The 58,023-nt window shown below is 33.9% G+C and overlaps 3 protein-coding genes across 3 annotated transcripts in view; 2 read left to right on the top strand and 1 right to left on the bottom strand.

Annotated features, from left to right (window-relative positions):
* Positions 1–243: 243 nt before the first annotated feature.
* LOC143052831 (beta-hexosaminidase-like) lies at positions 244–31,268 on the top strand. The gene is made up of 8 exons (XM_076225937.1): positions 244–513; positions 8,286–8,990; positions 9,418–9,827; positions 15,297–16,037; positions 17,365–17,605; positions 28,621–28,873; positions 30,091–30,219; positions 31,052–31,268. Exons 1-8 carry the CDS (start codon positions 465–467, stop codon positions 31,185–31,187), a joined length of 2,664 nt encoding a protein of 887 aa, XP_076082052.1. The 5' UTR covers positions 244–464; the 3' UTR covers positions 31,188–31,268.
* Positions 31,269–35,255: 3,987 nt separating this feature from the next.
* Positions 35,256–37,977, bottom strand: LOC143052830 (uncharacterized). Its single transcript, XM_076225936.1, has one exon. The coding sequence runs from the start codon at positions 37,872–37,874 to the stop codon at positions 35,391–35,393; it is 2,484 nt and encodes an 827-aa protein (XP_076082051.1). The 5' UTR covers positions 37,875–37,977; the 3' UTR covers positions 35,256–35,390.
* Positions 37,978–56,242: 18,265 nt separating this feature from the next.
* The window catches only part of LOC143052829 (haloacid dehalogenase-like hydrolase domain-containing protein 2), an 11,137-nt gene continuing 9,356 nt past the window's right edge, over positions 56,243–58,023 (top strand). Inside the window, exon 1 of the mRNA XM_076225935.1 lies at positions 56,243–56,437. Within this exon, the coding sequence (XP_076082050.1) occupies positions 56,277–56,437 (161 nt within the window). The 5' untranslated portion in view covers positions 56,243–56,276. The remainder of the gene's footprint in view (positions 56,438–58,023) is intronic.

Here is a 58,023-nt window from a genome sequence, read left to right as displayed (position 1 = left end):
ATCTTTTTCATCCGGAAAATGCATGCAGTATTTGCCACTTGACATTTAGCACTCAAAAATCAATTAATTTTTATTTAGGACGGATCATTGAGTAAATACATAACATTATCTGCTTGACCCTGGAACTATTAGAACTATTACCGTTAGAATTTTTTTTTTTACATATGAAACGTAAATATCCTTTCTTACAGATGATCGGTCAACACTTACCTGTTATTTTATCAAACGGTTGACATGCGTAAAAGTTCATTAAATTTTGTTGACAAGTAATTCGAAACTCTTATATTGTTATCATGTTTACACGTTGTTTGCGTAAAATAGCCACAACCACTTAAGATTTATTACTTATTTTTGTAATGTGGGAATGAATGCACATGACGTATTAACTCATCTGTGGCTTTTAACATTACGGTGAAACTTTAATTTTAAAAGCATACCAATTCATTGGGTGTACGGACTTAAAAATGGAAGTTAAAAAAATGATGGTACATGTGTGTGTATTTATGATGGCAGGTATGTTATATGTGTATATAAATGTAGGTTTTATATAAAGTGTTATAATTGTTGTTCTATATTTAAAAAAAAATGTAAACCGGACACATCTATGTCGTACGAAGCCCTCGGGACACAGTTCATTTGCATAAAATCAAAATTATATTGTTACATGTTACTATTGTTATTGTAGTTATTGACATGATTTGACATATTTTTATAGCCTTTTTCTTATGTTGAACTATAACATAATAGTCCCAATTCAGAGGGAGGGTTAGCGCTCTCAAGTGTGTCAAACGCGCCACATTCTGTATGTGCCTGTCCCATGTCAGCTAGGAGTCTGTAGTCCAGTGGTTGTCGTTGGTTCATGTCTGTCATATTTGTATTCGTAAATTGTTTTGTTATGAATTAGGCCGTTACTTTCTTATTTGAATTGTTTCATATTTTTATAATGCCTTTTATAGCTGACTGTACGATATGGGTTTTTCACATTGTTGAAGGCCCTACGGTTGACTATGATTGCTTACGTCCACTTCATATGCACTTTAGTGAATTATTGTCTTTATAACAATATTTATAAAAGGATTGTTTGTGCTATATTATCGTGTATATTTATCTTTGGGTTTCTATCTGGTTTAACCTGTATATGTAAAATTGATCTTAATAAAATTGAGAATGGAAATGGGGAATGTGTCAAAGAGACAACAACCCGACCATAGAAAAAACAACAGCAGAAGGTCACTAACAGGTCTTCAATGTAGCGAGACATTCCCGCACCCGGAGGCGTCCTTCAGCTGGCCCCTAAACAAATATATACTAGTTCAGTGATAATGAACGCCATACTAATTTCCGAATTGTACACAAGAAACTAAAATTTAAAATCATACAAGACTAACAAAGGCCAGAGGCTCCTGACTTGGGACAGGCGCAAAAATGCGGCGGGGTTAAACATGTTTATGAGATCTCAACCCTCCACCTATACCTCTAGCCAATGTAGAAAAGTAAGTGCATAACAATACGCACATTTAAAATTCAATTCAAGAGAAGCCCGAGTCTGATGTCAGAAGATGAAACCAAAGAAAATAAACAAAATGACAATAATACATAAAAAACAACAGACTACTAGCAGTTAACTGACCCATGTTATCGCTTGTGATTGATCATGTATATATACAAGCTACATAATTATGATCACGTTCAACTGATTCATTATTTTTTTTTCAAATCATATTTTATATAGAAATGAGAAGATGTGGTTAATTGCTTATGAGATAACACTCCACAATGGATGAAATGTGGAGTGTCTATTAAACTCCTTTTGAAACTATTTTTGATACAACTACCTGCATGCATTTACTTGTAATATTGGCGCAAATGAAAGGTTTTCTTTTTGGCGCAAATGAAATATGGTTTGTTGCGCAAATGAAAGTTTTTTTTGGAGAAAATGAAATGCCAATTGGCGCAAAAGCAAGGCACCGGGCGAAATGACACAGAAATTAACAACTATTATGGTTTATTTTTCTTGTTCGTCTACCAGAACCAATGAAACACTTTTTTGAAGATGAATAAATTCCAAGTACTGTTTGGGATATCAACTCGCCTTGGATTTATATTTTTGTATTACACTGTACATATATACCTGAGACATACAAAGCACCATATACATGTATCTGTAAGTGTAACTTCTAATATAACATTCACGTATTTAAACTGCATCCATCAGATCTGAGACAGGTCTTATCAGTGTATCAGTATATGCTAATACGACCGTAACATTTTACTTTAGAACACGCGATAACATTTTTAATATTGCAACCAGCTAGCTATACATATTGTACACATATATTTGTAACAGGTAAACGTGCATACACTTTTACAAATAAAGTCTCATGTTACATGTTTCCTCCTTCCATGTCGCGCAAGCGATAATGTGGATATATTTTTTTTTTGTAACGGTTTATTTTGGAGTCCTCTTCACGGTCCGCGTTTAAACTGTCGATTGCAATGAAAAATTAAATCTTATTTGGAGTGCTTCATTTATGTTGCGAAAGTATATATTTTTTTAAACTTATTTCTATCTCTAAATGCCTATTCATTAACTCTTCTGCATGCGTAACCCAACATAATTTTTATGTACACTTGTTGTTTACTCTATCGTCATTCATTTTATTCAATCCACTGTTTGATTTGGGTGGAATCCATCACATATCACCATACAAAGACACATTAGGCAGTTATTGGGCAAATTGCATTGCTAATGCATTACATTACATTTACTTAGGCAAAACCAGCATGTTATATTACAATAATTTATGTATTTTGGACTATTACTTTACCAAAGTAATGCGTTATATTACAAATTATATTACATTTTATACATTTCACTATCCAAAAAAATATGTATACGATAGTTTATACTTAAATCTTAGTACCATTAAAAAAGTATTCAAAAATCCTTTTTCTGACTCAGAATTTGAAATGTTGGGTTAATAGATGGAAGAAGATTGGGTATGAGTGCCAATGAGACAACTATAATAATTCACCCAAGTCACAATTTGTGAAAGAAAAGTTTACCGGGATTATATAGGGACACTAGTGTACAGTTGAACTTATATACAGGGTCAGCAATCATAAGTTATATACAGGGTCAGCAATCATAAGTTATATACAGGGTCAGCAATCATAAGTTATATACAGGGTCAGCAATCATAATTATATACAGGGTCAGCAATCATAAGTTATATACAGGGTTAGCAATCATAAGTTATATACAGGGTCAGCAATCATAAGTTATATACAGAGTCAGCAATCATAAGTTATATATAGGGTCAGCAATCATAAGTTATATACAGGGTCAGCAATCATAAGTTATATACAGGGTCAGCAATCATAAGTTATATACAGGGTCAGCAATCATAAGTTATATACAGGGTCAGCAATCATAAGTTATATATAGGGTCAGCAATCATAAGTTATATACAGGGTCAGCAATCATAAGTTATATACAGGGTCAGCAATCATAAGTTATATACAGGGTCAGCAATCATAAGTTATATACAGGGTCAGCAATCACAAGTTATATACAGAGTCAGCAATCATAAGTTATATATAGGGTCAGCAATCATAAGTTATATACAGGGTCAGCAATCATAAGAAGACTGACAACATGGGATAGCAGGAACCAACATAATTTTTAACCTAATTCTTATTAATGGGATTTTTCCTTTTTTTCTCTTTCTTTTTCTTATACAATTTTCTAACTATCTGTTGTCGCTTTTAGCAGACGTGAACTTTATAAATTTGAATTACATTAAATAGTTGTGTCTCCTTATCAAACGAAGACACCAGACTGACCAGTATCTACGTCAAACTTTTACACATTAATGTACATGCTTTAGATATTAAGGTATTACGCATCATTTTCCAATCAAACAATCCTAGTCCTCCCATACTTCCGTCACAAATAGTCCTGTTGATTTAACCGAAATATTTCCTATCTTTTATTTTTATCTGTTTCCTTTTATATACGAAAGACGTTTATCCCTAGATTTTGTGTACTTAAGTCAACTTTATGAAAAGTATGACTGAACCTAATCTTAAACTAAGAGACGTTTTACCAATACATAAGCAATTCATGAAATATTACAACTATTAATAATATGTCAAAGTTACAAATCTTGAATCTTGTTTTAAATTAACAACTATGTCTATAGTGAATAAAAAGTGTCACTGTTATTTATATGAAGAAATTTTTTTTGTGAATAATGTTTAAGCGAATGTTTTTGTTTTTTTAAGGTTATGTATATAATTATTATATACATGCGTACTCATAACCGTCAAAAGTTGTATTTCGCATTCATACATGTAAAAAAATCAAACTATTTAAACTGAACATGTTTGTATTCCTATCATTTCTACCCATAATTTATTTCTGGTATTATAGATCAGTGTCCGTATATAACTTGAATCGGAAATGTGTATGATGTTTTGAAAAAAAAACCTAACAAATCTGTTATAAATAAAAGAGGGTATATCCAAAATTTTATGGAAATATTCTTTATAAAGCACAAAAATGTCAGTATTCTCCTCAGAAACTAACAAAACCTTTAAATAGACTTATTAAAAGGGGATATAGTTACGATACTGTTGTCAGGTCATTAAAGATTGCATATTTTGGCTTTAACATTGATTCACTGATAGGGTCTTTGCATCGGAACTAAACACATTTATTTCTAAAAAAACAGTTGTTGGCATGACACGGGTTATGTTCTTCTCATATATTTTATGATAGTATGATACTAAACCCCTAACGGGAGGGATTGTACCTGATATTCATATGATGAAGACATAATCTTTCAATCAGTTTAATTGAGGTCTGGAGCTGGCATGTCAGTTAACTGCTAGTAGTCTGTTGTTATTTATGTATTATTGTCATTTTATTTATTTTCTTTTGTTACATCTTTTGACATCAGACTCGGACTTCTCTTGAACTGAATTTTAATGTGCGTATTGTTATTGTTTTACTTTTCTACATTGGCTAGAGGTATAGGGGGAGGGTTGAGATCTCATAAACATGTTTAACCCCGCCGCAATTTTGCGCCTGTCCCAAGTCAGGAGCCTCTGGCCTTTGTTAGTCTTGTATGATTTTAAATTTTAGTTTCTTGTGTATAATTCGGAGTTTAGTATGACGTCCATTATCACTGTACTATTATGCATATTTTAGGGGCCAGCTGAAGGACACCTACGGGTGCGGGAATTCTCGCTACATTGAAGACCCATTGGTTGCCTTCGGCTGTTGTTTGCTCTATGGTCGGGTGGTTGTCGCTTTGACATATTCACCATTTCCTTTCTCAATTTTATATTGTGGTTCTGGTCATATTGTCATACTTTAAGATGGCACCTGATTTACAGTAAAGTAGCCGCACATATCAATTGTTAAAACTTTAGTTTTACCGAGCCTGCCGGTTAACGAAGCCATGATCACACGCCCTCCGAGCAAGCACGTACATTTGGGGGAAAGTTGGAAGAATTACTCTAATTAGCCGTTTATCGATAGGAGATTAATAAAGGAATCAAAAGAGCGAAAAAAAAATGTATAGGTCACCGTGCTTGTTTTCGAGATATAAGCCATTGAATTTTTGGCGGGAAAATGTTCTCTCTTGACTTTTCATAGCTTTATCATTGACAAATTTTGGCGAGAAAATGTTCTCTCTTGACTTTTCATAGCTTTATCATTGACAAATGTTGGCGGGAAAATGTTCTCTCTTGACTTTTCATAGCTTTATCATTGACAAGTTTAAGTCCTCAAAAACTATTGAAAAATAATTAAAATTTTATAAGATTTTAACAGACAGCTTATCATTTTACATGTAAAAGAATTATAAATAGAAAAAATGGGGGTCACCCTGCAAAATTTGTTAAGGCATTCAAATGAATAAAACCAAAGGATTCCGAAAATCTTTCCAAAATTCAAAAGCATGACAAGCGAGCTTCCTTAATTGGCTATTGAAAAAGTTTCTTTTCGAGATGACAAGTAACAAGCTATCTTTTCAAATGCGTCATTTCAGGCAAGATGTAGTAAATATTCAAGGTTTCGTCGTATAGCAAGTTAGGAGATCTCGAAATTCTGATATGTTAACAAAACGACCAAACAAAAATACATACGTTTATAAAACACGTAGAAAATTTAAGACCGAGGAACACGAAGCCCCACTAAAACCCAGAGATGATCTCAAGTGCACTGTAAGGGTAAACATATCATCTAAGTTTCTCCCAAGGTATATCAATTGCTGTTACCGTGTAAAGCACTATTTTTGTTTAATAATGTTCATAAGATATCGGTGTGTCAGTAATAATTACTCCAAATCTCTGTTTGTTCATAAGATCTCTTTGTCAGTTATAATAACTCGAAATCTCCGTTAGATCAAAAGTTGACAATTATTCCAAATCTCAATTTATTCCTCAGATTGTTGTGTTATTGATGAATACTCACAATCTGTATTTGTTCATATGATCGATATGTCATTGACGATTACTTCAATCTATGTTTCTTCATAAAATCGTTGTGTCATAAGCGTTTACTCAAAAATCTACGCTTTGTTCATACATGTAAGCTCGCTGTGTCACTTATGATTACTGTTTATATCTGTGTGAACATAAGATAGCTGTCAGTAGTAATAATCTTAATCCCGTTAGTTCATAAGATAAATGTGGCATTGACGATTACTCGAAATCTCTATTTTTTTCATATAATTTCTAGGTCAATGACGAGTAATCCAAAATCTCCATTTGTTTCATAAGATTGTTGTGTCATTGATAAATACTCCAAATTTTTGTTTGTTCATAAGATAGCCGTGTCATTGACAAGTTCTCCAATATTTTTGTTTGTTCATAAGATAGCCGTGTCATTGACAAGTTCTCCAAATCTTATTTCATAAGATAGCCGTGTCATTGACAAGTTCTCCAAATCTTATTTCATAAGACAGCCGTGTCATTGACAAGTTCTCCAATTTATTTGTTTGTTCATAAGATAGCCGTGTCATTGACAAGTTCTCCAAATCTTATTTCATAAGATAGCCGTTTCATTGACAAGTTCTCCAAATCTTATTTCATAAGATATATAGCCGTGTCATTGACAAGTTCTCCAAATCTTAAAGAATTTTCATAAGATAGCCGCGTCATTGACGAGTTCTCCAAATCTTTTGTGTGTTCATAAGATAGCCGTGTCATTGACAAGTTCTCCAAATCTGTGTTTGTTTATAAGATAGCCGTGTCATTGACAAGTTCTCCAAATCTTAAAGAATGTTTTTGAGATAACCGTGTCATTGACGAGTTCTCCAAATCTTTTATTTCTTCATAAGATAGTCGCGTCATTGACGAGTTCTCCAAATCTTAAAGTATGTTCATGAGATAACCGTGTCACTGACGAGTTCTCCAAATCTGTTGTTTGTACATAAGATAGCCGTGTAATTGACAAGTTCTCCAAATCTGTGTGTGTTCATAAGATAGCCGCGTCAATGACAAGTCCTCCAAATCTGTGTTTGTTCATAAGATAGCCGTGTCACTGACGAGTTCTCCAAATCTGTGTTTTTTCATAAGATAGCCGTGTTACTGACGAGTTCTCCAAATGTGTGTTTTTTCATAAGATAGCCGCGTCATTGACGATTTCTCCAGATCTTCATTTGTTCATAAAATTGTTGTTTCATTGGTGAATACTCCAATTCTTCGATTTTAAAAGTTTGTTGTGTCATTTACATTTCCTCCAAATCTTTGTTTGTTAAAAAGTTGTGCTCCGTGTGTTCATTCGTCTTAAATTGACATTGACAGTATCTCAACATCTCCGTTTGTTCATTGATATAAGATCTCTGTTTCATTGTCAAAGATTTCAAACCGTCTGTTCATAATAAAATTATCATAATTGTATTGAGAAATACTATAAATCTCCGTTGGTTATAATGTCGCTGTGTATTTGACAATTACTGTAAATTTGTTATACCCTTTGTACAATATAACTATATATCTGATGATTTGTTAGAAAAGAAAACTGAACTCATGGATGGTTATGTTAAATTCACAGATAGTGCCACAACATGACTTAGTTTGAGTCTGTTTTTAAAACAAATTGCTCCCTAACATGAAATTAGAACGTTTTTTTCTATTGTAGGTTATGTAAATTCACAAATTTATAGTTACACAACCCGATTATTATCAAATCGCTTCTGAGTTTGAGTCTGATTTTTTTTTTTTATCAAATTGCTCCCCAACATAATATTGGAACGTTTTTTCTATTGCAGGTTATGTAAATTCACAGATAGCAACGCAATCCGATTTAGATCAGATCGCTTCCGGTTTGGACGTTAAAGTTGATATGGTGGAGAACCTTGATGATGGAAGTCGACATCTCTTTAAAGTGACGTTCAACAATAAGGCACCAAAGTCTCTGACAGGTGTCAACTGGAAAATATATTTTTTTAGTTTTTTCATAGTAGAATCTAAGCATATCCTTTCGGAAGATGGTCTATATACTAAGCCCGAAGGATATACGCTTCCGAATGTCAATCTCAAAGTAATGCACGAAAACGGCTGTCTCTACTCAATGACACCTACAACCGGATTCAAAGAGTTACCTCAAAATGGAACGAGAGAAATAACATTTTATGCCGCTAATTGGGCTGTGTCTAAAACAGACATTCCACCAAACTGGTACATCTCAGCAGACGGACTAAATGCACGTGTTATCGATAGTACTAAGGAAGGATTTGTTGGGGAGTTTACCAGCGCAAAACAATGGAAGCGAAAGAAGGAAGATAAATATGACCCTTATTCTCCAATGTCACGTTATCAACGTTATAAAACAACAAATACTAATGTCCAGATAAAAATGGTCATACCGACTCCAAAAGAAATAACTAACCTTGACACATCTAAACTGCTCAATATAACTGGAAAGGTGACAATAGTTCACAGTGGACTTGACAATGAAGCATCATTTCTTACAGGTAAGGGAGCAACCATTCAACTTCAGCGGGGGAGGGAAGGGGATGTCATAAAATCAATTATTTTTTAAAAGTTTTTAGTTTACTAAATTGAATTAAAATGTTTTCCATTAATATACACTGTAAGGTATGGGGTATTTTGCAATGAAATATTGTTTTATGAAAAGAAAAAAACAACATATTATGCTCTGATACAATATGTTTTCATGCTTCAACATGATAATCGTATGGAAATGTTAAGTATCTACATTCATATATAAGTCTTTGTGTTATGTTTTCCGAATGATAATTTGTCTTGAAAAGTGGTTTCTGTTAATCTTGAGCAATTAAAACGTAACAAAGACGTACGTATGTTAATATGATTTAGAATAACAATGATATACTTTTCTTTCATAATATCTAAATAATGATTTACAAAATCACTTTGCAGATAAATATAACTTTGATAGCAGTGCCACAGCTTCGGCTAATGGAGTCAATATATATTTGTCCATAAACAGCACCATACTTTCTGCGGAGGGATATAGCTTAACTGTGAATCCATCAGCAAAAACTGTTACCATATATGGAATGACAAATGCTGGTGTGTTATATGGTGTCCAATCTCTACTTAGTCTTTTGTCACATGGACTCAGTATACCACAGATGGAGATCCGAGACGAGCCTCGTTTTGAATTCAGAGGGATGTTTATTGATGTTGCAAGAAATTTTGTTTCAAAGAACGTTCTCGAAAAACTGATGGACTCAATGGCAATGTATAAACTGAACAAATTACATCTCCACTTAGCCGACGACGAAGGTTGGAGAATTGAAATCAATGGTCTACAAGAATTAACCCAGGTAAGTCAAAGTATAGAAACATTTCCAATTGTAAATGCATAACCAATAATTGAACTATTATATATGTTCACTAGCACTGTATTCATATTTGACCAGTCATGATGATTAAATTAAGTTAATTGAGCGATATGAATTCGAAATAAAAGCTGAGACTTATTAAACGAAACCCCCACACGTTGAGATTAGAATAATAATAACTTAGGTCTTTTCCCTATCGGTTGTAAAACTGTTGCTAAAGTTCGATGTGCATGATGTACTTATTCGCAGCCACGTCCAGTCAGAATGGGTATGTTTAATACGGTGCCTCAGATCTAGAGAGAAATACTTTCTAGAAGTGTTTGAGGGATCTATATGTGATCTCATTCAAGCATACTATCTTCTGTCCCTATTTAGCATATCCATATTTTCCAGTGGCAGTCCAAATCACCCCAACCTCTAATAGACGATCGAACTATTTATTTATTTTTAATTTTTTGTCCTGAATTTACATGAAATATTTTCCACTGTATGTTACGCAACGGACAATCGATCATTAAACACCTGTTAATATAAAAAAATATCAAAGTTTTTATTGCATGTAGGAACAATGAAAAAAGAAAGAAATATGAATTTAAACCTTATATAAAATCGAGTTATGTTAATTACATTGCTTGTTTTATTAATTGTTTGAGATCTACGTATACATTTTGGATATTTTGATAGACCTAGATAATTGGTTAATGTAAACTATTTTTTTGCAAGAAAATTAATATTTTGCAATAATAACACTAGTTGTAAAAGTTGGTTACACTCTAAAATATATAGATCTCTATGTGTCTGTTTAGTTTAATTCGCCACATACGTTTGGCCTCTTAAGCATATGGAGACCTCTAGGTGTCTGTTTAGTTTAATTCGCCACAAACGTTTGGCGTCTCAAGCGTATAGAGACCTTTAGGTGTCTGTTTAGTTTAATTCGCCACATTCGTTTTACGTCTTAAACGTATGGAGATCTCGAGGTGTATGTTTAGTTTAATTCATCACATACGTTTGGCGTCTCAATCGTATGGAGACCTCTGGGTGTCTGTTTAGTTTAATTCTCCACATACGTTTGGCGTCTCAAGCGAATAGAGACCTTAAGGTGTCTGTTTGTTTTATTTCGCCACATACGTTTGACGTCTCAAGCGTATGACGATCTCTATTTGTCTGTTTAGTTTAATTTGCAACATTAAGCAACGTTTCGTTTTCCCAATTGGAATTAACACAGTCACAGATTTAAGGTGGGCTAATGTTTAAATTATGTGCATTTGATAATGCTACCTCCATATCATACTTAACCGACTTATTTGTGAAAATTGAATTATTTATTATGTCTTATAAAACTACGCAGATTCAATGACACTCTTGTTATAAGTTGTACAAATAAAAATTATGCAACTAAAATGAAATAAATCAGTTAATTATTTGACAATGTAAACAGAAATTGAAAACAAATATATGTTAGGCTGTACGTACGGAGAAATGAATATACAACTGTGTTACGAAACACGAAGATAAATAATGAAACTTAGAAACAAATGATTGTATAATGTTTATTCAGAATTTGTGAGTCATTTTCACTTCATCAAGTTGTATCCTCAATAGCTTATATCATAACATCTCAACGACTGTCCACGCTTAACTCAATGTTAAAGGTATCCATTCTCAACGACTGTCCACGCTTAACTCAATATTAAAGGTATCCATTCTCAACGACTGGACATGTCCACGCTTAACTCAATGTTAAAGGTATCCATTCTCAACAACTGTCCACGCTTAACTCAATGTTACAGGTATCCATTCTCAACAACTGTTCACGCTTAACTCAATGTTAAAGGTATCCATTCTCAACGACTGTCCACGCTTAACTCAATGTTAAAGGTATCCATTCTCAACAACTGTCCACGCTTAACTCAATGTTAAAGGTATCCATTCTCAACAACTGTCCACGCTTAACTCAATGTTAAAGGTATCCATTCTCAACGACTGGACATGTCCACACTTAACTCCATGTTAAAGGTATCCATTCTCAACAACTGTCCACACTTAACTCAATGTTAAAGGTATCCATTCTCAACGACTGTCCACCCTTAACTCCGTGTTACAGGTATCCATTCTCAACAACTGTCCACGCTTAACTCCATGTTAAAGGTATCCATTCTCAACAACTGTCCACACTTAACTCAATGTTAAAGGTATCCATTCTCAACGACTGTCCACCCTTAACTCCGTGTTACAGGTATCCATTCTCAACAACTGTCCACGCTTAACTCCATGTTACAGGTATCCATTCTCAACAACTGTCCACACTTAACTCAATGTTAAAGGTATCCATTCTCAACAACTGTCCACCCTTAACTCCATGTTACAGGTATCCATTCTCAACGACTGTCCACGCTTAACTCAATGTTAAAGGTATCCATTCACATCGACTGTCCACGCTTAACTCAATGTTACAGGTATCCATTCTCAACAACTGTCCACGCTTAACTCAATGTTAAAGGTATCCATTCTCAACGACTGTCCACGCTTAACTCCATGTTACAGGTATCCATTCTCAACAACTGTCCACGCTTAACTCAATGTTAAAGGTATCCATTCTCAACAACTGTCCACACTTAACTCAATGTTAAAGGTATCCATTCTCAACGACTGTCCACGCTTAACTCCGTGTTACAGGTATCCATTCTCAACGACTGTCCACGCTTAACTCCATGTTACAGGTATCCATTCTCAACGACTGTCCACGCTTAACTCAATGTTAAAGGTATCCATTCTCAACGACTGTCCACGCTTAACTCAATGTTAAAGGTATCCATTCTCAACGACTGTCCACACTTAACTCAATGTTAAAGGTATCCATTCTCAACGACTGTCCACGCTTAACTCCATGTTACAGGTATCCATTCTCAACGACTGTCCACACTTAACTCCGTGTTACAGGTATCCATTCTCAACGACTGTCCACGCTTAACTCCATGTTACAGGTATCCATTCTCAACGACTGTCCACACTTAACTCAATGTTAAAGGTATCCATTCTCAACAACTGTCCACGCTTAACTCCATGTTACAGGTATCCATTCTCAACGACTGTCCACGCTTAACTCAATGTTAAAGGTATCCATTCTCAACGACTGTCCAAACTTAACTCCATATTAAAGGTATCCATTCTCAACGACTGTCCACGCTTAACTCAATGTTAAAGGTATCCATTCTCAACGACTGTCCACACTTAACTCATTGTTTAAGGTATCCATTCTCAACAACTGTCCACACTTAACTCAATGTTAAAGGTATCCATTCTCAACAACTGTCCACGCTTAACTCCATGTTAAAGGTATCCATTCTCAACATCTGTCCACACTTAACTCAATGTTAAAGGTATCCATTCTCAACGACTGTCCACCCTTAACTCCGTGTTACAGGTATCCATTCTCAACAACTGTCCACGCTTAACTCCATGTTAAAGGTATCCATTCTCAACAACTGTCCACGCTTAACTCAATGTTACAGGTATCCATTCTCATCGACTGTCCACGCTTAACTCCATGTTAAAGGTATCCATTCTCATCGACTGTCCACGCTTAACTCCATGTTACAGGTATCCATTCTCAACAACTGTCCACGCTTAACTCCATGTTAAAGGTATCCATTCTCAACAACTGTCCACACTTAACCCAATGTTAAAGGTATCCATTCTGAACGACTGTCCACGCTTAACTCAATGTTAAAGGTATCCATTCTCAACGACTGTCCACCCTTAACTCCGTGTTACAGGTATCCATTCTCAACAACTGTCCACGCTTAACTCCATGTTAAAGGTATCCATTCTCAACAACTGTCCACGCTTAACTCAATGTTACAGGTATCCATTCTCAACAACTGTCCACACTTAACTCCATGTTAAAGGTATCCATTCTCAACGACTGTCCACACTTAACTCCATGTTAAAGGTATCCATTCTCAACGACTGTCCACACTTAACTCAAAGTTAAAGGTATCCATTCTCAACGACTGTCCACACTTAACTCCATGTTAAAGGTATCCATTCTCATCGACTGTCCACGTTTAACTCCATGTTAAAGGTATCCATTCTCAACGACTGTCCACCCTTAACTCCGTGTTACAGGTATCCATTCTCAACGACTGTCCACGCTTAACTCAATGTTAAAGGTATCCATTCTCAACGACTGTCCACGCTTAACTCAATGTTACAGGTATCCATTCTCAACGACTGTCCACGCTTAACTCAAAGTTAAAGGTATCCATTCTCAACGACTGTCCACGCTTAACTCAATGTTAAAGGTATCCATTCTCAACGACTGTCCACGCTTAACTCAATGTTACAGGTATCCATTCTCAACAACTGTCCACACTTAACTCCATGTTAAAGGTATCCATTCTCAACGACTGTCCACACTTAACTCCATGTTAAAAGTATCCATTCTCAACGACTGTCCACACTTGACTCAAAGTTAAAGGTATCCATTCTCAACGACTGTCCACACTTAACTCCATGTTAAAGGTATCCATTCTCATCGACTGTCCACGTTTAACTCCATGTTAAAGGTATCCATTCTCAACGACTGTCCACCCTTAACTCCGTGTTACAGGTATCCATTCTCAACGACTGTCCACGCTTAACTCCATGTGAAAGGTATCCATTCTCAACGACTGTCCACCCTTAACTCCATGTTAAAGGTATCCATTCTCAACGACTGTCCACGCTTAACTCAAAGTTAAAGGTATCCATTCTCAACGACTGTCCACGCTTAACTCAATGTTAAAGGTATCCATTCTCAACGACTGTCCACGCTTAACTCAATGTTACAGGTATCCATTCTCAACGACTGTCCACGCTTAACTCAATGTTAAAGGTATCCATTCTCAACGACTGTCCATGCTTAACTCAATGTTACAGGTATCCATTCTCAACGACTGTCCACGCTTAACTCAATGTTACAGGTATCCATTCTCAACGACTGTCCACGCTTAACTCAAAGTTAAAGGTATCCATTCTCAACGACTGTCCACGCTTAACTCAATGTTAAAGGTATCCATTCTCAACGACTGTCCACGCTTAACTCAATGTTACAGGTATCCATTCTCAACAACTGTCCACGCTTAACTCAATGTTACAGGTATCCATTCTCAACGACTGTCCACGCTTAACTCAAAGTTAAAGGTATCCATTCTCAACGACTGTCCACGCTTAACTCAATGTTAAAGGTATCCATTCTCAACGACTGAACATGTCCACGCTTAACTCAATGTTAAAAGTATCCATTCTCAACGACTGAACATGTCCACGCTTAACTCAATGTTACAGGTATCCATTCTCAACGACTGAACATGTCCACGCTTAACTCAATGTTAAAGGTATCCGCCTCTGATACCAGGTCATATTCATTAAAACAATTTATATCATATGTTTTGTACTTTGTCTTTTCAGGTTGGCTCTAAACGATGTCATAGTGACACTGAAGATCTTTGTTTGATACCACAGTTAGGCTCTGGTCCTGATGATACTACATCCGGTTCAGGTTTTTATTCAATTCAAGAATACAAGGATATTTTAAGCTATGCCAAAAAACGCCATATTGAAGTAATTCCGGAAATAGACACACCAGGGCATGCACGAGCAGCTATCATTGCTATGGAGGCACGCTATAGAAAATACAGCACCTCAAATATGAACGATGCAGAGAAGTACAGATTGGTAGATCCAGATAATGAATCTAAATTCTTGTCTGTGCAATACTTTAAAGACAATGCAGTTAATCCTTGCATTGAATCAACTTACGTTTTTATTGAAAAAGTAGTTTCTGAGTTAAAAGCCATGCATACTGATGCTGGACATCCGTTGAACATATATCATTTCGGAGGAGACGAGGTTGCAAAAACTGCTTGGGTAAATTCAACAAAATGCGACCAACTTAATTTAAATTTTTCCGGAGACGCTGCATCAATCAGGAACGAATTAAAAAACTATTTCACACAAAGAGTAGCTAATATTACTTTCACTCATGGACTGAACATGGCTGGTTGGGAGGATGGGTTCAATGCGGGAGATGGCATGCCTTTTGATATAAGCATGTATCAGAACCAACACATCTATAGTAATGCCTGGGATAATGTTTGGGAATGGGGAGAAGCCAGACGTGCTTATAACTATGCCAATGCTGGTTACAAGGTAAAGTATATGTATAAGTACTATACATGTTTCCTTCGTGAGGTAAATTAAAGACTAATTCCTCTCTCGCTAAATAATGTAAAATTGTATGACTATGTTAAACTCATCTATCCCATCATAGCAGTGATACAGGATACAACAGATACAGTGAATTCTTCCTCATATATTAACCTGCATCAATAAATTTATAATGATGGTCGCTTAAAAATAAAACTTACGACAGAAGAAATGATTTCAGCTAGCCAATTGTAGACTTTCCATTTCTATGTAACTTACTTTATTTCAGCAGCGCCTGTATACGGAGTAACTATTTCCGAATTGATACTATATTTCCATGCTTCTATTGCCCATTATGATTTACTTCATAAAATATTGCTGCTTACAAGGAAACTATTAAATCAAGAGTTCTAACTGGTTCCTTTTATCGTAACAATACCATTCATTTTCCCCGATTGTGATTAGAATTAGATTTTTTGACGAATTTGTAATAAAATGAGCAACACGACGGGTGCCACATGTGGAACAGGATCTTTACCCTTCAAGAGCACCAGAGATCATCACAAGTTGCTGTAGGGTTCATGTTGCTTAGTCTTCTATGTTGTGTCTTGTGTACCATTGTTTTTCTGTTTGTCTTTTTTCTTTTTTAGCCATTACGTTGTCAGTTTATTTTTTCTATCTATGGGTTTAACATTCCTGAGGGATATTTCGCTCTTTTTTATTACCGCTATCCGATGTACGTAAAAAATCATAAAAATAGCTACTTGAAACATTGCATCACATGTAAATAAGAACTGTAAAACCTCTTTCCAACACACAAGTTTAAGTGATTCGGTACTGACACGATTTATAACATATAATTATTCTAAATTCCTCGTTCCAAGATGAGAAAAATGCATAAAATATGAGGTCCAAACTTCCTTCCTGAAAATTGTCCTAAGATGTATTTGTTAATAAGGTACTATTGTGCAGGTACTTACATGTATCGTCACTTCTATGTCATGTGTGTACAAACTAAAACCAATTATTTGCCTGAAGGGCAATCTCGATAATTTGAATCATGTTATTTACACTTGTCTTTCACTTTTACCCATTTTCTGTATTCTTTAGATTTGGGTCATAATTTGCTTATCTTGAAATAATACCACACCATTATTCTCTATTTTTTCTCTGCTCATGTCTTTAATATATTGTTTGCCCATTATTCTGCATATTTTGCCAATTACCCACCCGAACCATTTTATGAATATGAATATGCATGCAGACCACCTCAATTTTTTTCCACTTATAACATGGGTATAACAACAAAATCATTTTTTGTATTTTGTAGGTGATAATGTCACATGCAACTCACCTGTATTTTGATCATCCATACGAGCCTGATCCAGAAGAGAGGGGATTGTATTGGGCTCCTAGATTTACGGATTCTGATAAATCATTCAGATTCCTGCCGGATAACTTATATGAAAACATAGATGTAACTCGAATGGGAGTTCCTCTAAGTAAATCTGATGTCTGCGGTGCAAATGAGAAGAAATGTCCTGCTCTACAAAAACCAGAAAACATCGCAGGTGTGTACAGTATGTCTTTAACATTTATAAAATGTTATGACATCCTTGTCGTTCGTTAATCGATTTTAAAATAAAAAATGTACAAATGTTCAATGTAAAAATTAAATCTTAACAGAATTCTTTCCCGCAAAATTTTGAATTGCTCATATCAAATAAATACGAACTACTTGTAACTTCTTGATAGTAAAATAAAGTTACGTTATTTAATCGCTCAACGGTGAATCTTGCGTATCAGAAACTTGTGTCTTTAGCAACAGATGCATGGCTTTAAGTACGTATATATTTCATAAATGTTGTATTACTAGTATATTAATGTATTCAATTTTTAAAAAAATGTACGAACAAAGATATATAGGCGTTTTTTTAATAAAAACGTACTTTCTTGTCCCAGCCACTTTTAAAAAAAAAGTGTTTGATCTTTGCAAGTATTTTTTTTGTGCAGTCAGTACATTGAATTAAATTTAACATTTTTAAGTAAAGAAACAGTTTAATTTTTAGAGGGATTGATAAGATATTGACTGCTGAATGGTCCAAAACAACCAAAATGACATGTCCCTAGACCGCCTGTTCAACATTCATACTCTAAGATATCGTAAGAAAATGTAGAAATAATTTTTTTTTCCACCTAATATAAGTTCTTTAATAATTCAAAAGTACAAAAAAAATGTATGTTTAGAGCCAACATATTTTAATAAACAGCTTTTAACATAGGATTTTTAATTTCAGAAGGTGTGTCCCTGACAAAATGTCCACTACGAAACGAAGTCATTAAAATTTGCAAATAAACAGTTTTTATAAAATCAATGTAATTTTTGTTTGCAAGAGATATAAACATTAGGGTCTTATAAAAGAAGAGATGCTTTTATAACGTCAATTAAAGTTTTGGCAAGAAAAATTGAGCACATCAAATGGACCAGAGGGATACCGTATTTTTGTAAATGTCCACTACGAAACGGGTCAAATCTCCTTCAGTATCTGGTTTTAAAATTATGAAAAAAATATCAGTGTACATGTCAGCTTAATACATGCTTTGATGAATACAGTCAGTATTGTTACTATTGCAATATAGGGGTTGTGGGGAAAAATAAAACATGTGAATAAGATAAGATAAGAATTTTATTAATCTAATCAAGAACCCATAAAGGGCATCATTTTATAACACAATATGATTGGAAAAAGCAAAACAAAAAGCAAATACCATACTATAACGTTATAGACAGGATCAGAGCATAACACAACATGTGTTTTATATAACTATTATATTAAATGTTATAACAATAAAATATTATATTATTTCATGTATTTTGTTTACATCTGGATCTTATTTCTAAACCTTTAATAATGTAATTTCCTAGGCACATGAGAGTAGGTAAATGCTCATTTGTGAACAGCCAGAAATATTTCTTATCATTAGGTAGTTCTTTAAAATTAGGGCTATTGGTACTTTACGGAACGGAACGGAACGGAACGGAATTTCATTTAAGGTATCCAAAGGGGGCATTTATCAAAATTTCGAAAAATCTTTAAAACAAAACAAACTTTAAAATTTCTGTGTTTTACGGTTTTCCATATACAAATAACACAAATGTATACCTAATCTCATCTTCACAGGTGAAATGTGTAATAATGTATAACATCGGGAAATATTCTGTAGATGAATATGTCGGATTGTCGTGATAAATTATCATGAAATTAACGCATTTGCAAGTCATGCATTATGATATCTAGACTGACATCACGTCGTCCTTGATTAGAGACAGTGATCAAGTTGAATCTGATTGAAACTTTTTAATTTATTTTTCCGTTCCGTTCCGTTCCGCAAAGTACCAATTGCTCTGAGGAATTGGTATTTAACGGAAAAAACGGAAACAGACATCTTTAATGTAATTAAAGCAGTATGATAACAAAATTTGTCTGACACCTCTTTTTGCATGAGTGGTATGTGTTTTAGATAGCATTTTCGACTTGATCAATAATAAAAAATTTAACACAAAGGCAGGTTACACAAAAAGTCTTTCTCCTTCCATCGGTAATTATATTTTAAAAAAGAGGCCTTCAACAGCCCGTTCCGACGATGATTAGAGACAGTGATCAAGTTAAATCTGATTTAAACTTTTTAATTTATTTTTTCCGTTCCGTTCCGTTCCGCAAAGTACCAATTGCTCTGAGGAATTGGTATTTAACGGAAAAAACGGAAAGAGACATCTTTAATGTAATTAAAGCGGTATGATAACAAAAATTGTCTGACACCTCTTTTTGCATGAGTGGTATGTGTTTTAGATAGCATTTTCGACTTGATCAATAATAAAACATTTAACACAAAGGCAGGTTACACAAAAAGTTTTTCTCCTTCCATCGGTAATTATATTTTAAAAAAGAGGCCTTCAACAGCCCGTTCCGACGATGATTAGAGACAGTGATCAAGTTGAATCTGATTTAAACTTTTTAATTTATTTTTCCGTTCCGTTCCAATCCGCAAAGTACCAATTGCTCTGAGGAATTGGTATTTAACGGAAAAAACGGAAACAGACATCTTTAATGTAATTAAAGCAGTAAGATAACAAAAATTGTCTGACACCTCTTTTTGCATGAGTGGTATGTGTTTTAGATAGCATTTTCGACTTGATCAATAATAAAAAATTTAACACAAAGGCAGGTTACACAAAAAGTCTTTCTCCTTCCATCGGTAATTATTTTTTAAAAAAGAGGCCTTCAACAGCCCGTTCCGACGATGATTAGAGACAGTGATCAAGTTGAATCTGATTTAAACTTTTAAATTTATTTTTCCGTTCCGTTCCGTTCCGTTCCGCAAAGTACCAATTGCTCTGAGGAATTGGTATTTAACGGAAAAAACGGAAACAGACATCTTTAATGTAATTAAAGCAGTATGATAACAAAAATTGTCTGACACCTCTTTTTGCATGAGTGGTATGTGTTTTAGATAGCATTTTCGACTTGATCAATAATAAAAAATTTAACACAAAGGCAGGTTACACAAAAAGTCGTTCTCCTTCCATCGGTAATTATATTTTAAAAAAGAGGCCTTCAACAGCCCGTTCCGACGATGATTAGAGACAGTGATCAAGTTGAATCTGATTTAAACTTTTTAATTTATTTTTCCGTTCCGTTCCGTTCCGCAAAGTACCAATTGCTCTGAGGAATTGGTATTTAACGGAAAAAACGGAAACAGACATCTTTAATGTAATTAAAGCAGTATGATAACAAAAATTGTCTGACACCTCTTTTTGCATAAGTGGTATGTGTTTTAGATAGCATTTTCGACTTGATCAATAATAAAAAAATTAACACAAAGGCAGGTTACACAAAAAGTCTTTCTCCTTCCATCGGTAATTATATTTTAAAAAAGAGGCCTTCAACAGCCCGTTCCGACGATGATTAGAGACAGTGATCAAGTTGAATCTGATTTAAACTTTTTAATTTATTTTTCCGTTCCGTTCCAATCCGCAAAGTACCAATTGCTCTGAGGAATTGGTATTTAACGGAAAAAACGGAAACAGACATCTTTAATGTAATTAAAGCAGTAAGATAACAAAAATTGTCTGACACCTCTTTTTGCATGAGTGGTATGTGTTTTAGATAGCATTTTCGACTTGATCAATAATAAAAAATTTAACACAAAAAGTCTTTCTCCTTCCATCGGTAATTATATTTTAAAAAAGAGGCCTTCAACAGCCCGTTCCGACGATGATTAGAGACAGTGATCAAGTTGAATCTGATTTAAACTTTTTAATTTATTTTTCCGTTCCGTTCCGTTCCGCAAAGTACCAATTGCTCTGAGGAATTGGTATTTAACGGAAAAAACGGAAACAGACATCTATAATGTAATAAAAGCAGTATGATAAAAACAAGTCAGACCCTTCTTTTTTGAATGATTGGTAAGTGTTTTAGATAGCATTTCGACTTGATCAATATTTAAATAAACAGCTGCGCCATGAGCGCATGATACGCCCGTCGTCTTGTGAAAAAACGCAAATCTTTTTTGAATAACACAGGGTTGTACAGGATGTCATGCTCAGTATATCCTGACTCATTCCTTATTCCCGCTCAATAGGAAGATTGTACAAGATGTATTTGGAAACCCGACGCAACATTAGCCTGTTAAGTTTTAAGCAATAGAGATACAGCGCAACATGTGAAAAAAAAAACTCTTTTTTTACAAAAAACTCAATAACTCGAAAATATAAAAATGAATCATCACCAAAAAGTATACAGATCTTTAGATTAATATAACAAAGAAGTGTGTAAAGTTTTAAGCAATAATCATAAATCGTTTTTGAGATATGGTGCGACATGTAACCCCCCCCCCCTTTTTTTTTTTACAAAATACTCAATAACTCAAAAATGAAATTTTGAATCATCACCAAAAAGTATACAGATATTAAGATTAATATAACTAAAAAGCATTTAAAGTTTTAACCCATAATCAAGAATCGTTTTTGAGATACGGTGCGACATGTGAAAAATACACACCCTGTTTTAGTTACAAAGTGCCATAACTCAAAAAGTTGTAATCTTATTTTCACAAAAAAGTATACAGATCATTTGACCATCATAAGAAACAACTATGTTAAGTATCATGAAATTTGGATAAGTCGTTCTCAAGTTACGGTGCGACATGTTTACACCGGACAGACGGACAGACGGACGGACGGACGGACGGACGGACACTGGACATTTGTATACCATAATACGTCCCGTCAAAATTGACGGACATATAAAAAATATCACAAAGACAGGTTAAACAAAAGGTCTTTCTACTTCCATTGGTAATTATAAATTAAAAAAGGGGCCTTCCGAAGATGATAAGAAACAGTGATCCCCATTTCCATTCTCAATTTTATATTAGAAACAAGGTCTCATAAATATTAAAACATATGTTTAAAATATATCTTCACAAAAATATGAGCACTAAACACTGGTTTACACTATAATAAAAAAATGTTTGCAAATTGTTAAAACATTTTCGGATTTATCAAAGCACTATAAAAAATGGTAACTCCTTAAAAGTCATAAAACCACAATAATAACTGCTGTTAATCAAAGTATTTATAAAAACTAAAAGTCTGTTCTGTTACAAAACCTATAGGCAAAGGTCTTACTATAATATCAGCGGGAAATTTCGGTTCTAGAGGTGCATTCCGTATTTAATCTGGTTTTTTTTCTCCTATCTCCTGACGACAGCTGGTGTGTCCGTAGATATTGTTTAAATTTTCTATATTTTCACTTTTTAATTAGTTTACCTGCACAATGGCGCAGAAGCAATATTTATTTTTTGGCGCAAATGAAAAACTACAACTTTTAAGAATTGGCGCAAAAGCAATGCGTACTTAAATATCAATCAAATTTGACCGTGCCCACAAAACGATTGTTCAAATTACGAATAGTTTCAGCTTAAAATCCATGGCACTCTAAAATGTAGATTTTTTAAATCACATAAATTCCATATCGATATACGTATATTTGGATCTATGCAATATGTTTATCTGGACATCAGCATGCTAGCTTAGTTCCGTCATTTCAATAACATGGATGGCAATATGTTTGATTGATCTAACCATACGTTAACCAGCGTCCTTTGAATACAGTGATCATGCATGATGTGAACATTTTTTTCTATAGACATAGGTAGATTTGATTAATCCAAATAATATAGGTATAAAGCATACCGGTGTCCATGCAATTCATAATGCAAAACAACAATATATAGAAATAAATTATGTTTTTTTTTTATGAAATGTATGTGCTTATGCAACATTATCAAACTGCTGTAATGCATTAGTTATAAACTTTGAAAGAACCGATGACTTTTCATTCGTTTTTAAACTCAAATGTACTTAAATAGCACATTTTAAACCGTAAGAAATTGGTTTATCTCTCGAAAAAACCTGAACTGTTCTCGAAAAAACCCGAACTGCTCTCGAAAAAACTTGGACAGATGGAAATGAATATACCCTTAAAATCGCTTTTTAATTACAATAACTAAAACTTTTGTTATAGCATATGTAAATGTAAGGATATAAAGACATCATGTGTGCATGCTCTTTGAAATTTGCATTGGTATGTGTATAGAAATTGCTTTTTTCTATATTTTGGCATAAAAGCATTATTGGGCCAAATCAAACTTTTTTAACTGCAAAGTATGTATGGTTGGCAACATCCTTTCATCACAAATACTTACTTAACTTGTTTGATCTTGTAAATTTAGTTTAAGCATTTATTTTACGTGTTAAAGGAAAACATGTCTGTTTGTTTACATTTTTAGTCATAATCTCTCGAAAAAAACTGGACGCTCTCGAAAAAACCCGATCAAATCACTCGAAAAAACACGATCTCAACCGGACACTATACCTACGGTGGTAATACTGATACGTATTATTACATATCAGTAAAAAACAGTATGTTAATAAAGAGTTATGAAGTAAAATGTACATGGGACAAAATCACAAAAAATACATAGAATAATGCAAATTATCAATGAACAGGTGTTATATGTCAGTTTGGTATGGTCAAGACGTTTGGTAAAGATAACATCCTTTTAAGAGAGTTATCTCGCCTTAACCAGTTATGGGGTTTTTCGTATTGCGGATTGCATTCCGTATTTGTATGATATGTTAGTTGATTTGTTCTCTTGATTTATTGTTACCATTCCATGTAGATGTGTTTTTGAAGAATAGAATTTATTAACTTGAATATTCGTTTATTATCTATGCCAGAAAGGAGCATTAAACAAGACTTTACTTGACAGTCGATGTAGAGTCTGCAACAAAAAACGAATCATAGTATATATTTAGCATTCTTTTAAACACATACAGTAGACGACTTTAGTTTTAATACCGATTTTGCCGCAAATACTAATATTCTCTTAGAAATCAAAGACGGTTACTTCGAAGTCGATAATAGGGCTATCTTAACTAGTTATCGTAAGTGTATACTAAGATAGCCGTTAAATTGTTAAGATAACCCACGAGGGGATTGCAGATACCCTCTTATCACCATCGTAATCTTCTTGTATTTAGCGTTTTCCCTTAAATGAAACTTAAGATAGGTTTTCATGATACAGGGGCCCGCGGTAACAAGAAACTTCTCTTAAAGTCTTCGTAAGTCATAGTTTACGATTACACAAAGAATGCATTAAGGGTCCTTTTAAGAGTGTATCAAAAAGCATTCTATTTTCGTTCTTTTCTTTCCCATAACTTCGTTTGATAAAACCCTTAAAACATTCTTAGTCTAAGCGCACTTATTAATTTTCGGACTTATCCGACAACGTTTTCTTTGAAATTCTTTGATTTACATGTTAGTTTGTCCCGAAAAAATCTAGTGAAATGTTTGTATCGTAGGGCTATCATGACTAGCAGTGACACGGACAGTGAATTAAATGTATGCAATTACTTTTGCAAATAATCTTACATGTTTTCAATTTGTTTCTTAATCCGTTATAAATCAAGAGAACTTGAGCGGCCAAGCAATACATGTACAGTTTCATTCCCTGACATTCCTCATGTGTAAAATAAAGGTCATTTTCATTCTAAGATAGGTTGATGTGTGGGTAGAACCGCACTTACATTAAAATGTTTTTTCACAAGACGACGGGCGTATCATGCGCTCATGGCGCAGCTGTTTATTTAAATATTGATCCAGTCGAAATGCTATCTAAAACACTTACCACTCATTCAAAAAAGAAGGGTCTGACTTGTTTTTATCATACTGCTTTAATTACATTAAAGATGTCTGTTTCCGTTTTTTCCGTTAAATACAAATTCCTCAGAGCAATTGGTACTTTGCGGAACGGAACGGAACGAAAAATAAATTTAAAAGTTTAAATCAGATTCAACTTGATCACTGTCTCTAATCATCGTCGGAACGGGCTGTTGAAGGCCTCTTTTTTAAAATATAATTACCGATGGAAGGAAAAAGTCTTTTTGTGTAACCTGCCTTTATGTTAAATTTTTTATTATTGATCAAGTCGAAAATGCTATCTAAAACACATACCACTCATGCAAAAAGAGGTGTCAGACAATTTTTGTTATCATACTGCTTTAATTACATTAAAGATGTCTGTTTCCGTTTTTTCCGTTAAATACCAATTCCTCAGAGCAATTGGTACTTTGCGGAACGGAACGGAACGGAAAAATAAATTTAAAAGTTTAAATCAGATTCAACTTGATCACTGTCTCTAATCATCGTCGGAACGGGCTGTTGAAGGCCTCTTTTTTAAAATATAATTACCGATGGAAGGAGAAAGACTTTTTGTGTAACCTGCCTTTGTGTTAAATTTTGTATTATTGATCAAGTCGAAAATGCTATCTAAAACACATACCACTCATGCAAAAAGAGGTGTCAGACAATTTTTGTTATCATACTGCTTTAATTACATTAAAGATGTCTGTTTCCGTTTTTTCCGTTAAATACCAATTCCTCAGAGCAATTGGTACTTTGCGGAACGGAACGGAACGGAAAAATAAATTAAAAAGTTTAAATCAGATTCAACTTGATCACTGTCTCTAATCAAGGACGACGTGAGGTCAGTCTAGATATCATAATGCATGACTTGCAAATGCGTTAATTTCATGATAATTTATCAGGACAATCCGACATATTCATCTACAGAATATTTCCCGATGTTATACATTATTACACATTTCACCTGTGAAGATGAGATTAAGTATACATTTGTGTTATTTGTATATGGAAAACCGTAAAACACAGAAATTTTAAAGTTTGTTTTGTTTTAAAGATTTTTCGAAATTTTGATAAATGCCCCCTTTGGATACCTTAAATGAAATTCCGTTCCGTTCCGTTCCGTTCCGTTCCGTAAAGTACCAATAGCCAAAATTAGTACACAAAGTGATAACTTTATCAAATAATAATTTCCTCTGTTCATTATATAATGGACAATTTACTGTAAAATGAGTCTCATCTTCAATAGAATTTGATCCATGTGATAAGCTTTCGGCAACTCGTACTCAACCAACTCGTACCCTATTTTTACCAACTCGTACTTCTACCAACTCGTACTTCTACTAAGACGTACCCAACATTTTTTGACATTATAATATAAGTTATCGATGTTCATATCCGTAGATATGGATATTTTAACACCCTGAAGTATCCAAGTACACCCTGAGGTAGATCCATAGAATATTTGAAAAAGGGTATTTTTTACTGAATATTGCGATGGACATGTCGTTGTTTTTCCGTGATAGTAGAAACTATTTTTCCATTATAATGCTTCATATGTTATTATTTTATAGCTGTTCTACTGATAGGATTTATATCTAAAAAAATTCCTCAAGTGTCAAAGTGTTTCGCTCGATCCGTAGAATATTTGAAGAGATTTTTTACTGAATACTGTGATAGACACATTGTTTGTTGATGTGTTAATATTTGTGTTATATAAATATGGCAGTCAGTTCGTTTTCTCGTTTGAATTGTTTTACATTGTCATTTCGGGGCCTTTTATAGCTGACTGTATGTGGTATGGTGGGCTTTGCTCATTGTTGAAAACCGTACGATTACCTATAGTTGTTAATTTCTGTGTCATTTTTGTCTCTTTTGGAGAGTTGTGTCATAAGCAATCATACGAAATTTTCTTTTTTATATGTCTTATTTCGTATATTTTATATATATAATGAATGCATTTCTAATCCTTTTAAAACCATAAAGCACATGCATGTTTAAAGCAAATTGCAGAAGATTTATATATTTTTTATTAGATACTATAATCAATAACAGGTAAGAATAACAATACATTATAATTTAAATAATTTGATTTATCTGAATCAAATTTCATTTCATATAACTGTTCATCTCAAAATGTTTACATGTTCAATAAATGTTCAATATATTTACTGTTAAATCACACAATTAACCACTGAGCGGTTTTCATTCAGATAACGAAATGTCTTTTAATCAACAGACGGTTCAACAACAAATAAAAATAGGGTACGAGTTGCCGAAAGTGCGAGTTGTCGTGTACCCGCAGTGATGACACAGACTTGAGTTCTCTCTATATATTTTTTTACTATATCTATCTTTTCAATTGTAAGATCATGAGCACTTATTCTCATTTTACATATAGCTCTTCTTATACTAAAATCTTTAATTAATAAATAAGCCTCCTTTACAAAGTCAGTCTTGAGGTTGAAATAATTTTCTAATTTACTATTACCTTGTGATAAGGTTTCAGACCTTTTTACCAACCAAACTGTTTTAAAACTATTACAAAGTTTACATTTTACAAATTTAATTAATTTATTGAGCTTTGTATCTAAATTTTGTATATCAAGTGATTGAAGTACATATTTCATAGATGAATACTAAAAATTAATGTTTTTTGCATCTAAAATGTTATGTCCCCTACGAAACGATCACCTACGAAACAAGTATGGGAGAAAAACGTTTTCGTAGTGGACACTACCACTACCATGCAGTCTTTTTTACTCTTTTTTTATTAATTATATTCGTGCAAAACAGATAACAAAGGTTAGTTTCATGTAATTTTTATTATGTTTTTATTAACATAGAATAGGGTTGATGTCAACTACGAAACTTTTTGTCCGCTACGAAACAGTTTTGTCAACTACGTGCAGATGAACTCGTAAAATGAGTTGTACCTTCATATGTGAAGTACTGTCTAATCGATAAAAAATGGTTCTCCAATTCAGAAAAAAATGCGATGTTTCTAGTATATAAAGTAAGCAAACTAGAATATCTATAGGACACATTTAAAATTGCAATAATATGCGTGTTTCGTAGAGGATAAAAGTCCCCTACGAAACAGTACACAGATAATGAAAATAATATCATTTTAAAGAGTATTTAAGATTGCACTTTTTGTTTACAAACAGGTCTATAATAGAGGTATTCAAAATATCTCTTGAAATTAAATTTTAGACAAGTTGATTTTCCATTTTTTTTAGGTCTGAAAGGAACGCTTTTATTAAAAAAACGCCCATATGTTAATAGCTTAAATGAAAATAATCTTTTATTATTAGGAATGCAAGGTCATCTTTGGTCGGAGACGATATTAAGTGAGGATAACTTTTATTATATGATATTTCCTCGATTACTGGCCTTGGCAGAACGTGCCTGGCACAAAGCATCATGGGAGAGTGTGACTGACAAAACAAAACGAACCATGGAGATGAACAATGATTGGGATAGTTTTGCATCAACATTAGGCACGAAGGAGTTGAACCGATTGGATAGCATGGGAATAAATTATAGAGTTCCACCTCCAGGGGGAAGGTATGTAGCTTATTCATACACACATGTATAGCCTTCAAAGGAAGAAGGTATATATCCTTCTCAATTGTTATAGAAGACCATGGGAATAAATTACAGAATCTCTCCTCCGAGGGAAACGTGTTTTGCTTAATCATACACACTGGTTTATTCCTCCAAGGAAGAAAGTATATCTCTCTCAAAATAAGTATAGAAAATAGTAAATAATACCCCGGTGAAAGATATGTAGCCCCATCACACAAAATAGAACAAAGTCAAATTCCTACGCATGAGGAAAGTATGTATAATAGAATAATGAAAAGTTTCCATTCTCAATGTTCTTTGGGAGCTTTCATATACAATAATTAAATAAAAAATCCATCCCCAAGAGAGAGGTATGTACACATGCAGCTTACTCAAATAATAGAATACACAGTATACGATGATCCCCATTAGTACCTTACTCACTAGATTAAAGTAACGAAAGCCTTTCCTAAAGAAACAGATAAATGCTTACTCAATAGGATAAAGTAAAGAATCCCAGCTTGCTCTAAAGAATAACGTAAAGAACTCCTTTCCAACAGGGAAGGCATTTATTTAGCTTACTAAATAGATGAAAACTTATCACCCCTTTCATCTGACGAAGGCATTTAGCTACTGAATAGAATAAAGTAAAAAAGTAAAGAATACCTTCCCCAGATGAAATATATGTAGCTTACAAAGTAGAATAAAGTAACGAATCATTTCCCATGAATCAGGCATGTAGCTTACTCAAAAGAATAAAGTAACAAATCCTTTCTCATGAATCAGGCATGTAGCTTACTCAAAAGAATAAAGTAACAAATCCTTTCCCATGAATCAGGCATGTAGCTTACTCAAATGAATAAAGTAACGAATCATTTCCCATGAATCAGGCATGTAGCTTACTCAAATGAATAAAGTAACGAATCATTTCCCATGAATCAGGCATGTAGCTTACTCAAAAGAATAAAGTAACAAATCATTTGTTATCCATTTATATGTTTTTGTTGAAGGAAAAAGTATGGATATACTTCATTATGTGTGCATAACATGGTTCTCTCTTAGAACAAAACATTCATAAAAAGGTCAACATGTAAAAGGTCAGTTTACAAAATGTTTGAATAAACAAAATTGACTGACAGACAAGAGTGCATAACCGTTAGTAGTGTAATACAGAAATAAAATATCATGTAATCTAAAAGTCACTCATTTGTTTGTAGTCTTGACGGTGACGAGATCAAACCTAATACAGCTTTCCCAGGACTGAGTGTAGAGTACAGCACCGACTCTCAGACGTGGAAGAGTGGAACGATACCATACACTGGATCACCTGTGTACCTAAGAACAAAGTATGTATTATTCAGTTATTGCTATTCTTTATTAGAGAAGAAAACACGAACGGGCACTACCATGACACAAAACGAAAAATTAGCAGACAGACACAAGTCTAAAAAATATATCTTAAGATTTAAAGACAAAGCAACTCCATAAAAACCTAGATGTGCTTCAGATGCTTCAGAAGTGAAAGTAGATCGTGTTCTGAATGTAAGTTTAAAACCAGGGATTAGTCTTTTTAAGTAAGTAACATTCATAGAAAAGAGGACGGGATTTTAGTATGGAAAATTGAAACATTTCCGACGTCATTTGTGCAACATATATTTCATAAAAGTCAACTTACTTCTGTTGGCTTTCATATTATTGTTTTAAAAGGGATTACTTTAAAACAAAACATCAAACGATGGGCACACGGCTTGTAAATGTTGAGAAATTGAAAGTTGACAAATAGAAAGGTGCAATCATCGCTTGTGTCATAGATTGTTTTTGAAAATAGTCCATATATAAAGGAAATGTGGTTTAATAAGTAACAGTCCATCATTATGAGAAAGAGTACTCCATCTTTAAATTTAGCATGTGTAATCGTAGCTGCGGAACCGTAGCTCTTAGGTCCTTATGTTATTTTTTTACTATTTGCATACCATAGATATATGGTCCGCATATAAGCAATATATAACATAAGAAACTAACAGTTCCGCAGCTAGGGTAATCAATGTGTAAAGCCTTGAAACATCCAACGTTTTGATATTACTGACTTGGGCGGGGGGGGGGTGTAAATGCCTTACTACCATATATTGTAGTGTATTAACCTATTAAGTAAATTAACCTCATTGTTTTTTTTAACAGATCTGCAGATGGCAAACGAACCAGTCGAGTTGTCCAGTTTTCTCCAATAACATCGTCCGCTCAGCTGATACAGATGTCTTTTACAACAGTTATATTGTGTTCAGTTTTTCTATATATATTTTTGCTCAAGCATTAATAAAATATGTTTCTCCTTTCCAATTTTACAATCGATTGTATGTTGTTTATTACTTTTATATTAAAGTTCTTAGTTTATGTACATTTTTTACTTTCGTTTTTGTTTGATAATACTGAAATCATCCAAAACCAGAACTATTACAAATAATTTTGAAAATATATTATTTGAATACCAATTGTTTCTTAAAACAATTTTATTATTTGTTATCCTTTTTCGTCTGATGTACATTTGGAAAGGTAAAATCACACACATAATATACTCCGAGGAAAATTTAAAACGAAAAGTCCCTACTGAAATGGCAAAATCAAAAGTTTAAACACATCAAACGAATGGACAACTGTCATATTCCTGACTTGGTAGAGGTATTTCCAACTGGATATCATTGTGCACACTCTATTAAAGACAACAACAGTTTACAAAACATAATACAAAAAACTAAACACAGAGCAAAACGAACCAGTTCAAAAACCGATGTTGACCACATGCGGTCTGGATATATAAGAAAAACCGCTCTTCATGTGGCACCCGCCGTGTTGTTTATATAAGACAAACCTTATATTCTAGAGAAAGAGAACGATATTGCATTTAATACCTAATCTTAGGTTTTTGCCAAATCTAAAAATGATAATAATAAGACAAAAACAATATATGCGTTATCTTCGTCAGACCACTTTTGTTTGTTTTATTCACAACCCGATGTCAAGTTACACATACTATTGGTATACCTTCAAGTGTTTAATTCACAACCCGATGTCAAGTTACACATACTATTGGTATACCTTCAAGTGTTTAATTCACAACCCGATGTCTAGTTACACATACTATTGGTATACCTTCAGGTGTTTAATTCACAACCCGATGTCAAGTTACACATACTATTGGTATACCTTCAGGTGTTTAATTCACAACCCGATGTCAAGTTACACATACTATTGGTATACCTTCAAGTGTTTAATTCACAACCCGATGTCTAGTTACACATACTATTGGTATACCTTCAAGTGTTTAATTCACAACCCGATGTCAAGTTACACATACTATTGGTATACCTTCAAGTGTTTTATTCACAACCCGATGTCAAGTTACACATACTATTGGTATACCTTCAAGTGTTTTATTCACAACCCGATGTCAAGTTACACATACTATTGGTATACCTTTAAGTGTTTAATTCACAACCCGATGTCTAGTTACACATACTATTGGTATACCTTCAAGTGTTTTATTCACAACCCGATGTCAAGTTACACATACTATTGGTATACCTTCAAGTGTTTTATTCACAACCCGATGTCTAGTTACACATACTATTGGTATACCTTCAAGTGTTTAATTCACAACCCGATGTCAAGTTACACATACTATTGGTATACCTTAAAGTGTTTAATTCACAACCCGATGTCAAGTTACACATACTATTGGTATACCTTCAAGTGTTTAATTCACAACCCGATGTCAAGTTACACATACTATTGGTATACCTTCAAGTGTTTAATTCACAACCCGATGTCAAGTTACACATACTATTGGTATACCTTCAAGTGTTTAATTCACAACCCGATGTCAAGTTACACATACTATTGGTATACCTTCAAGTGTTTAATTCACAACCCGATGTCAAGTTACACATACTATTGGTATACCTTCAAGTGTTTTATTCACAACCCGATGTCAAGTTACACATACTATTGGTATACCTTCAAGTGTTTAATTCACAACCCGATGTCAAGTTACACATACTATTGGTATACCTTCAAGTGTTTAATTCACAACCCGATGTCAAGTTACACATACTATTGGTATACCTTCAAGTGTTTAATTCACAACCCGATGTCTAGTTACACATACTATTGGTATACCTTCAAGTGTTTTATTCACAACCCGATGTCAAGTTACACATACTATTGGTATACCTTCAAGTGTTTAATTCACAACCCGATGTCTAGTTACACATACTATTGGTATACCTTCAAGTGTTTAATTCACAACCCGATGTCTAGTTACACATACTATTGGTATACCTTCAAGTGTTTTATACACAACCCGATGTCAAGTTACACATACTATTGGTATACCTTCAAGTGTTTTATTCACAACCCGATGTCTAGTTACACATACTATTGGTATACCTTCAAGTGTTTTATTCACAACCCGATGTCTAGTTACACATACTATTGGTATACCTTCAAGTGTTTAATTCACAACCCGATGTCAAGTTACACATACTATTGGTATACCTTCAAGTGTTTAATTCACAACCCGATGTCTAGTTACACATACTATTGGTATACCTTCAAGTGTTTAATTCACAACCCGATGTCAAGTTACACATACTATTGGTATACCTTCAAGTGTTTAATTCACAACCCGATGTCAAGTTACACATACTATTGGTATACCTTCAAGTGTTTAATTCACAACCCGATGTCAAGTTACACATACTATTGGTATACCTTCAAGTGTTTAATTCACAACCCGATGTCAAGTTACACATACTATTGGTATACCTTCAAGTGTTTAATTCACAACCCGATGTCAAGTTACACATACTATTGGTATACCTTCAAGTGTTTAATTCACAACCCGATGTCAAGTTACACATACTATTGGTATACCTTCAAGTGTTTAATTCACAACCCGATGTCTAGTTACACATACTATTGGTATACCTTCAAGTGTTTTATTCACAACCCGATGTCAAGTTACACATACTATTGGTATACCTTCAAGTGTTTAATTCACAACCCGATGTCAAGTTACACATACTATTGATATACCTTCAAGTGTTTAATTCACAACCCGATTTCAAGTTACACATACTATTGGTATACCTTCAAGTGTTTAATTCACAACCCGATGTCAAGTTACACATACTATTGGTATACCTTCAAGTGTTTAATTCACAACCCGATGTCAAGTTACACATACTATTGGTATACCTTCAAGTGTTTAATTCACAACCCGATGTCTAGTTACTGTAACACATACTATTGGTATACCTTCAAGTGTTTAATTCACAACCCGATGTCTAGTTACACATACTATTGGTATACCTTCAAGTGTTTAATTCACAACCCGATGTCAAGTTACACATACTATTGGTATACCTTCAAGTGTTTAATTCACAACCCGATGTCAAGTTACACATACTATTGGTATACCTTCAAGTGTTTAATTCACAACCCGATGTCAAGTTACACATACTATTGGTATACCTTCAAGTGTTTAATTCACAACCCGATGTCAAGTTACACATACTATTGGTATACCTTCAAGTGTTTAATTCACAACCCGATGTCTAGTTACACATACTATTGGTATACCTTCAAGTGTTTAATTCACAACCCGATGTCATGTTACACATACTATTGGTATACCTTCAAGTGTTTAATTCACAACCCGATGTCAAGTTACACATACTATTGGTATACCTTCAAGTGTTTAATTCACAACCCGATGTCATGTTACACATACTATTGGTATACCTTCAAGTGTTTAATTCACAACCTGATGTCAAGTTACACATACTATTGGTATACCTTCAAGTGTTTAATTCACAACCCGATGTCAAGTTACACATACTATTGGTATACCTTCAAGTGTTTAATTCACAACCCGATGTCAAGTTACACATACTATTGGTATACCTTCAAGTGTTTAATTCACAACCCGATGTCTAGTTACACATACTATTGGTATACCTTCAAGTGTTTAATTCACAACCCGATGTCAAGTTACACATACTATTGGTATACCTTCAAGTGTTTAATTCACAACCCGATGTCAAGTTACACATACTATTGGTATACCTTCAAGTAAAACATAAATTTTGAATGTCTATTTGTCTTTGTCTGATGTAAAGCGACCTATAACATATGATCAGTATATATCTACATGCATGCAGACGTTAGATCATTGGCTAGTGTAAAGTTACTGTTATTGACATTTTTAGTTGATTGATTTGTAAACAAGAATGTGTCCTCAGTACACGAATGCCCCACTCGCACTATCATTTTCCATGTTCAGTGGACCGTGAAATTGGGGTAAAAACTCTAATTTGGCATTAAAATTATATATATATCTTTATTACCAAAGTCTATATAAACTATAGGTATACAATTATATCAACATCAATAAAACATATAATACATACATAAACACAGACTATGTGACAGCAGAAGGTGTTGTAATGATAAACAAACATTATTTTAACATTTCGGATCTAAGCTTAAAAGATCTAAAAATAAATTTACCTAAATTACACAATTCTTTTACATTATTAGTACTCATCAGTTTGATAAATTTGTACATCGACGGTTTTTTCCAATAAAATGGCTTAATATAAATTGTTCTAAAACCTTGAAAACGTGGACATTTGAGGATGAAATGAAACTCATCTTCTATATCATTTTTACAAAAAGTACATATTCTATTATTTCTTGTTATACCATAAAATCTTCCATTTTCTATAGCTAAGTTGTGGCTACTTAATCTTATTTTTGTTATACATTTTTTGTAAACATTTGGAATTGGTTTGCATAAATAAAATTGCAGACAAAAATTATCTAACATATATTTATAATTAGAACATTTTGGAGACATATGTAACTGAGCATCAAGTTCTTGTTTTAGACAATCGTATAAACGTTGCTTTATGACAGCAAAATATACATCAGGCAAGTCACAAATAAGGTTTTGGCTATACCATACATCACCTAAACCAATAAGAAAAAGTTCGTTCTTTATAAAATACAACCAGTTACACTTATTATTTGGACATCTCTCTAATTCACAATACATGTAGTTATAACAATTTTTCAATATACAGTTTGAAGTATTTAGCAATTTAAACCAATATTTGAAAATCTTACATTTTCTTGCGAAAATAAGAGGCAATCTACCTAGTTCTTGATATATCATAACATTGTTAGTAGACAACTTAACACCAAGTATATTTTTACAATAGTTCATGTGGACTCTCTCTATTGCCGGGGCTTTATGTGCACCCCATATTTCGCTTGCATAACTCAATAAAGAATTTATATAAGTATCAAACAGTGATAACAAAGTGACATAGTTTAAACACATACTTTTCACATTTCTTCTTAAAGCAAACATTGCTTTTCTACCTTGTTCTGACAATTTCTGTTGTAACATATTATATTTGCCATTAAAATTTAAAAGTACACCAAGGTAAGTAAAATTATCAACAACTTCAATTTCCTTATTATCATAATACCATTTCTCATCAACATGAACTCTTCCACCTTTCCTAAATACAACAATTTTAGTTTTATCAATATTAACACTCAATGACCATTTTGATGTATACTCATATAATGTATCAAGCATATTTTGTAACCCCAAAACAGATTCTGAGAAAATAACCATATCATCAGCATACATAAGTAAAAATAAATTCAATTCTTTCATCTCATATGGTATGGCATTACTATTAATGAAAGCCATTTCACAATCGTTAACATATAATGAAAAAAGTATGGGAGATAACACCTCTCCCTGCATCAAGCCCAATTCATTGGAAAAGTATTCAGAATTAAAACCATCAACACATACACAAGTAGACACATTAGTATACATAGATTTAATAACAGTTAAAAGTTTACCTTGAATACCAATTTTTGATAATTTATACCATAGCATTAGCCTTTGAACAGTATCGAATGCTTTTGTGTAATCAACAAAACAACAATAAAGACGTTTGTTTGCTGATAGGGACTTAAAAATTACAGAAATTAGGGCAAAAATTGCATCTACAGTTCCAAAACCTGGGCGAAAGCCGAACTGGGCGTCAGTAATGACATCAAAAGAATCAGACCAGTCCATCAAACGTTGATTTAATACGGAAGTAAATAATTTTGCGAAATTACTTACAAGACTTATACCTCTATAGTTATTTGGATCGTCTTCGTTTCCTTTCTTGAAAATAGGCACAAGTATAGCAATGGCCCAGCTAGTAGGGAATATACCGGATTGTAAAATACCATTGAAAACCTTGATTAATATTGGCATAAAAACATCTTTATACTCTATAAAATATTCATTCAAAATACCGTCTACTCCATGACTTTTATTGCGCTTTAAATTGCGGATGGCTTTTAAAATCTCCTCCTCTGTAATCACTTCATCAAGTTCAGGATATACACAATCGCCATCAGTGTTATTAAATAAATCTTCGTCACATGTATTGTCTATATTCACAGAAGACAATTTTTTAAAGTGTTCATAGAAAGATTGTAACGGTACATTATTTTTCTTTTCGGTCCTTTTCCTAAATTTCGAATAAAACAGTTTTGGGTTACTATATTTCAAAAAGTCCATTGCATTACCCTCTATACGTTGGTATTCTCGCTTAAGACGACGTTCCATAACTTTATATTCCCTCTTTGCACAAGTTAAGTTTGTATGGTTTACAATTGATTTTGAACGATTGAAAACATGTAGATAATCTATATAACATCGATAAAGTTCCTTGCATCGTGTGTTGAACCAAGGTTTGTCAAAATAATTAACTGGTTTATACGGCTTGTTGTTTACATAAGGCATCGTTTTAAAGAAAGGCGACATAATGTCCTCTATCATACATGTAAAATTGCTCAACGATTTATCAAAAGAATTTTGATTTTCAAAGTTTATACGATTCTGTAAACGAATGATATTGTCCATATTGATACGAATACACTCAGTACACTGTTCTTTAAATTCATCTTTCCATTTGTATTTAACACGACGTTCTGTATCTTCCGTGGCATCTGAGCATTTGCCTGTGTTTCGCATGGTGTCTATTAATAAATTCAGTTCTGTATGTAAAAATGCATGGTCCGAATAAGTTGTAAAGTTTGACACAATTAACTGGTTTATATTCGGGAAATAAAACGAAGGTACAATGAAGTAATCCAGAACGCTCATACCAATAGGGCCACAATATGTAAAGTCATTTGAAAATCCGTTTTTGTGTCTACCATTCACTATCCTTAAGCCTGAGGATTTACACATACTAATTATTTTAGATCCATAACTGTTTGTATTTAAATCGGGATTGACTCTTTTCGGGAGAACACTATCGGCTAAATATTCGAAAGCGCCATAAATTCGGTTCTTTAAAGTAAAATGAATATCATCATTTTCCAGGAAATCGACTAACGTCCCAGTTCGACCATTCAAATCCCCAAGAATAAAAACGTGACCAAGTTCAGAGTATAACTCAATGCTATTTTCTAACTCATTGTATAAATCACAATCATATAACTTATAGTATTTAGATTTGACTGGGGGAATATAAATACAAGCAATATATACAGATTTGTCTTTGGTTAATATACCCTGCTTAATATTCAACCATACAATAGAGTCTAAAATACAAGTTTCAATATCAATAACAGTAGAAAAACATTTTTTAATCAAGATAACACTACCTCCTCCCTGAATAGATTTAGCTTTCAATCGAGGGAATAAATGACAATTATAATCAGGTAAATGAAATGAAAAATCTTTTTCAAACCAACATTCCGTAAGAAAAACAAGATCATATGTACATAAAAAATTTACAAATGCTTTATCATCAAGTTTTGTTTGTAAACCACCATTAATATTCCACGAGATAAATTTCAAACTCTCAGTACAAATGTTAGATGAAACACTAGTTGGAAGTCCTTCAACGCTATCCTAGTCTTCCTTCTCAGCCATACTGCTATTGGGATCCGGGTCATCATCGTTACTACCAACTGTGCTCTTCGCCTTCGAATTCCCAGAACTAGCACCACTAGGAAATGCCACTGTTGACTCCTTTATAAATTGCTTGTGTTTTAAAGGGTCGAAAACATCATTATCAATGTAAAGCTTGTCCTTGAGCAACACTGCCTTGACATTTTGACTTCGGGCTTCTTTTAAAATTGGGATTAACCTTTTCCGTTTAGCAAGAATATCTGATGGGTACTGCTCACTCAGGCTGAAAGGAGTTCCCTTTAATCTATAAGCTGAACGGCGCACTTTTTCCCGGTCTTTCAAACTTTCAAACGAGGCAAGTATGGGACGTGGATTGAATTTGCTGTTGATGCGTCTAACATTAACAAATTTAATTTCGCTTTTTATGTTGATTTCAGAACGGATAAATCCTTTTAATAGACTGTCGGTGTTTTCACCCGGTTGGTCAACGACTCCGTAGAACACCAAGTTTTGTTTCAGAGATTCGCATTGCAGATCTGTCACGGTTGATTTCAGTTCTTCGTTTTGTTTTTGTATTTGTTCTAGTTCCTTTTTAATTTTAGACCCTTTGCCTGGACTACCTGCCCCACCAGCGGCAATAGCTACCCACATGGTATCCTTCTCTACACATAACTCGTCAAGTTTTATTTTATGAGAAACGCATATATCTTGTACTTCAGTCATCTGTGAAGTTAGGGTTTCAATACCGGTTTCAGTTTTTTTAACTCGAATATACAAGTTCTCCATATTTTCACAAAAACTTTCCAATTTATCGATTTTTTTGTCCATATTTTCTAAATTACTAAGCCGGCTATCGATTGTTGTGATGTATTGCATAATATGACCAAGAACGTTGTTATCAGCCACTGGAGGTGGCGGCCAACTAAATGACGGATATGATCCAGAATGAGCTGGAGGGGGGCCAGGAAAAGGGAGCGGGTACGGGTACTGAAGCGGTGTACTGGTTTGCGTATTATAGGCATGCTTCTGATTATCAGGTGTCTTATCGGACGACAAGCCCTCGTGAATAGAATGAACACTGGTGTTGTTTTTCGAAAGTTTTTTCGATCCCTTTTTATAAGGTTGTTGTGTTGGAGAATCAAATTCTGGGTCTGTATTATTTGACAAATCTTTCAGTTTACGCTTTGCATTTGTATTTAACTTGTTTCTAGTCATGTTGATAAATAAAGTTCGGAAACAATAAGTTCAATAGAAATACTGATATTAGTAACAAATTGGCATCAATGTTGACACTGGTATAATAATAATGTAAACAAACGATTGTTGACTTCCGGGTTTGGGTGTACTCGAATATTTCGAACGGCGTGATCTATTACAAACTAACCTTTGCTCGGTAAACGTGATGTAACGATTGTTTTTATACAAATTTTCAATTTATAGTATCGTCCTTATAGAATAAACATCTTCCATGAGTCTCGTCGTGTAAATATAATTATAAACAACAATAAAACTGTTTTTTGTCTCACCATAATACTACCCACGACCTTCACTAACCCTGTCACGTGTCTTCATATCATAGGGGACATGTGTACTAAGTTTGAAGTCGATTGGACTTAAACTTCATCAAAAACTACCTTGACCAAAAACTTTAACCTGAAGCGGGACAGACGGACGGACGTACGAACGGACAGACGGACGGACGAACGAACGGACAGACGGACGGACGGACGGACGCACAGACCAGAAAACATAATGCCCCTCTACTATCGTAGGTGGGGTATAAAAACATTTATCAGAAATCAACAATTCAGTTTATCGTGTCTGTACATTTACTGTAAACATTTAAAATAAAATGGTACATATAAAAATGTTTTGATTTTCAATTAGACAAATACCCACCAGACAACAAATAGCCTAGAATTCACCTACCATAGGTCATCATATGGCCTTAAACAATGATCAAAAATCGTACCATTGCAAGCTTTAAAAGGCATAAAAATGAACAAAATATTTAAAATAAAATGTATACTATTACATTTATCATACGTTCACAAAAACACAGATGTGCTAGTATTCAACGACCAATCAATCTTAATGTCACCTTGAAAGATGTAACAATTGTACAAAATCATGTCATTTATTACAAAAATAAATACATTTATTATAAGTTATACATTCAGCTGACATAATTTTGTAGTACAGGTGTGTTTTGTCATTTGATTTTGCTATTTGATTTGGGACTTTCCGTTTTGAATTTTCCTCGGAGTTTTCAGTATTTTTGTGATTTTACTTTTTCCTATTTTAGGAAATTGTTTGTTTATGAGCAACTCGAACTACTGTACAAAACACAATCTCTCTTAACATAATCAAACAACGCAATAAACTGATAAGATATTTAATATATGATCTATATGTATATTGCATAATTTGTGTTATAAATTAAATAAACGTTTAAAAGATGGTAAAAATAGTGAGTTAAGATTGTTTATTGATTGATATTACGATGATCATTTTTTGACTACACTACGTTATAGGCCAAAACAAACAAAAACACGTTTATTTAAAGTATCTTCACATGTCCTTATACAGTACGCTATAATTATCAACACTTTATAATATGGTAGCTACTCAGGTAACATATATTTTGGTAATCATCATACACTCAAGGTTACAAAATTTAAATAGAATTACAACAATCCCCCATTATATTTTCATAAAAGAATGGCTTAGCACATTTTGTTTTACCCAGGCAAATAATGATACAGTTCGAAATGTTTGACGGGGCCATCCTCAGGGGGTGTCACTGATGTGAAGTTCACAAAAGTTGGTAGAACAATAGAATTAATAACAAACATTTATACACAATATTTGCGTGCAAAATTACATAGATAAAATATAACGTTATACATGTACTCATACATGTACCTATAAAACATTCGACAAACGAATCAACTGACATGTTTAAAATTACATAAAAATATTAATCTGAATCAACTTTACCTGATCTAAATCAAAATATAATACCAATTATAAATATCCATTTACGTAAACAACAATTAATACTAAAGATGCCTTACATTTTTTTCTAAACTGGGACAAAATGTGAATATGGCGTAATTCTAATTACAGAACAGTTAAGATTCAATAAAAATACACATTCATGTATTTTAATATATATGTGTTAGCTTGTATGAATTGAGTGTACAACTTAAATGGTACATTTAAAACTGCGCAGAAGTGTTTTGATTGCCAATTAGACAGATACACACGGTCACCAGTCACCACATAACGAAGAAGTTATCAACCATAGGTCATCGTACGGCCTTTAATAATGATCAAAATGGAACCACATGTCAAGCTTTAAAAGGCATAAAGGTCACAGCAGTAAATTCTATCAAGACAAATAATGGCCTATTTTATTAACAAACCAATAAATAAATATCAAAACAAATATACAGCAAGTGTGTCGTCTTTAAGATTAGGTTCAACTTCATTAAGGTTAAGTTACCTATTACATAGTCAAATTCTTGTTGCCGTTTACTGTTGGATGCCGGTATAAAGTTATAATAATTTAAAATATACATATAAAGGCAAGCATATTGCTCAGGCTAACTGAATAGCAGGGACGCCAAAAATGATAGATAATGGGTCACCTTAAGAGCAGGGACGCCACAAATAATTGACAGAATGGGTTACCTCAGGAGCAGGAACGCCATTAAAAATATACGCATGGGTCACCACAGGAGCAGGGACACCACAAACAATTGACAATGGGTTACCTCAGGAGCAGGAACGCAATCAAAATGATAAAACAGTAACTTAGAGACTGAAATAAGCAAAATCAAATTCTGTTGAAGATTTATTCAAGTTTTTCATATTTCATTTACTTTTGTAACATTTTGTTTAAACACTTTGCATATATTTCTTTTAATTTTCATCAACTGTAAAAATTAACGTTCATTTGTAAGCATGTGGGTAACAAACTTTAAAGAACAACGATTTATAATTAAGATTTAATGATATTTTATCATCATAACATCAATTAAATAAAAACAACAATTTAAAGAATAAAACACCAATTAATTAGTATGATTTAAGGAAGTCTAAACAATGAAAAAAAAAGAGAAAAATATTATAAGTTCAAGTTGTTTTTATCGCTTAAAATTAATTTGAAAAACTAAAGTTATACGTTTATATATCCATTGGTTTTTCATCACTTAATTGCTTGTTTTCTATATTGTTTTGAGGTTTAAATATGGATATTGATTATTTACTTACATTAATAATTAAAAGTTATAAATCCATTTTCAAATTAATATAGTAAACATAAAATTGTTCACAATTTCTATCAAGAACAACGATTTAAAATTAATACCAAAGTATTGAAACATCATAAAAATATAAAACAACACGTTTAATAATTTATTGCGTCCGAAGCGCTTTTCTGGATTTACCTTCATCAGGAACGCTCAAAGCCAAACATTTGAATTCCCAAAATGTATAAGTACCGAAAATCGTTGAAGAGCTATATGTTAAAAATATCTAAAATAAATAGCCAAATTCATCTAAAGCCAACTTTGCCTGAGGGAGTTGAAGCCTTAGTTTCATAATAATTTCAAAATTTATAAACGGACAATTTTAGTAAAGTTTGTTTAATCATGTCAGTACCGAAGCACTGACTACTGACTACTGAGCTGATGATACCCTCGGGGACTGATAGTCCACCAGCAGAGGTATCGACCCAGTGATGTAAAATTATAAAACAACACGTTTAAGGTCAAGGATCAGTAAATAAACTAGTCCATAGATTTTTTTAAAACTTAGAACTCAATTAGATATTGAAAATATACATCAGAAAATGTAAAAAAAAGTATATGTCACCGACTTCGTTTTCAAGAAAAATCCATTTTTAAAATGGTCCGAGAGGGTACTAAATTACATTGAATATATAGGGTAAATCTATATTTTTCTTCTACAATTTTCGGTTTCTGGTATAAATCACGAGAACCGCTCCATAGAAATTTTTTTTAAATTAATATTTTTTTCCTCTTTGTCTTACGAATTAGATGATATTTAAAAAAAATATGGTCACCGACTTCGTTTTCCCTGTAGAAGCGACGCAAACCCAACATTTTGACAAAAAAAGACATCAAAATTCGTGACGTCGTAATTTTTATTATATATAACGTCAAGTTATCATGCTAATAATTTCCAACGTTCTTCGTGTTGATTATGCACGATGATTATGTGTTCCGTATTGATAGATTCTTTTTATCATAAGAGTCTGGATAATTATCATAAATTTTTATTTAGTATTACCAATATTCTTTATTCTTTATATTTTAGCACCTCATTATACACTTTTTTTTTTTTTTTTTTTTGCATTTTATTCAGCAATTTTTGCCCATTATTCTGTATTCCGCAAACCCCAATCAGACCCTTTTTTATGGAACATTTTAAAAAGAAATTATACGTTGTAAAAAATATGATACATGTATGTTCATTATCAATATACATATCTAAAACAATTACTAATTCAGACAAAAATACGTTGTAAGTACATGAACGCAAAAATGGTAAAATCTTAAAAATAGAAATCATCAGGGTTACTGTCTACAAGTTGACGCAATAAAAGATGTAATTGAAGCTGTTTTTTTTATGCCCCCTCAACTACCCCTGTACGTCTGTCCGTCCGTCATTCCGTTTGGCCGCCCGTCCTTCCGTCCATCCGTCCCCCTTTATAGTTTCTAGTTATTCCGCAAAACATCTACAGTTTGAATCATAGAAGGTACTTTGCTGTCTGTTTGCATGTGGTCAGGGTTTTGATCTTTATTAATATTTGCTCTAATGAGAGATAGTTGAACTTTGTCATTTTTGGGTAACCAATTCATAAATCTCTTAGACTATCTTGTAAGTCATCTTTTTACACTTTTTCTCCGTTCCGATATATGATTTGGCCACTTTTGAAAGAAAAAAAAGCGGAACATGTAAAAGCTTGTGTTTTGGTACTAATTCACGACAGAACACGCTGTCCATATACTGCTGCTTAACATCGCATATATAAACAAACATTATATCAATGATTCTACAAATTCTTGAAAGAGTGTCGTGTGGTTATTTATACATCTTCAAGTTAACAAGTAAAACACGCAGACAAACTGACATCTTTGTTAATATCTTTTGTGTTCTTTATAAAATTTATTGTATACAAGTCTACAAAAACGTTTTTAAAAGTTTACGAAATGGTTATTGTTCCATAAGTGTACATATGTATGCTCAAAGTATATATAGAATCAGTACATGATACACAACATGCGACAAAGTAAGGGGGGGTTAGTAATGACAGGAAACTAAATTAAACTAAGGCTTTGATGAATGTAAACTTTAATAAAACTGGAAGTTATATAAGGGGAACAGGAAAATAAGAATATATTGCATCACTTACGACAACCTTTAAATTGACCAGTGATTTTTTATTCATTACTGACCAGCAACACCGAGATAATCCAACGATTTTTAAGGGTCCATATGAAGTGTGGACCTAAATGTTCTTTATCTTTAGATATAACGCTTATTCTGTAAAATCTTCAATTAACGATTTTGTAAAATTCTGTACATGGTCTACACTATTATATTACATAATTATTTTATTTTCCGTTGTTATTCTTTATAAGTTTGCAAACTTTTTGTTCAATTTTGACATTCGCCAGTATCCGTCATTCTGCAACTCCCTTTGAGATCTAATTATATGTGACAATAAATTATTGTGCTTCTCTCTCTGAATTTCGCTTTCTCTCAAGACATTTGTAGTCTTTGTAGTACAGTGTATTTTCCAGAAAATACATCGTGTAAAAACATCTCCGAGGAAACCAAATTAACGTAGGTTGAGACATATGACATAAAAACAGATGTACATATTTATGTTTGATATGTCTACACCCCCCCTCCCCCCCTTTTTCCCCCTAACCGAAAAAAAACAAGAAAAAAACAATCGCACACAGGCTGAGACATGACTGGTAATATTGTGTTTTGTTATTTAGCCCATCTACACAAATGGGGGGGGGGGGGGGGGAGGACCTTAAACGGGACTCTGGGATCGGGTGTTTTTTCAGCACGGGATTTCGGGATTGATCTTTATGGATCCGGCTATTCTTTTTTCGAATTTCGGTATGGCGGGATTGAAATTTCTATTAATTCGGGACCTCGGGATTTCATGTTTTTAAGTCCGGGATCATGACCCCTGCACCCCCTCCCCACCCCCGTCAAATGCATATCATAAGATGTCTTTTCCTTTTTAATTTTTTTTTGGCCTTGTGTTGTTGTCTGGTTGCTGTCTTTTTGAAGTACTGACTACTTACGGGATTTACATTTAACTTTAGGTACTGAAAGTCTGTGACACTGTGCATATTTTTCAGTCGGTATATATAGTAGTACTGTGATATAGAGGTGATCGATATAATGTCGTTCTTAACCTTCAAGTTTTATGAGTGAAATAGAATTGAGAACATCTCTATTGTATATTTGAGATGCTACTTTCAGCTAGGGTACATTTTTTTTATTCGGTTAATTTTTACCCATTTATATATATATAACAATTTCCTTTGAGGAGACAACCATACGAATCAATACTATTAGGATACTAAGCCCTCATGTATAAATCTTTAAACCATAGACTATTTATACATGTATCTATTTAAAGATTTGTCTTCTATTTTTAACATCGAAATTGCGGACGTGAAAGAAAGCACCATTACAAAAACAAAAAAAAACAACGTTAGATTACAAAATGTAGCGATGGATTAATGATCGTGAAACATCATTTTTGCTTATTTTTAATTTGTTATAGGCTAAAAACTGTTGTATGAATATTAAACTATTGTTCCAACCGTGAACAAGGTTAATTAATTTAAGTGTATTATTGTTTAGGGCCATGTTTTGAACGTATCGATATAAGTAAACACAAAAGCGTCTTCAAAGTTTCGTATGCTTTACTAGTCTATAATATACAAGAGAGACGTTGGCAAGTGACGACGTTGCGGGCCTATTGTTACGTAAATGGCGGTAAAACGTTAAACAAATAAAAGAGTATAAAGTAACTATAACTAATTTACAACATTCTGGGGGCCGCAAAATGCAATTACTGTTCATGTATTGGTCATAAAAAGGGTATTGAAAAAACACTATTAACAATTTAAGTTCATATTTCCAGTGGCACCAGTTTCACAATTGGTCTCGTGGTAATCAGTCCATTTGGTGTACGTAGTTTGACTGCTCTTACGACTCCATCCTTCCCGGTGATCAAATCTTCTATAACAGCTAGTTTCCACATCATTCTCGGTGAATTGTCCATGATTTGTACGACGGAACCGATTTTCACATGTGCGCTTTGGTCTCCGGCGACGCGATGAAATTCTCTTAATCCGGTGAGGTATTCCATTCTCCATCGTTTTGCAAAGTGTTCAATTAAAGTTACTTTATGGTTGTAACGTTTGTTTGCTTCTGTGAAATCTAAATTTAAATTATTGTCCTCTGAATTAGAATTGTTGTCTTGCGATAATCTTCTTCCCTGCAGTAGATGTGACGGCGTTAGCGGCTCTGGATCTCGAATGTCGGACGACACATACGTAATCGGACGATCGTTGATTACCCGTTCGATTTCTATTAAAGTTGTTCGTAATAGGTCAGAATTTACTTGTGATTTTCCGAGCACTTTTTTTAATGTCGTTTTCGTAATTCCAACTAGTCTCTCCCACCATCCACCGTACCACGGTGCTGCTTTCGGAATAAATTTCCAATTAATTTGAATGTTCATTTCCTTCGGAATGTCATGTGAGGCGGAAACAAAGGTTGGTGCATTATCGGAATACACAGTACTCGGAATTCCTCTCCTACTAACGAATCGTCTAAACGCTAATTTGAATGATTCGATTGTCATATCTGTAACAAGTTCTAGGTGTACGGCACGAATACAAGCACATGTGAATAGGCAAATATATGATTTTGTAACAAGTCCATTATCTTTAACGAATAGTGGTCCAGCGAAATCAACACCAGTTGTCGTAAACGGAATCATATCGGTGACTCTATCCTTTGGTAGCGGAGGCGAAATTTGCTGTGGAAATGCTTTTCCGGTCACTTTTCGGCACTTCACACATTTCTGTACGATGTGGTTAACGCATTGTCTAATGGAAGGTATCCAATATGATTGGCGGATTTGCGTAATTGTCTGTCCAGCACCAGAATGTAACATCTGCAGGTGCGCGTTCAATATAACTAAGTCCGTAAATTGATTTTTCTTCGGTAGTAACACTGGAAACTTCGCGGAGTCGTCTAACTGTGAATTGTGTATGCGCCCGGCGCATCGAATGACACCTTCTGTATCTATGAATAAGCGCAATTGTCTTACTAACGGTAGATTCTTGTCACGTGACGGGTTTACGAGTTGCTCCTTTTCACTACTGAATTTTACATTTTGAATATCTGTAATCCATATACTAGTTGCACTGTCGATTTCATCTTTCGTAATATCATCTTTTCCGTGTCTAGCATATTTCCTCAAGTTATACGGTCGCTTACTTTTACATATATTCACGAATTTAAACACGTAGCATGTAACTCGTAGTAACTTCTTTAATGACGAGAATCTCGATAGATCAATTATTTTCGAAATTCCATTTAATTCACACGGTTTTGTCTTTTCGCTGTCATCTGTTGTCGTTAACAAAAGAGTCTCTTGTTTAACTTGTGGGGTCCATGTAGGCCAACTGTTCTCATCCGATATCCACGACGGTCCTTGCATCCACAAAGTCGATTCTTTGAATTGCGTTGATGATATTCCTCTAGTTTGAAGGTCGGCTGGATTTGAGTCTGTTGGTACGTATTTCCAGTCGTAATTTTGTGTCGATTCTTTAATTTCTATCACACGATTCTGAACAAATCTTCCAAATGATTTTAAAGACGAAATCCAGTGCAGAACGATCTGACTGTCACTCCATAGTACTGTGCGATGTGGTTTAAGGGTTTTCGTGAGGTTTTTAGCCATTCGAGCTCCTATTACTGCAGCCATCAATTCTAGCTTTGGTAATGTCATTTTGGCGAGTGGAGCGATCCGGTTTTTAGCAATTACAAGAGAAGAAGTGTTTCCTTTACATAAGTAGGCACTGGCTCCATAAGCGCGTTGGCTGGCATCAACAAAGACATGTAATGTGATTTTCTCGTTGCTTTTGTTCTCATTTTGATCGTTGAAATAATGTCGTGCGATTTTCGTATTAACTGTTACATTTCGGATGTCATCTAAAATTTCATACCATGATTTAACTATGTTGCTAGGCAACACCTGGTCCCAATCATATCCTTCTTTCCATAATGTTTGTACCAGTAGCTTAGCTCTTACGGTCACTGGTCCAAGAATTCCGAGTGGGTCGTAAATTGACGATGATTTACTCAATATTTCTCTCTTTGTCGCTTGTGAATTATCAATATCTATACGATCTTCATTTAATTTCGCAAATGTCAATATGTCTGACTTCGCATCCCAACGCATTCCAAGAATTTTCGTCTCGCTATCCGTATCAAGTACGTTTGCCTTTGTAGCTTCGTTGCTAAGTTGATTGCTATTTGACTTCCATGTTCTCAAATTAAATCCTGCATTTGTCATGAGTTCTCTAGATTCTCCAAAGAAATTTAAGGCGGCTTCTTCCGTATTAACACTTGTAAGTACGTTGTCTACATACAAATCTCGCTTGAGTATCTCAGCTGTAGCACTTGTAACCGTTGACAAATGTTTCAATAATGTAGCGTTAAGAATAAATGGCGAACATGTCGCTCCGAATAAAATTACCTTGAATCTGTAAGTCTCAAGTTCACTCTTGGGGTTGTTTGGATCTCTAAGCCAGAAAAATCGGGTGGAATCGCGGTCTTCTTCGTCTAGTCCAATCTGGAGGAATGCTTTCTCGATATCCGTTGTTAAGGCGTATTTCCCGTAGCGGAATCTTGTAAGTATATCTGTTAGCTTATTAAGCTGCGGCGGTGTAGAAGAAAGGCAATCATTTAAGCTGGGTGATTCTGAATCTTGACGACAACTGCAATCATATACTATACGTATCGGTGTAGTCGATGAATCTTTTTTCACTGGGTGGTGCGGAATATAGTGTACTCGATTAGTAGTCTCATCCGGGGTCTCAACCTTCTCTATAAAACCTCGATTTTCTTGGTCGTTGATAATGTTACCGTATATCTTAAGCATCTCTGGTTCTTTAGCAAGTCGTTTTATCACGTTGTATGCTCTCTTTCTTGCGATCATCTCGTTGCTAGGCAACTCCGGATGTTCTGGTTTCCATGGAAACTTGGCGATGTACCTATTGTCTTTCAAATGAATGTTATTCTCTTGGTAAGTGGTCATTTCTTGTAAGTCTGTTTTCGCTTTCACTTCGCTGTCTGTTTCTGTTCCTATGGATTCGATTTCCCAAAATTTATGTATTTCACATTCTTCTAGTCTGTGTGGGGTCAAAATATTCATAATCGATGACGTTGATTGATTATTACTGTTAGTGTTTAATTGTATAGGTCCTGATAGCAAGTATCCAACTCTGGACTGTACAGCGGTTGGTCCGGAACCTCTAATTACTCTGTCTCCAACTATATCCCAATAATAATCGGCGCCAACTAAGACTGATATCTCAAAATCCTCGTCCTGTAAAGCTGGGTGGGCTAACTTCAATCCATTTAAATGCTGAAAACTCGACTGGTTCCTTGCATAAGTATGTATCGGATAAGCAATCTGTGGTACTATAAGAACTTCAATAGGGATAAGTGTATTCGTTAGACCTTTTATATAGACAGTAGCAATTTGTAAATTTCTAACCTTCTTGTTGGATTCACCGAAACCGGATATTGTTATCGCTTCTTTCCTGTGTGGTCTCAGGTTCAATAAATCGGCCATCTCTTGAGTGATAAAGCTTCGCTGGGCTCCTTCGTCGAATAGTATATTGGCGGTGTTAAAATGTGTCTTGTCATACGTGATAGGCGCTATCGCGGTTTTCAACAATACCTGCGATCTAACTGATGATGTGGATGAATGCATACTTGCGACTGCGGCATCGGTATCTGGTTTTGATGTACTGCTATCTTTAGACTTGGTATACAGGTGTGATTCATTCTTTGAACAAATACTGGTATGGTGTCGTTTATTACAATTTTTACAAGTTTTATCGGATTTGCAATCTGCAACTCTGTGATTTCCTAAGCAATTGTAACATGCCTGTTTCTCCTTAACAATGCGTTTTCGAGCTTCAATTTCCGTAACAGTTTTACAAGCTAATGGGGCGTGAACTCCTTGACAAAAGATGCACGGCTTCTTGGTTATGTCTCTTTTCCATTTCTGATTTGCGTAGTTGCGATTTGTACCCGTAAAGAATGCTGATGTGGGTGTGTAATTTGGCTCTATATCATCACCGTTTACCGACTGACCCGCTTCCTTAATCGTTATCTCATGTTGAATAGCTTGCCGTAACGACGGCAAGTTCCAGTGGTCGCCTCCGTGGGCACGTACCATGTTTTCTCGTATATTCCCAGGTAATTTATTTAATATTATGGGCACTAAAAGGCTTCCGAACGACTCGTGAGACTCCCCTATACTTTCAAGGCCACGGATGTAGTTTTCCATGCTGTCGTAGAATTTTTTCAAATTTGTAATATTTGACGTTGGACTAGGAAGGCTGATTAAACTCTGCATGTATGTTTGTACTATCTTATGTGGTTGACCGAATCTTTGTTTCAGTACATGTAATGCTTGTCCGTAATTTGTGTTAGTTATTTGTAGACCTGCTATGCATTGGGTGGCTTCTCCGAACAGTTGAGATTTCAAGTAATTAAATTTCTGTACATCGTTTAAAGACAGGTTATCGTGTACGGCAGCACTAAACGAATCCCAAAAGGGTTGCCATTCTAACATATTCCCACCGAACGTTGGTAAATTTAATTTGGGAAGTTTGTGGTACATGCTGGAGTTTGAAAAAACGGACGCTGATGTATTTGCGTGCATGAAACTGGGTTGTGGCTGACTTTCTTGATGATTTGTATAATTAATAAACTCGTGTGCATTTGGGTTTAGCAATGACTTACTTGACTGTTTGACTGTGATTTCCGATTCCTTAATGATTTTTGAAAGTTTAGTTACACTCATTTCTATGTCATATGTGTATCTGTCGGCTTCCTCTATTTCTTCGCTCACTTCCTCTTCCGATAGTTCCTCCACAATCTTCTCGTTCAGTTGATCGATCGTTTCCTGCTTCTTCACAATAAGTCCTCGAATGGTTGAAAGTTCACTAACGTCAAATTCCTGCAAAAGTTCCTCGGAACTCGGTTCCACTTTCTTCAGTAACTTTGTAAGAACTCCCCGATGTCCAGCTCGTCTGGTCTTCATCTTCGCGGTACTCATCTTTTAAATTCGTATTCTTCTGTTTTTGTCACGGCACCAATGTTTTGAACGTATCGATATAAGTAAACACAAAAGCGTCTTCAAAGTTTCGTATGCTTTACTAGTCTATAATATACAAGAGAGACGTTGGCAAGTGACGACGTTGCGGGCCTATTGTTACGTAAATGGCGGTAAAACGTTGCCATCTATGACTGACTGACAGCAGCGGCGAATTTATGACCAGTATTAGTTTATATGGTTTATTTCCTTTTCTCTAATTTGAAAATATTTTTATTGTTCCGACTGGTGTGATAATTTTTAAAATACGGAAGATATTATAGTCTTACAGTACAATACTAAGTTTCAACTTTAGTATTAATGTCCCAAACTTGCACCCCTTCTGTTTATTTTTTGCTAGACGATGTCTTTTCCCAGTGAATATAGGGTTTTGAAAGGACAGTTTTGACATACTACATATAGAATACTTCCGAGACCACACTGTTTTTTCTCATCACAATTATGTAGCCGAAATAGTAATGAGCAACAGTTTTCACACTTGTTTTAACTGGTCGGAAGATATACAAACTCTACCACCCTACGTCCTGATTTTCATGTTGACGATTGTCTTCAGGACTGTTTTCATATTCATTTTCAATTTATAATTTGAGAAAAACAAGTTCATTCTCCTAGAAGTAACATACTTTCCGTCAAATTTACCGTTGACGTTGTCCCATCGAAAAGTCGCCGGGTGCAATTTTAACATTGCAAAATCTGGTCAAAGGGACGTAATTCGTACAAAACGTCGCAATATTTCGCGGAATCCGCTAGACGGCGTTCATTTACTGTTACTTGACCTTAACTGTTCTATACATTATCAAAGCTTAGGATATTTCAAATAAGTACTCTCGTAAACTATTAAACGTATCTGTACAATAAAACTTCACCTGTGGCCAAATAGACCTTCGATGAATATGTCTAGCAAAGTTTAATTAAACATCTTAAAAGTTCGAACAACGGTCAACCTACGTCAGCAACTTTATTTGTGTATTATACATTTTGTCGATAACTCATAAACCATAAATTCGTTTGTGTGTTACAGTCAGTTAAGGGTTACTAGGACATTCAGAACTTAGTATATAAACTGATCAAGCAGCTATAATATCAATAGCGAGTTTCTTGATATTTTAGGTAAGACTCTTGGTTTTGAAAATAATTTAGATTCAAAATAATTTTTCTTTTAATTTTATTTTGAAAAAAATAAATAAAGTTTATATAGACAATAACTGTTTAGTGTCTTTAAATATCAGCTGTATTTGTACGAGGCTAGGAAACAAGGTGTATGCGAGCTTTTAGCGAGCTACTACACCTGTTTCGAGCCGAGTATAAATACACCTGATATTTAAAGACACTAAACAGTTATTGTCTTTATCCTGCAATTAATTCTGTAAATTGTTTGTGTTTTGAAAAACACAAAAACTTACATATTTAGCATTTATTTTCGATTTGTAATCCCTTGAGGCCCGCGTAGTAATATCAAAATCACACATTACGCTGAAGATGGATTCGCAAAAAAAGAATCTCGAATGGTCAATAATAATACATCGCCCAAGGTGAATAAATATCTATTTTAACATAACAACTAATTTCAACAGTAAAAATTAAAAACAAAACATTGTCCAATTTGAAACAGAAGTGTACGAGTTGTCCTACGCTTCAGACTTGACTTTCACTAAACATGCATGCTGAAATTGACATGGCTGATTTTGTAACACAATCATACACATTCAAGTTTTGAAATCGACAATTGTCATCGTCATTGGAATGCAAGTGGAATACACATTCTGAGGTCACACAGGTTCAAACAATACTCAGTCCGGCAGTGGGCGGAGCTTAGAAGCGATATCTGTATAGTATACAGATACAGCATAGCGATATCTGTAGGGCTGTATCTGTATAGTAGGACACCCAATTTGCAGGATAAAAGTAACTAATATTTTAATTCAGAGGTTTATTTTAACAGTAAATATTATTGTTATTATTTGGTATTGAACTTGAATTGTTTGTAGTGTTTTATTATTATTTTCAATTTATTTTATCTTAAAGTTTGAAATTGTACTTTGAAATTATATTGTAATTACTTTGATGTTTTGTTTATTAAATAAATAGCAAGTTTCTTGATATTCTAGGTGTCAGTCGATCCCGGCCTGCCTCTATCAATGCCGTGTACCATCATAGGCATTGTCACAGTTAGTTTCCCCCACAACATGTAAAGATCCCTACATCAGCTCTCACACATGTAGTTCGTGTGTCGAGAGGCTAAGGGAAAAGAACGGTTAGCAAACCAAGATACAGTACACGATTATCAATCAACTTTTTTTTTATAATAGACCACCATAACTTAACTCTCAAATTAATATAAAAAAGTTCAATTGTAATTGAAATAAAAACTTTATATTCTAACTACATGTATTTAAAAAAAATCACGCTTAATCAACTCTGTTAAATCTCTTGTATTTAGCATGTCGATCAGTTACATTAATTGAATTATGATCACTGAAATTGAAGATATCTGAAGTAAACATAATATGGGAGGACACTTGTTTTGGAATGTGTAGCAACTTTACAAAAAAATGCAAATGCAAAGGAACATGCATGAACTGCAAACATGTACATTTTTAAAGTAAAAAATATTACGTTACTTGTTGTAGCAAGTGTCACCTTGGGCTAGTGTACCAAAGTAAGTTTCAGATATACAATTAAACAAATGTTTAATTTCACTTGTTCGTTTGTACAGTTTATCCATCTGATTGTAATAATAACAATTTGTAGAACTAAAAATAAAGATCATTGTGATAAATTGTTAAACTATATAACCCACATGATCCGATCACATGACTGTATGGTCAGCTCGTACTGGACCGTATACGCGTATACTCATACGGTCCGACGGTACGCGTATGGTCGTACCGTACGAGTATACGTACACGGTCCGGATCGTACGCGTACGGTCCAAATACTCATATGGTCTGGAACAGACACACCAATTCATTATTTGCCTACAAAATGAGGTGTTTTTTTTAGTACAAAGAACTTTAAAGTTTAAACATGTAATATATATATTTAGATAACGACTAACTTCACGACTGTATAATTCATATATGTACTAAGAAGGTAAACGAAACAATTTTAAGTTTTCGCGGCGATTTTGCGTTTTTCGCATTTTTTTACTTATTGCGTTTGTCAATTACTGGTCTGCCCACTTCTGAAGATTTAGTATCTATGATCTGATTTGAAAATGGTAAGCAATTTGAAAATTTTAAGAATTATGGATTGTGAAATGCCGACAAAAAGCGAATAATCTAATCTCGGGCGACTTGGTTTATGTTCATTTTTATCCATGACTTTTTTTTCCGCCGGTGACCTGTTCTTACATTCATACAAACCAAATACATTTTTGTTTAAATATTAAAAAAAAAACAAACATTTTCATTATCCTGCAACGTGTGACGAATTCGAAGGTATGGAATAATTTACAATTCACAATTAACAAAAAATTGACTGACTGAATGTGGAATTATTTTAAGAAATATTGTTATAATCATGTTCTTGAAAAGATATGCAAGTTATTTTTTTTTTCTTTCTTTAATGGTTAGAATATGATAACTTTATCAACACTTTATCAATAGTTAATACCATTTAAATGTTGAAATGATTGAATTGTAGACATATGTTGAAAAAGTCATAATGATCTTCATATTAGTTGGAAAATAGTTCTTTTTTTCATTTGTATTGTAATAAACTCCAGAACCCCAATATCATAGACAGGATAGATGGTGAGTGAGTGTCTTTATTTGTGTATTATGAGTGGACGTTTTCAGATGTTAGTCAGTTCAATACACGGATATTCCTTAGTCGCTCCGTTGTTGTTCCGGCATATTTCATTCTTTTACTTTCACTTTCATTTTGACAAGGACAGAAATGTTCGCATGTTCTTGTTGAAGAAATGTATCAAATTTGGTTCGCTAAAGACAAACAAATATATTAGGACGATGTCAGGAAGTAAGATAAAGACTATTCTGATTGATCTAAGTGGAACAATTCACATCGATGATCAAGAAATTGATAATTCAAAAGATTCTCTCAAGAGGTAAAAGTTTAATTCTCTGGTTTACTTATAGGGAAAACGGTACTATTTATTCTGCCATAGGCGACAATGTTAACATTTTCCAAATTTACCACTTTTTAAGATAAAAACCTGGATAAAACAGTTATATGTTGTGTTAGTACTTTATTACTCTGTTTTAAAAATTAAAGCCAAATAGTATCATGACCAACTTCCAACGGAGCTTGTTTATGTTATCCATGCCCACCGTCATTTTGCACCAAATTTATGAAATTTTGCAAGTCTTTTCGAATAATTCTCTAGAAAATATTTCAATAGGTTTTAAAATTAATATTGTAAATATACACACTGCAGTTATTCATAGATAAATACAAAATATATTGTACCCTTACATCCAATCACAGCGCTCCTAATTTGACTTCCTTCACCTGCCTTGGGTACACAAAAGGCCAACCTAATGCTGGGAAAATTAAATACTACCGTTTTCTCTATACTGTGACATAATGATATAAAGAATTCTTATGACATTATTAATGCAATACTGGGCTATTGTGAAAACCTTGGCTATAATAAATACTTGTATGTCCCCAGTACTTAAAGAAACATAGATCATTGTATGTCCCCACCCCTACATGCTGATTTACCTCATTCTCTACTTCTTTCAGAAAAGCCTTAATAAACAACCTGTATCCAATCATATCTTATCTTTTTTAAAAAGAATGATAAATAGTTCCATTTAAACAGATAAAATGGACAGTTCCATTCAATTTGTATTCATTTTATCAAAAATTTACAAGAAATGCACAAATTCAAGATTTTTCATACTAATTTCCATTCCATGCTTTAGTATATGCCATGTTGTGGTTAAAAATTTTAGAGCTTGTTATAAAATCTATTATTCTGTCTTGAGATGATGAAAACAAAGATATTAGACACTTTAAACTTTAAATATGCAAACTACTCAGCTGTAAAGTTGCCTTTGTTGCCTGTATTAATCAATGTAAAAAGCTGAATTATGTCCCTTGGGAGTATTAATTTCCAACAAAAGTCCTTTCAAACAGTAGGAAATAAAAATTATTTATGTCTGATATAAAAAAAGAAAGAAACTACAAAATGAAGCACTTTTGAAGTATTTGCTGCATGCATTATCAAGAATGTGAACAATTCTTTACACAGGAGAGTATAAATTCTATGTAAATTTAGCCTCAAGTGGGCCTCTTTTTTTCTTAGATGAACAATTCTAACACTGAAAATGCTTTCAATGTGACCAAATATTGCCTAATTCCATAAACAGTACAAACTAAACCAGGCAATTTCCCATTTTAATAGATAATGTTTACAGAAATACCCAAGTTATACATTTAGGGAATTACGCAGCAAAAAAGGCAAACATTTCAGTAAAAAATATTTGTCGCGACTTGAATTCTGGTGTTTCCAATTGAAAAAATCATTGCGAAAGGTGAAATCAAATACAAAAGAACTATAATATGGTGCATTTTACACAATATAGTTAATATTGACATCCTAGAATAAAGTTTTATATCATTACCAATCAATTTGACCTATCATGATGACTCAGCACTTTTCTGAACACAGTATTGTTCTCAGTG

Source organism: Mytilus galloprovincialis, chromosome 11 (assembly GCF_965363235.1).
Source record: "Mytilus galloprovincialis chromosome 11, xbMytGall1.hap1.1, whole genome shotgun sequence".
NCBI classification, from domain to species: Eukaryota; Metazoa; Mollusca; class Bivalvia; order Mytilida; family Mytilidae; genus Mytilus; species Mytilus galloprovincialis.
The sequence above is the reverse complement of the archived record's forward strand: the minus strand, read 5'-3'. Positions and strand labels throughout refer to the sequence as shown.

What these genes read in the sequence shown, in the direction of transcription:
- LOC143052831 (XM_076225937.1), top strand. Translation starts at nt 465, where the DNA reads ATGGAAGTTAAAAAAATGATGGTACATGTGTGTGTATTTATGATGGCA. An exon ending in GTCTACAAGAATTAACCCAG is followed by an intron (nt 9,828 to 15,296) that starts GTAAGTCAAAGT and finishes TTGTCTTTTCAG; the next exon opens with GTTGGCTCTAAACGATGTCA. An exon ending in GTTCCACCTCCAGGGGGAAG is followed by an intron (nt 28,874 to 30,090) that starts GTATGTAGCTTA and finishes ATTTGTTTGTAG; the next exon opens with TCTTGACGGTGACGAGATCA.
- LOC143052830 (XM_076225936.1), bottom strand. Translation starts at nt 37,874, where the DNA reads ATGGACAATATCATTCGTTTACAGAATCGTATAAACTTTGAAAATCAA.